General features: G+C 44.3%; 1 pseudogene; it reads right to left on the bottom strand.

Annotated features, from left to right (window-relative positions):
• Positions 1–520: 520 nt before the first annotated feature.
• LOC123641020 lies at positions 521–53,218 on the bottom strand (annotated as a pseudogene).
• Positions 53,219–60,948: the final 7,730 nt, after the last annotated feature.

Genomic DNA, 60,948 nt, shown 5'->3' with positions numbered 1-60,948 from the left:
CATGACCCACAGCGTGTCTCCCAGGACTGAGGTCTTCATTCACGTATTCTTCATCTGACAAATATTTATTGACCACGTAATACACAACATGCCCTGGGGTTATAATAGGAGGAAAAATAGACCCAGACTCTGCACTCATGGAACTTACAGTTCAGTAGACGAGTCTAGACTGTAAATCCAACTGAGGTAGAAATCCATTTTTTTTAAATGGACAGACTTCCTCCCCAGCACCATTTATTAAGTCATTTGTCATTCTCCTCTACTTTATAATGCTACTGTCATATACCAAGATCCCATATATTCATGGGGATGTTTCTGAGCTTCCTAAGATTAAAGATTCTATGATTTTGTTGATCTATTTGTACATTCCTTCACCTTATACATTTTATTTTTATTTTTTCACTGACGATAATTTATTAGAATCTGTCAGTGGCACAGAGACAAATATTAATTAAACCAGAACTATGTCTACATAGAAGTGGGCAATGATATATGCCATTCTATGGGGAACTGTGTGCACTTAATCATCATTTTTTAGCATTTTGATCTTCTGTTTATGTCGCTCAATTTCTTTCTGCAGACGCTCAATCTCCTTCTTATGATGACCAATCTCATCTTCACGGTGTTTTTTCAAGGCTGCCAGTTGTTCTCTGGTCTTTGCCCGGAAATATCGATCCTCTTCCGCCTTGCTCTCTTTTTCCGAAGGCCCCACCAGCTTCCCGGGTGGAGCCCGAGCCGGGGCTCCTGTCGACACGATCGGACTGATCCGAGCCGAAGCCTCGGGCTTGCACGGCCTTCACGCGCCACGTGCCAAGCCGCCACCGCACCGCCCGCACCGCCAACACCGCGACCGCCGTGGTTGCTAGAACTTCTCCTCTCGGTCACCGCAGCAACAGCCTCTCTCACATTTTAAAACTTACAACAAAGTCAAAAGACTTTTGGAGTGATCACCTGTGTACCTACCACCTAGATTCTACAAATAACATGTCACGGTCCTTTCTTTATCATATATCCAACCAGCTGTCCATCGCTTCATCTGTCCATCCACCTCCTTTTTGGTGCGTTTCCAATCGAACTGCAGACATCAGTACACTTCTACCTAAACACAACACTATATTTTAAAAACTATTGTAATTTCATAGCAAGTTTATAGTTTCCAGGTCATCACAACTGAATTCTTCAATTATCTATCTCAGAAAATTTTATATTTAAAGTTAAGAATGTGACAAATGAAGAAGAACTGGGAGACAAAGTCTTGCCAGGTGGGGATGTGCGCCGTGGTCCTTCCTCTCCAGCCCCGGGGCTCCGTGCCAGGCCGACTGGACGGGAGGATCTCAGGTAGCTTTCCTCTGAGGATCCGGGTCCTGGGGTCCTTGAAACCGTGAGAAACTTATAATTGCAAAGACTCAGCTTCATATTGCCAGAAGAGGAACTTAAATTTATCTCTGAGTGCAGACTGTTCCCTTGTTTCCCGGTTTTTGGAAAAACATGTCCATGGGGATTTTTGGTATATATATAAAAAAGATACTATTTCGTAATAAAAAGATCCAAGAAAATGAACAGCTACTGTTCTGCATAATATTTCAGACACATTTGTCTGCATCGTGGGAGTTACATCCCTGCAAATTATGATTTCTGTAGGATAATGTTTCTTTCTTAAATATGATTTTTACTCTTTGCTGTCCTTGAAAATTATTGATCATTCTTGTGTATATGTATTCTGTGTGTTCTTATGTAAATGAAGATCAAAGTGCCTGGCACATAATAAGAATTCAATAAAAGTTAATTGTTATTTTTTTTAAATTCAGGATATTATGGGGGTAAAAACATTTTGGTTACATGAAATGCATTTGCCTCACTCATGCCAGGGCCACAAGTGTGTCCGTCCCCCACACAGTGGGCCCCATTTCCACTAGCTGTGGGTTTATCCCTCCACAATCGTTATTAATAATTAAAAATGCTGGACTTTCATCAGTCATAAGGAAGAAGGTTCAGACTATTCATGTTTCAGCAAAAAGGGAAGTGAAATCTTACAAGGTAAAGACATCAGGCATCTCTGAGTTGCATATCATTCCAGAATGTTATTGCTGTGTCCTCTAATTATGGGGGTGATTTAATTTTCCAGATAAATGAATGCTAACTAGTGGGAAGTGGTTGGTTAGGAATTCCTGCCTGAGAGTTAGGCAGGTGGACGAAGGAGAGCATTGAGCCATGGGAGGACGCAGGAGCCAGAAAAGCTTGTGGGAAGCTGGGAGGGACTCGGGTTTCCTACTCGGGGCTCCCAGTATCTCCCCTTCTTGCTCAGCTTTTGTGTCTTTCCTCCTCAAAACCGCTCCCCTATCGAGGACTCTAAACTTACTCACAATAAGGTACAAACTATTAACAGTTTGAAGTATCCACCTTTCCCAGGGGTACTAGCATTGTAACTGGGATTCTGTTTTAGCAATTTCACCCCTACAGGGCTGCCTACAGGTGCAGGGCAGGGAACATAAATGAGCAAAACAGCCTAATCCAAGACCACAGCATCTGTTGGGGGCCCTGTGAAAATTCAAATTCAATTTTCAAAAAAATCACCGCGCCACACAAACATATTGGATGACCAGATTCAGCCTGCTAGTTTGTGACTCATGAGTTCAAGAAAATCTAAGTGTGAAATTGTAATCATTATCCAGTGGGTGGCTGAAAACTATATGTAGTGGGTCCTTTTTTTAAGAAGGGAGGGGGAAGTCAGGACAGCAGAGGGTGTGGCAGTTTTTCCAGGCATGCGTGTGGTTCTCGATGGTTCCCTGCTCTAACCTGAGGAAAGAGCCCAGGCTTCCAGGGCTGTGTAGCTCTTGGTTGCAGATTCCTGTTTAGTGAAGCCACTTACTTGCTGTAGGATCTTGAGCAAGCCTCTAAAGCTCCTTAGTTAGTATACTCATATGTCTAATGGTAATGATTCTTACCCATCCAACTGATGAGGAGGTTCAGTGAGATAATACTTAAAATGCCTGCCTCAGTCAGTACATGGTAGTAAGTGCATTTAATCAACAGCTATTTACAGATTCCTAAACATGTAACTGTGGTAAATAATATAGACCCTCTCCCCTCTAGTGAGGAACGCAGGCTTTAAAACAAGTATTTAGATAAATAACCAACCAGCCAATGGGGGAACCATTCTACATTCATCCAAGCAGGGCCCCTCAGTCATGTGTGTGTGCACAGATACATTTTATTTGTCAACAGACATGAATGGGAATGATAAGTTCCATTTCTCTTGGGATGTTTTATTCTTACAGTGGTATCTCTAAAAAATAACTTCTGTGGTTATTGTTTTTTTTTTTTTTTACCAGAAAGCCTAGATCCGAACAGTTATTGTTGAAATCTGCTCCAGTTTGAGAAATGCCTTCCCCCTACTTTTTTTCCACATCAAACAAATAAGACTCTAATCAAGGCCAATAAATCACAAAATAATTATTGTACTTCATATAAGAATAGTGCGCAGTGGTAGACACCATGAGAGATACAGAGAAGCATGAAATCTGTGACCTTAAGTTATCAGATGTTTTTAAAAATAACCCATTATTAATGTCTGACTTGGTCATGTTTTTGTTTTCTTTTCCCTGAATGTGGGCGTGAGGTATGGTACAGGTCTGGAAGATGATGAACAGTTTGCTATTAATCTCTGAGACTTATGGTCTATAAACTTTAAAATGAAAGACTACCTGATAACTAGTCCAGAAATATTTTATGCAACTAACGCAAACTACAATATAAACGAACATGACCAGGGGAGATCTCAAGACCTGAAAACCTCACTTATTGCAGGAAAAGAAGGGTCCTGAGACCCGCCAGCTGCCCTTCTGTGGCCGTTTGCAACGACTGCCTGCACTTCTCCAAGTCAATTCTCCCTCAGGATGAGGTGGCCATCCCCTCTGCTTCTCAGGGACAGGGAGAATTAAGCGGACAGTGGCTTTGAGCGCTCAGGGAGGGATAGCTGTCATAACAGTGTGGCCTTCCTCCAGCATGGTTTGAAATCACCCAGTTGCCTCCCTTCAACCCACCAGCTCTCTGTCAGGCTCTGGCCTGTTCTTTCCTAGACTTCTGCCGTCACCTCCTCGCTGATCTCAGCCCTAAAACATTCTTTACCCTGCTGCTACAATAATTTTCTACGACTGCTTACACAGTAGTTTGAGAGACTTTCAACATCTTCCCATTGCTTTTCCCCCCTTTTGTTAAGGTAGTATTTACATACACAATAAAATTCACACATTTTAAAATTTGATCAATTCTGATTATTGTGTACAATTGTGTGACCATCACCACAATCAAAAGGCAGAACCACAGCCCACCCCACCTCCACCCACTGCCCCTTTGCGGAGGACCCCTCTCCCTACTCCTCCTGTCAACGACTGATCAGCTGTCTGGCACTATAGTGTTCTAGAATTTTATATAAATGCTTCTCTTTACTATTTTAAAAAATAGACTTTTTGGTTTTTTTTTTTTTGAGACAGGGTCTCACTGTGTCACCCAGGCTAGAGTGCAGTGGCATCATCATAGCTCACTGCAACCTCAAACTCCTGGGCTCCAGTGATCCTCCTGCCTCAGCCTCCTGAGTAGCTGGGACTACAGGCAAGCACTATCATGCCTGCTAATTTTTCTATTTTTTGTAGAGATGGGATCTTGTTATATTGCCCAGGCTGACCTAGAACTCCTGGCCTCAAGCAATCCTCTTGCCTCAGCCTCCCAAAGTGCTGGGATTACAGGTGTGAGCCACCATACCCAGCCTAGACTTTTTAACTATAGATTTACAGAAGAATTGTGGAGCTAGTTGTGATATTGTGAGATATGTATTTGATTTTCATCTTTGTTTCCTGGCGCAGAGACTGGTGGCGAGAGTCCCCAGAAAGACCAAGGCAGGATTAGAGGGCCAGGACTTACAACCTCACTCTAAAACATCCCTGGAGGGAAGAGGGGCTGAAGGTTTAGTTCGTCACCAGTAGTCAAAGATTTCATCAATCACGCCTACTTAATGAAACCCCCCCACAAGACCCAAAAGGATAGGACTGGGAAAGCTCCGGATAGTTGACCGCGTGGAGATTCCAGCAGGGTGGGGTTCCAGGAGCGGGCATGGCAGCTCCGCTTCCCTTCTCACATGGCTTGCCCTAGGTATGCCTTCCTCCATATTCTTTGTAATATCCTTTATAATAAATGGGTAAATATAAGTAAAGTATTCCCCGTTTTGTGAGCTGTCCTAGCAAATTAATGGAACCCAAGGGGGGTGTTGTGTGAATCCCCAATTCATAGCAGGTCGGAAGTATAGTGACAACCCGCTCCTTGTGGCTGGCATCTGAAGTGGGAGCCAGTCTTGTGGGATCTGATGCTGTTTCTGGGGGGTGCCAGAATTGAATGGAATTAGAGGACACCCAGCTGGTGTCTGTCACAGAATTGCTCGGTGTGTGAAGGGACGCCCCCGTATCCAATGTCGGAAGTGTTGTGTTGGGTGGTGAGTGAGACAGGAAGATCGCTCTGTTTTTCCTCACCCTTAATGCCAGCACGGAGAGTCCCTGGATACCCCATACCCAGTTTCCCCTAGTACTAGCATCTTAAGTTAATATGATAAATTTGTCACAAGTCATAAATCTATATTGATAAATTATTATTAATTTATGCTTTATTCAGATTTCTTTAGTTTTCACCTAATGTCCTATCTGATCCCATCAGGGTCCATGACAACTGGTCATCGTATTTCCTTAAGCTCCCCTTGGCTATCTGTGGCTGTTTCTCAGATGCTCATTGTTTTCAACGACCTTGACCATTTTTCTCACTCCTTTATATTTTCAGAAACATTTTCCTCTTTAACTGCGATCTACAAAGCCCTCTGGTAGCCCATCCTGCCGCATTGGTTTGCTAGCGCTGCTACGACAAACTGCCACAGGCCAAGTGGCCTAACTAGCAGAAACTTACTTTCCCACGGTTCTGGAGGCTGAAGTCCAAGATCAAGGTGTTGGCAGGTCTGGTTTCTTCTGAGGTCTCTCCTTTCCTTGCAGGTGGTCTTTCCCCTGTGGGTACATCCCTGGCATCTTTGTCCAGATTTCTTCTTCTTATTAGGACACCAGTCAGATTGGATTAGGGCCTCTTTTTTAACCTAACTTCATCATTTTAATTGAGCTTAATCACCTCTGGTGCCCCTGTCTCCAGACACAGTCACATTCCGAGGCATCGATGGTCAGGCCTTCAACATGTGAATCTGAGGGATGGTCTTGCCCGTTGCATTACCTGATAGTCTTGTCTTCCACTGCACCTCTGGCCACAGCCACATGTCCCTCACCCACCCTTCCAGCGTTTACTGCTAAGCTGTCCCATGTTTTAGCAGCTTTTTGAACCTCTTAGAAACCAGTAAAGCTGATGCCAGGCATGGTTGCGCACACCTGTAGTCCCAGCACTCTGGGAGGCTGAGGCAGGAGGATCACTTGAGGCCAGGAGTTTGAGACCAGGCTGGGCAATACAGTGAGACCCCATCTCTACAAAAACAAATGAACAAACAAAAATGTTAGCCGGGCATGGTGGTGGGCGCCTGTAGTCCCAGCTACTCAGGAGGCTGAGGCAGGAGAATTGCTGGAGCCCAGAAGTTCAAGGCTGTAGTGAGCCATGATCACACCACTGCTTGGGCTCCAGAGTGAGACCTTGTCTCTGTAAATAAATAAATATATTCTAGAAAAAAAAGTTTAAATAAATGTAAAGAAAAAAAAAAGAAACCAATAAAGCTGATCTGTAGGAAGAACACATCCCTCTGCCACACCTCTGCACTAAAGTATGAAGTTTTGGAGACACTTCACAAGTGTGTGTGGAACCCCAGGTCACCAGGGCATGTGTGGCAAGGACAATGCATAACCACGACTCTGTCACTACTCTGGTCTCCTAACTCGGCTCCACCCACTCCTGGAACGTGCCCTGGACCTCCCCTCATCCCACTTACCACCCTACTGCTGCGCTCGCTCGTTGGGCAGGTAGAGTTGGAAGCGATGCTTTACTTCAAGGGAATAAGTGGTTGTTTTCACGGCTTGGCAAACAAGGAGAATGACAATTCCAAATACAGAATTTCCTCTTCTTACCAAGAGAGGAATAAAGCCATTTCTTGGAGGGTCCTAAGCGACTCCGCACAGCTGACTGCAGTGGGGGCAGCAGATGTGTTCTTCCTGCTGTCAGCTTTACTGCAGTGTCTCCTTTGAATTTCAAGGAGAACCATAACTGATCGGAAGCATGAATTAGCCTTCAACTTAACAAAACAACTTCATGCAATATTTCAAAAGGAAAGTATATATCATTCAATCGCTTTGGACGAATCAACTGATACCACTGACTCGGCACAGGTTTTATACTTCATTTGGGTCATAACAGAAGATTTTCTTTGCTACGAAGAGTTACTCACTTTGGGCACTCTTGCGAACAGAACAGAGGGAATAGATATCTTTGACAACTTTCAAGATAATCGTCATGAAGTTGGAATGAATTTGGTAAACTTAGTGAGTGTTTATGTACAGACAATGAACCTTCCATGACAGGAAAACATGAAGAGTTTATTGCACAGATAAAAAAAGTGTTAACAGATACAGATATTCTCATTTCTTTTCATTGTATCAAGCAAATTCTCTGTGCTAAAGCTACTATTTTAAATGACACTTTGCAACAAGTTATAAGTATTGTTAACTATATTGTTGCAAATGCAACATGGCATTGTCAGTTTCATAACATGCTAAAGTTGAAGGGATGAGGTATTCAGTGTGGATTTGCCATCCTAAAGTGCATTGGCTATCGCAGGGACAGGTGTTAGCCAAATTTTTATCTCTGTAAGAACAGATAGTTAAATTTTATGAAGAACAAATCAGCAATGCGAATTATTGAAAGACCGTTCCTATAGGAATGCAGTGTTTCTGTGTGATCAAAATCAAATCAAAACAACTTCAATATTTCTTTGCAAGGTAAAACTAAGTCTATATATGATATGTGGCAAAAAAAAAATCCAAGCATTTTGAAAAGAACTATCTTTTTTCAAAACACTTCTTCAAAAGGAAATTTTGATAAACATCTTCTGCAGTTAGCAAAGGTCATTGATGAGCAGCACAATATATGTGAATCATTTGAAGAATATGCAGCTATAGACCTAATAATTGGAGAATACAATGAAAGGTTCACTGACTTTGAGAATCATGACATTATGCTCAAATTAGCATTTCAGCCTCACCTAGTTGATATCACCAAGGTACCTAAAGAACTACAGATAGAATTTATTGAACTCTTAGTAGATGACATTTTAAAGTCTTTGTTTGATGCTAAGAAAGACCCAATTGAAATATGGAAAAATTCAGTAGAATACCCATTCCTTCGGCAATATGCCCGAAAAATGCTTTCTTGCTTTTCAGCCCCTTATTACTGCAAATCTACATTCTCCTACCTAGCCCCAAACCAGATGCCCTTAATGTCACAGATGACTGATACTCTCCTAGAGGATCAACTGAAACTGTGGACCTCCATGCTGCAACCAAAGATTCAAATGCTTTCCAACAAAAAGCAGAACAAAGTCATTAAAAGATTAGTTAACTTTAGAATTAACAAATAGGTTTCAATTTTTGAAATTATTAAGTACATAGTAGTTAGATTTTAAACAAAATAATGTACATTTTAAAGTATATCTAATTGAAATTTCTTGAATGCAGCCTTATTTGATTAGAGCTAAATTAATGTGGCCTTCCAACGTGAAAAGGTTCCTCACCCTGGTATAGGAGAATGAAAAAAAGATAGTAAAACAAATATTTAGTATGTTCTAATTTAAAACATCAGAAACACTAAACATTAGCATGTTTTATTTCTTTGCAGAACACTTATGAAGAATATTTTGTATGGTACTTGTTTGCTCATCATATAGCTTACACTATGGAGTGAACATCTTTTCTATTGTTATGTGCATTTCTTTTGTTTTTGTTTTTTGAGACAGGGTCTCATTATGTTGCCCAGGCTGAAATGCAGTGATGTCATCACAACTCACAGCAACCTCAAACTCCTGGACTCCAGCGATCCTCCTGTCTCAACCTCCCAAGTAACTGGGACTACAAGCCCATGCCACAATGCCCATCTAATTTTTAAATTATTTTGTAGAGACATGGCCTCACTAGCTTGCCCAGGCTGGTCTCGAACTCCTTGCCTCAAGCAGTCCTTCCATCTCAGCCTCTCAACCTGGTGGGATTATGGACATGAGCCGCCGCATCACCGTCTACTGTTGTGTGCCTTTCTCAGTTTGGTTCAGGTTCAGACATTTTATCCTTTGTGCTTTCAGTATGGCGCAGTGTCCCCACAAGTTCCTTTAGTGTGAAGTTTTTTGCCTCTGGGACATCTTCATCCTTTTCTTCACCTGTGTTTCCTCCTTTATGTTGCCTCACCTCAACTAAGTTACTCTGGCTGCACGTCGAGGGGCTCTAATAGGGTCACCATTGCCATGGTCAGCTATATTAGAACTCGTGTGTTCTATTCAAACTTCACTTCCCAGACTTATCACTTTTTGCTTCTTTGCTCCACTTTCATCTTTGTTGGCCAATTCCGCATTCCTATTACCCATTTTTGTGAAATGTCATGTGGGTTTATCACTGGTTGACAAGGAGGCAATACAACTGCATATTTTGCTATTTGTAGATGAACTGAATAACAGACATACAGTGACCGATAATGCACAGACTTGGACAGAAGCAATGTGATTGGTCACTGATCATAGTGCATATCTGTTATTTATGTAGTGATTTGTGGACTGAAGGCCTAGAAACAAAGTTTGCACCTTATGCAATAAGGTATGGAATATATCACTTATATTCCATACCATATTGTAAGATATGGAATATAAATTTGAACCATGTTGTTGGGGAACTGGTGTTATTTAAACTGTAGCAACCGAAATTCCTGCACGTAGTAACTGTGCAAAGTGAGCTCTGCCTGCCTGCACTTCTGTTGGAAAGACTTCCTGGGACACAGGTTATGTTTAGCCACATTATAAAGTGCTTTGGAAACTTTGGATTGAAATATTAAGCTCTAGGCCATTGGAGGGTAAATAGATGCCATGTGGAAAGGAAGCTCTAAGATGGCAGAGATTCGACAGAATGTAGGAAGTTGTTGGGTGCGCAGGAAACAACTGAAATAGCAATAAAGATCTATCCAATGGAATTGTCACCAGTAATTACAGTTTGACAGTCTTGTCTTTCCAGAATCTGTCTAAGAATCAATACTATGTATGACATATACTGGAAAATTATTAATAATAGCCAGAGTAGTGGAAAATACTATATTTAAGAAACAATTTCTAGAATATATTTTGCTTTGTTAATTGAATGAATGAATGAATGATAGAACATCTCCGTTGGAATTATGTTAATTCTCCCTTCTCCAGTGGTGAAGCTTTAATTATTAATTACAGAGAAAAACATTTTAAGATCTCAGTGATAACTGAGAGAATCTGTAGAAGATACAATTAACTCAAAAGTCACTAATTTCTCAGGGTCATTCTCTACAGAATTCTGATTATCACATAGGTAGAAAGAATCTATATATAAAATTTAAATTCTGTTAAAAAATAAGATCTATTATATTAGGTTATAGATGCTACAAAATAGATTAATGATTAATCTATAGATAAATGAAGAAGCCTCTTGTCTTACAAGCAATTTAAGCTTCCGAAGGTGTTTGCACAAATCCACTGAGGTCTCTCCAGAGTCGCTGGTCACTCTCTGCGTTAGCTGGAGGCAGCACCCTTTTGCTGCACTATGTAGCTTTGCATCTGTGAATGTTCGTGAGTTGGTATCCCGAGAATGATGAGTGATCACAAGTGTTCTGTGCATGCTAATTAGAGGTTATCGCCTCTGCTCCACACAAATTTTAATTTTGCCCACTCTCTTTTGGATGTTGGAGCTGTCCCTGGTCATTCTTTAGGACACTGAGAGTTACTGGCTGTCATGCGTAGAATTCTGTGGCCACTTTGTTGGGGAATTTCTGTGTGCGTTGTCCACCTGCTGCATGCTCACCTTGAGCCAGATGTGGAAAGGACTACAAAGAAGTGGGAAAGCCACAGGCCTTGGGGAGGGCCGGGGAGGGGGTGACAATGACTGGAAGGTGGCCTTCCACTCTGCACACCCTGGCCCACCCTCCCTCTCCCAGCACAAGCTCTTTGTCCACCCAGTATGGATGTGTCGGCTTGACACAGGGTGGTCCCAGATTGGCGGGACAGCGTAAGTCCAGACAGAGGAAGAGTGTGAACGGTGGGCTCAGTGGGCTGAGAGAGGCCTGGACTGACCATGTGGCTTGTCAGAAAATAAAAGTTGACAGGGAATGTGGAGTTAATCAAATAAACAAATAAATGTAAACTAGATACTATTCCAAATCCTACTGTGAAGGTTGAAGGATAGGGAGGAAGGGGAGGGGAAAGGGGTGAAAGATTAAGGAACCACTAGAGTAATCTTCTTCTTTTTCTTTTTTTGTAGAGAAAGGGTCTTGCCATTGCCCAGGCTACAGTGCAGTGGTACAATCTTAGCTCACTGCAGCCTCAGACTCCTGGGCTCAAAGTGATCCTCCTGCCTCAGCCTCCGGGGCAGCTGGGACTACAGGTGTGCACCACCATGCCAGACTAATTTTTAAAACTTTTTTGTAGGGACAGGGTCTTGCTATGTTGCTCAGGCTGGTCTCGAACTTCTGGCCTCAAGCGATCTGCCCACCTCAGCCTCCCAAAGTGCTGGGATTACAGGCATGAGGCACCATGCCTGAACCAGTAATTTTCTTTCATTAAAAAAAAATTCAATGCCAAATACATTAGGATGTGTCTTATTACTGATCAAAGCACCCAGCATATAATACTTTATCGCATACTCTCTATTTCTCTTTTCTCACTCTTTTGACCAAAACTGAGCCCTTCTGTGGCAGCCGTGAAGAGTGTGTCACACGCTCCCAACTGCAGGGAGTGTGACTGAACAAGGACACCAGCTGCTGTGTTCGGAAATCCATTGCTCTGAGCCCTCATTTCCTCAGGATGCTTCCAAGCCAGGACAGCACGACAGGGACGCTAAGGCAGACCTGCTCCTGGGGGCAGGAGACTCCTCTGCAGCCAGTTTGGGCTTGAGGGCTCCGTGCCAGCTTTGCCAAACCTTCCTTGACACACGGGGGCCAGGATGCCTCCACCCGAGGTTCCCTCTGTCCCTCTCGGGTCAGAGCTGCACGTGACTGAGTGCGTCCCCAGATCTCCCTGGCCTTTCCACTTCCCCTCCTGCCTCACTTTCCTTACAGCAATCTTCACATCCAAGCCCACCTTGGCATCTGCTTCTAAGTGCATCTGGACTACCACGTCTTCCAAAGGTACGTTTGTTTCTATTCTCTTAGTTTTCCATGGGCCTAAGTCAGCCCGTTAGAAGAGCCGGGAAGAATGTGAAGATAATGGGATTTCAGCAATCTGGAAGAATTTTGCTGTTGTGGGGAAGGATTCAAAGCAAGCATTTCCATTAGAAAATGCTGTACAGAAGACAACAATCCGTGATTTGGCGATTTGGGAGACACAGAGTTGAGTAACCCTGTTTTTCGTGGTTCCCAAATTTTGTTGGTACTGAAATTACATGTATGTCTTCGTGTGTGTTTGTGTGTGCGTGTGTGCATGTGCACACATGCACACATACATGTGTTTAAATGCTAATGCCTGGTTCCTTCCCCTGTGTACACCCCAAGACCCGCAGAAAAATCTCCAGAGATGGAACCCAGGCATATGTACTTTTTTCAAAATTTATTCATGATTCGACTTCACACCAAAGTGTGAGAGTCACTGGACACCACTGCCCTGCTGCCCAGAAGTGTCCTTAGCAGAGATAAGGACTTGAAAGCTTCTAACCAGTCTCTTCCTTGCCTTTTCCAAGTCACACCTTTCTGACACATGTGGCACCCAAGCCTTTGTAAAGTGAGATTTTTAAGATAGTCAAGGTACGTGAAAACTTGGCTTGTTATGACCCATTTATTCTGGAAGAGCCATGTCTACACCTAATTATCCTAAATGCAAAGGCAAATGAGGGAGAATCACATCCCGATTTATGCCTTCAGGTTTGCAGGTTTTATGTCAGATGTCCCCAAGGCGAGGCACACATGCATGTATTTCCAAATAGTTTATGTGCGCCCTGGTATTTTACTTTGGACACTTCACTTTCTGGAAAAACAGTTACTCTGGGTTCTAGCAATTGGCCCATCTTTCGTGTCTCTTCCATGTTACAGGTCTTGATAAAAGTGCAGCAGAGGAGCGGAGGTGTGCCAGTTTCTACACTGACTGTCAGATCTGGCTAGATAAATGGCCAGGCCTCCAGACCAAAGGTTGTCCTTGACTAGGAGGAATGAAAACGTCACCAACTCAGGAAACATGAAGTGACAATTTTCCACCAACCTTTCCTTCTCACTTGCGAAAACTCTCATTCTGCAAAATAAATATTCTCTGTTTTTTTTTTTTTTGAGACAGAGTCTTGCTCTGTCACATGGGCTAGAGTGCCATGGCATCAGCCTAGCTCACAGCAGCCTCAAACTCCTGGGCTTAAGCAATCCTCCTGCCTCAGCCTCCCAAGGAGCTGGGACTACAGGCATGCGCCACCATGCCCAGCTAATTTTTTCTACATCTATTTTTAGTTGTCCAGATAATTTCTTTCTATTTTCTCAGTAGAGACAGGGGTCTCACTCTTGCTCAGGCTGGTTTCAAACTCCTGACCTCGAGCGATCCTCCCGCCTCGACCTCCCAGAGTGCTAGGATTACAGGCGTGAGCCACGGTGCCTGGCCAAAACAAATATTCTTAAATTCAAAAGATTTTAGGTCACTGACATATAGATAATGGTTCCTTTTTTTCAAGTGTAGGCTTTCACAATAATTTGATCCTTCAATGGGGGTACAGTTCTCAGTGGATGTGCAAGGTATTTTTTTAAAAGTAATTCATAGTGGCTCGATTCTTTTTAGGTAGTAAATATCCATAGTGGCATTACTACCAGATTAACCTTCTTTAAACAAATCTTTGGTTATAACACTCCTCTGCTCAATGATCTTCCATGGTTCCTCATTGCCCCAGGTCAAGCACACAGTCCTCAGTGTGTTATTTTAGAGCTTCTATAATGAAGTCTCATCTACCTTCACAAGTTTTTCTCCCTCAGTTCCCTTGCATGTACCTGATCAGACCTACCTTCTGTTTCTAGATGTTCCATGGCTCACCGTCTGTGTGCCTGTGTCCTCCATGTGGGACATCCTCTCTCCCTACCTCACTCCACTGATTCTTCAAGTACAAGTAATGTAACCCCCACAGCTTTTTGTGTGGTAAGTTATTGCAATATGCCTTGTATTAGTGTAAAGTGAGTATTTGTCATATCCAGTTATATTAGATTGAAAAGTCTTTGAGATCAAGAACTGTTTTTTGTCCATCTTTAGGGTGCTGTGACCAGCACGGCGCATTATCCAGTTTGCTTTAACTTTCATCAAACTGAATAACTTCAAACAAAGCCTCCAACCAGCAGTGATAGACTCAACAAATACCTTGAGACCTTTATTTAAGAAAAGTATCGGCCGGGCGCGGTGGCTCACGCCTGTAATCCTAGCACTCTGGGAGGCCGAGGTGGGTGGATCGCTCGAGGTCAGGAGTTCGAGACCAGCCTGAGCAAGAGCGAGACCCCGTCTCTACTAAAAATAGAAAGAAATGATCTGGCCAACTAAAAATATATATAGAAAAAATTAGCCGGGCATGGTGGCGCATGCCTGTAGTCCCAGCTACTGGGGAGGCTGAGGCAGGAGGATCGCTTGAGCCCAGGAGTTTGAGGTTGCTGTGAGCTAGGCTGACGCCATGGCACTCACTCTAGCCGGGCAACAGGCGAGACTCTGTCTCAAAAAAAAAAAGAAAAAAAAAAAAAAAGAAAAGTATCAGTTCTTAAAAAGTATCTGGTTGTTGAGGGTGACAACCACAAATCTATCACTGGGGTAGCTGGGTGGAAAACCAAAAAGGAAAGAGACTGATTTTTCAAGTACTATGTACGGTGCGTTATTATGTCCTTTTATGTGATTCATTTATTCAGTCAGTCAACAATCATTCACTAAGTCCCGCCAGCACTGTGCTAGGAGATGAGAATACAAAGGTAAAAAGTCATGATTCCTGCTCCTAAGGAGCTAAAGGTTTCATTGCAGCGAGTCCATCAGTGAATTCAATACAGCAGGATGGAAGTGGCAACAGAGGGACACATGAAGTGCTTTGGAAACACAGAGACTAGACATACAAATTCAACAACCTGGGCAGCCAGGTCTTCCCAGAGAAGTATTCTCGAGGTGAGCCTTGAAACAGAAGTCAGTGGGGCAAGGAAAGGCAGAGGGGCATTCCAGGGAGAAGGAACAGTATGTGCAAAGGCATGAAATAGCCCATAATGCATGTGGGAGTGAGGGCCACATGAGGGCTAAGGCAGGAAACAGGGCTACAGAGCTAGGCAGGGGCTGGGAGACGAAAGACTTTGGGGTTGCATGAGTGGAGGCTGTTCTGAAAACCAGAGGACGTCTTTGGGAGGCCTTAAAGCAAGAGAGTCATACAGTCAGACTTGCCTTCCGGAAAGACCCCACTGGCGGTGATGTGATGTGGAACCTGCATTGCTGGGAAGGTGAGCAGACTAGTTAGGGTAGACTAGTTAGGATGCTCTTGTAGTCTTCTCAGAGGGAAGTGATAAAAGACAAAGCAAATGGGAGTAGAGAGCAGAGGGTGAGAGAGAGGGAGACTGGCTCTGCGGGATTCGGAGAGGGTTTGGGTGTGGGAGGGTTAAGAACACAGAGTCTAGGGTTGTCAACAGGATTCCACCTTGGGTGACGGTGCAACCCTGACTAGAGTGAGGCAAGGGAGGCTCTAGCCTTGGCATAAAATTAAGGGGAGCCCCCAAAAACTCAGTAATCAAGATAAACAATATTTAATGCAATGTTTTCAAAATAAAAATTAATGCAAAAAATCTATGATGAACAAAATATCAAAATTTTAGAGAAAGAATCTGGATCGGGACAGAGGAGATTACTGTCATAGCCGGGGACATATGGAATTCTGCTCTTTCTTGAGTATGCTGGAAAGAGACTTATGAATGGTCTTTTGTCCCTGAAAACTTCTGAATATCCTTAAGGATCAATTGTGCTTTCACTTAAGGAGTCTTTTGAGGTATATTTGCTTGACTGAATTTAACATACACACTAAAAGCTATACGGATTGTGAGGGTACAGCTTGATGAAATTTCACAAAATGAATAGGATCCAGCTCAAGAAACAAAATAGTGTTAGAATCTAGAAACCCCCTCTATGCCCTCTTCCAGTTATTTCTGCACGAGTAACTACTATGCTGACTTCTAATACCCATACATTGGTTTTGTCTATGTTTGACCCTTATCTAAACAGAATCCTACAATGTGTACTTTCACGTCTTGGCTTTTTTTTTTTTTTTTCTTTTACTCAACATTATGTTTGTCAGGTGTGGTGGCTCACACCTGTAATCCGAGCACTTTGGGAGATTGAGGCAGGAGGATCACTTGAGCCCAGGAGTTTGAGACCAGTCTGGGCAACATAGCAAGACTCTGTCTCCACAAAAATTTTAAAAAATTAGCTGGGCTTGGTGGCATGCACCTGTAGTCACAGCTACTTGGGAGGCTGAGGCAGGAGGATTGCTTGAGCCCAGGAGTTTGAGGTTGCAGTGAACTATGATGACCCTATGGCACTCTAGCCAGGGCAACAGATGGAGACCCTGTCTCACAAAAACAAAACAAAACAATCTGTGCTTGCATGACCTGGTTTCACTCATCCCATCCTGATCCTGCCCCTGAATACAACATTCCTGATAGAAAAGCTATTGCAAATCCATTTGCACTGAGAAAGCTGCAGCCCAGAGAAGTAAAATGACTAACTACAGATCACATAGCCAGCAAGTGCCAGGGGCCAGCCCCACAAGCGCGGGCTGTACAGCAGTTTCTCCTTTGCACCGCAGCACCCTTGCCCTGCCCACAGGACTGTGAGCCTCTGTGCTCTTTCTGTTTACCTGCTTTCCATGTTCAGCAAATAGTGACTATGTCAATAAAGGGAGGCATCTCCAAACCCCATTGTCCTGAATTGAGGTCAGCAGTAAAAGAAAGGCCTTTTCCAAGCTACGACAGAGAGGTGAGATTACAAAACACAAGAGATATTAAATCTGGCTGGATGTGATGGCTCACGCCTGTAATCCCAGCACTTTGAGAGGCCAAGGTGGGAGGATTGCCTGAGCCCAGGAGTTTGAGGCTATAGTGAGCTCTGATGGTGCCACTGCACTCCAGCCTGGGCAACAGAGTGAGACCCTGTGTCTAAAAAAGAAACTAAAAAACAAAAGAAAAGAAAAAAGAAAAGAAAAGAAAAGAAAAGAATGAAAAAATTTAAAAGCCAGTCTGTATTCATATAGCAAACATCAGCTTTCGGCTTTTCTGAATACATGGAATGAGCTAGTACAGAACTGATTCCCTGAGATGACCACTGTAATTGCAGCACACATGCATTCAGTTGCTTGGCATCAATACAATTGAAATACTTGGAGATGGGGGCACTTTAGCACTCAAGTCCTTCAGCTCAGAATTCCTTAAGGTTCCACTCTGCCACCAAGCCTTGGGTGGCATCTATGGAAAACAATAGTCTTTCTTTTAGCTTGGTCAATTCCAGAGATTTTGAGCTTTTGATTCAGACGTGAACCCTGCCAATGCCTGTGGAAGAACCTGTTTTAAATAGCTCTGAGTTACAAACTTCCCAGTGCTGACAACGTCCTAGCAGATGACCTAGACTGATCACAATTCTCAGCCCTTGTAGTAGCAGCTTTAACCACCAAAAAGTTCTGGATACGGCACAGAATATCACTAGATATACGTGTTTTCATATTTCTCTGCTCTTTTTGAAATGAATCCACTAAATTGCATTAAAGGATTTTTTATTATTAGGAGTTAATTGTATTTTTGTTTTCCATGATACTATTATTTCCTAAAGTTAATATAAAAATAGTCGACCACTGGTAACTTGCTTGATTAACCCAACAGATGGAACATTTCAATGCAGTAAATGTTCTTCCATGTATTTATGTGATTTTTGAAGACACAGCATAAGTCAAAAGTCCACAGAGCCAACGCGACTTAATTTCTTTTTCTTTTCCTTTTTTTTAAATTCTTTTTTTGCCTTTAGAGACAGAGTCTCACTATGTTGCCTAGGCTGGTCTCAAATTCCTGATCTCAAGCAATCCTCCTGCCTCAACCTCCCCTGTAGCTGGGATTATAGGCATGAGCCACCAACCCAGCTAATGTGACTTAATTTCTGGGAAAATTTATTAAAGAGTTTCATGAACATCTAAGAAACATAACAGATTAATGTATATTTAATGGTTGATGCCATTTGGATCAAACATTAAAGCTAAATGCAATGCTGTTATCTAACTCGATTAGTTGCTAAAACAGTTTTCAATTTGTAAAATTCTGCCTTTGGAGGTAAGATTACAAGGTGCAAAAGATTGTCAACGTGATTTGAAGCAATCTAGCCATTCATTTTGGACGAAGACCATATTTTTGATCAGGGAGAGTCTCTCTTCCTTCAAGTACAATTGTAAATTTGTTTTATTTTGAAATATTTTAGCATGGAAAAACGTATAGAGTATATTATGGACATGTATTCACCCACGAGCCCAGTTTAGGTAATAAGCTTGGTATAAGTGAAGCTCCCCCGACGGCCTTCCCACCTTCCCCATGGAGTGCTGTCATCAATCCAGGTCAGCTCTGCCGCTTGTCACCCCTCTGAGCTGTCGGTTAGGTTCTTCAATGTCCAGGGGTTTGGGACACGGAGAACAATACTCCCAGCTACTTGTACTTTGCTTAATGCTCAGATTACTAAACTCATGTCTAATAACATATCCTTGAAAACTAAATTTTCTTGAGCATTGAAAAATTAAATTTAATTATGTTCCCTTAACCAATTTTAAACTGTAATTATAAATACATGTATTAGTATTATTGATTTTTAAGACATTAAAAATCATGTTTAAACACTTCAGCTACTGAAATATACACAAATGATTATAAAATGTATTCTTATAGTTAAATTCCCTCCCCCCCTTCCTTCCTTCCTTCCTCTCTGTCTCTCTCCCTCTCTCCTTCTTTCTTTATTTTCTTTCTTTCCTTTCTTTTTGCTCTGTCACCCAGGTTGGAGTGCGGTGGCATCATCATAGCTCACTGCAGCCTTAAATTCCTGGGCTTAAGGGATATTCCTGCCTCAGGCTCCCGAGTAGCTGGGACTATAGGTGTGTGCCACCACGCCTGGCTAATATTTTTTTAAATTATTATTATTATTTTTTTTTTGGAGACAGAATCTTACCATGTTGCCCAGGCTGGTCTTGAACTCCTGGCCTCAAGCAATCCTCCTGCCTCACTGGGATTACAGGCATGAGCCACTGTATCCAGCCTTAAATTACTTCTGAGACATCAACATAATGGGCTTACTCTGTCTCTTCATTATTTTTGTACTTGGTTTTATACTTTTTGGGGGTTATAGTTATTCTTTTTTTTTTTTTTTTTTTTGAGACAGAGTGTCGCTCTGTTGCCCGGGCTAGAGTGAGTGCCATGGTGTTGACCTAGCTCACAGCAACCTCAAACTCTTGGGCTCAAGTGATCCTACTGCCTCAGCCTCCCGAGTAGCTGGGACTACAGGCATGCACCACCATGCCTGGCTAATTTTTTCTATATATATTTAGTTGTCCATATAATTTCTTTCTATTTTTAGTAGAGACGGAGTCTCGCTGTTGCTGAGGCTGGTCTCGAACTCCTGAGCTCAAACGGTCCACCCGCCTCGGCCTCCCAAGTGCTAGGATTACAAGCGTGAGCCACCGCGCCCGGCCAGTTATTCTTATTTTGATATATTCCTAGGGTTTTCATAACATTACTTGGGTACTTTTCCAAGATTGCAGTACTCTTACCTAATCCAAAATAAAAACACTCCCCAGACCAGCCACGGTTTTAAGATGAGGCTTACCAGCGAATCCTCCATCAGAGCACAGGACTTGGTTTCTGGGGTGAGTCCAACCTGAGCACTGGACACGGGGACTGAACTTCTTATTTATAGTGAAGCTCCAGTTATCAGCTCAGTCAAACTTTGCAAGATCATTTTAGTTTTTGCAACTTGGTATCTTCCTTCAAAATGGTTTACTTTTTTGTTTTTTTAATTTTTATTGTTTCAGAGATGAGGTCTGGCTACGTTGCCCAGGCTGGAGTGCAGTGGCTATTCACAGGTGTGATCACAGCTCACTGCAGCAAGGAACTCCTGGCCTCAAGCCATCCTTCTGCCTCACCCTTCCGAGTAGCTGTGACTACAGGCACACACCACCACACCTGGCTTGAAATGGTTTACTTTTTAAAGTCCTGCTTGGCTGGTGTTAGATAACATGTTCTGCTGTTCTGATATATTCACCTGGTCTGTTATCATTATTAAAACCCTATTTATTTCCTATTAGTATTTCACTATGACTAGTAAGACCACCAAGAATTTAATCGCCTAGCAGGTGTCTAGTTAGCTTTTCTCTTTAGGACATTTAGCTCATTTATTTCTATTGAACCCTTTTTTGAATCTTATGTGTGACCACCTGCTATGACTGTTAAACCCCCATCTTCCCTGTGACCACGGGGGACAGAAATAATTCCTGTCTTTGTATAGTCTCTACAATTTCTGGGACTTTTTCACAGTATTGTAGTCAACACTTTTACTAATGCAAATAGAAGGAAATATATATCCATACTTGATAAACAGGCATAAACTTAATGAAAGAAACACACACACACACACACACACACACACACACACACACACATGCTTCCTCTGTTATTTATTAAAATCAATCCAGGGCTGGCATGGTGCTCATGCCTAGAATGCCAGTGATTTGGGAGGCCGAGGAGGGAGGATCGCTTGACCCCAGGAGTTTTTGATTACAGTAAACCATGATTGCACCACTACACTCCTGGGTGACAGAGCAACAACCTGTCTCTAAATAAATAAACAAATAGATAAATAAAAAGTAAAAACAGTCAATCCAAATGAAAACACCTTCTTCTTTTGTACTACATATTACCTCTTGTGTAATTTATGTTAATATTTGTGCTTGCATTGGGTGCGAATATATTAACATAATATTCCTTTTGAGGGTATCATAAGCTCATGGCTTTTTGTAGATCCAATTTGTTCTAATTAACTGTATAAACATTAACATTTATTATTCATGAGGCTCTATTTCACAATGGGAGACCACTGAAACAAGTTGCTTTGCCCTTTAGCACTGCTCTGGCATCATGAAGACATTCTTGCTTTTTGGCAAGACATGAGGTTCCAAAGCCATCCTGATTTTTCTTGCCTTAAGACATGGAATCCAGTACTCTCTGGAAGGCCTTGTCCTTTCTTTCGGTGGAGACCAAATGCTGTGATATATTAATGTGCTGCTGTTGCAGTGGGATCAGGTTTACGAGTAATAGAGCTAGAAAATATTTAACATATATCTTTTGTTTGTTTGTTTGTTTGTTTGTTTGTTTTTTGAGAGAGTGTCGCTCTGTTGCCCAGGCTAGAGTGAGTGCCGTGGCGTCAGCCTAGCTCACAGCAACCTCAAACTCCTGGGCTTAAGCGATCCTACTGCCTCAGCCTCCCGAGTAGCTGGGACTACAGGCATGCGCCACCATGCCCAGCTAATTTTTTCTATATATATTTTAGTTGGCCAGATAATTTCTATTATTTTAGTAGAGACGGGGTCTCGCTCTTGCTGAGGCTGGTCTCAAACTCCTGACCTCGAGCGATCCACCCGCCTTGGCCTCCCAGAGTGCTAGGATTACAGGCGTGAGCCACCGCGCCCGGCCAACATATATATCTTTTTTAAAGCCAAATGCTTTATACTGATTTTTTCATCTTAACACATCGTGTTACTATACTTTTCTTATGGTAGGATTTTCATCATGGTCTAGCTAAGAAAAACCATTCTCTACAAGAAGAAGAAAAATCTCATTCTAACTCCTGAGCATATAATTCACCAAAACCACACCCAGGAAACATTAGCTCCCCCTGAAGGACACATTTTGACTTATTATTCTATTTAATTAAACCAGTACATAACTGAAGCGTTCTGAATGAAGAAGCAGGAGGACTCAGCAACCCTGGAGCTGAAGATCACCTCTGCCTCAGTCTCTTTGTGTTGCTATGACAGAATACTTGAGGATGGGTAACTTAGAAGGGAAAGAGGTTTATTTAGCTGGTTCTGCAGGCTGAGAGGTATGAGAAGCATAGTGCTGGCACCTGCTTGGCTTGTGGTGAGGGCCACATGGAAGGTCAAACCGTGGTGGAGAAGGTCAAAGGGAAGTGAACATGTGCAAAGAGAGACAAAACCCAAGAGACGTCCTAGCTTTACGACCCACTCTAGAGGGAGCTAATGTATTCCCACAAGAACTTAATCTAGTCTCTTGAGAGCGAGAACTCACTCACTGCCAGGGGAATAGCACCAAGCCATTCACAAGGGATCCATGCCCACGGCCCCACCTCCCCAAACCACCACACTGGGATCATAGTTTAACATGGGTTTTGGTGGGGGCAAATGCAAACCATGTGCAAACCGTAGCAATCTCCAAGATCATAAAAGTGTTCGGTTGCAATAACCACGCTGAACTATTTTCACTTTATTGTCTAAGGACCCTGAAAGCACAAACAATAAAAATTTTAACTTGCTCAAAGCTTTTGCAGAGGAGTCTCTATTGAAACTTAAGGGCTTAATGCCATAATAATTTTGGGCTTCTTAATTATCCCAAAGGCTGAATGCGTCAAGTCATTTACTTGTTTCTTTCATAATATTAAAAATGGAACAGTTCCATTTTTAGAGCAAGCAATTTACTTTTATTGGAATTTCTTGGGTAGTCTCCAAGGACACAGGCCAAGAGAAATATCTGGGGGATTACAGTCACATTCTGAACTCGTGAGCTCATCGTTTCTGTGAGTTGACCAGAACGGGAGCTCTATTCAGCTTGTTGACACACATTTAGTGAGCCTTTATTGCACACCTGGGCCAAATATATATAGGAAATAAAAGTTTGGGCGTGAAGACCATTTGTTTCTTTTCAGAACTAGGAGCGAGTTCATACTATGTTTCTAAGAGGGCCAGCCCAGCTCCTGAATGATCCACGGGAAGCGGGTCAGTCCCAGAGATGACTCAGGGTTTGACTCTGGTCTAGGTTGGATCAACAGTGGTCCCAAGTGTGCGTGTGCTGCGCAGTGGAGGGAGGAAGAAAGGGGAGATGCGAGGAGGAAAGGCAGGGGGTGAAAAGACCCCCTCATCTGGCCTTGGGGTGACCATGTAGAAACAGACTCAGAGCCCCAAGCCTGGAACACACGACCACCCAGGGCATGGTGATGTGTGCGGCCCCATCAACGGCTCACTTCGCTCCACCTTCTTCCATATCACCCCAGGCAGTGGCTCTCACTTGGACTGCGTCTTTCCTGGGGTCCACTGGGCTGCACCTCTGTGTGTTTGAAGTCTAGGAGAACTGCTGTTTCTAACACCAAAGAAATCACGTTTGGTGATCATAAACCAGTTTCAGCATTTAATCCTTTTGTATCTCCAGACCATGACCTTCTCTTTCTTTTGTTTATTCATTCACTAATTCATCTACATAGCAAATGTTTATCAATGTCTTTATGTGCACATAGCAGTAGTTAAGAAGCTGAGGGATCAACAGGAGCAAAGTGCATTCTGGAGACAGGTGATTGCAGGTATTACATAGTGTGACAGACTGACAACTTAGGGACAAGTTCTGAAAAATGACACTCTCTTAAATTGAAGTTAATTGGAACAAAACATAAAAGCTGCATAAGATCAGTCATCCACAGAAGTTACTCAACCTGGATAACACAAATGAGTGTCGCCTGAAATATCAACTGTAACTGTAACTAGATTTTGTGATTGGAGAAACATAGTATAAGTTCATGTTTCAATGCTATAATAACAGAAATATTAATGTCTGGAGGAAAAAAGTTGGAATAGAAAAGTATTTGGCAGTGTCTCTCCAGTACTGTCCAGAAGAAAGGAAATAATAGATCAGTGTTTGTTATCTAGATGGCAATGTCCCCAGAGAAGGCAAGTATTTGCATAGTGCTTTAGTTTATAAAGCGCTTTCATATACATTATCTCTCTCGACATTCACAACTGCCCCATAAACTTGGTATCATTATCATTCCTGTTCTATTGAGGCAGAAATGGAGTCTGGAGGCTGAGTAACTTTCCAAGGTCACTTTGCCCATGAGGGGCAGAACTAGGAGTGGTCTGACTTCAAGGCGAGTGCACTTTCCACTGCCTTGTAGCTGTCCAACAGAGGCCTGCAGAAAACCCACTATGCTACATTAATGGGCACAGATAGTCTCTTGGCAACACCCAATTTCCTTCCTCTGGCTCCAGGCTCACCGAGTTATCTTTTGGTCAATAATTTTGTCTCTTGGGAGGAAAAATTTCTAGAAGATAATAATTGCACTCAGGGCTGGCTTCAGGGTTTTGCAAACTGTGTAGTTGCACAGGGCCCTTTTCTAGGAAGGGCTTCATTCTTGGTTTAATCCTTTATTGTCACTGTCCTGGAATTCTTAATAATGTTTTAACAAGGGGTTAGGTAATTTCATTTTGCACCAACTCCTACAAATTATGCAGCCAGTCCTGACTGCACAAGTGATGGCTGCCCCTGGGCACGGGAGTCTTGGGAGTTTGAAGGGCATGTGGGATTTGGAAATAAGGATGGGAGAGGAAGAGGAAAACAGTGTTGCTCAGAGAGAAACACTGGGAAAGGCAGGGCATACCAGGCACGTTCTCAAGAGTGATACCATCTTGCAAGCTTGCTCCCTTCAGTTCATTCCAGAAATATTGGTGATGAAAGAGTGAACACAGCAGGTCTGTATGCTCACTACTCACTTGTCCTCAAGGAAACTATGACTGACCTTGGCCAGCAACTGGGCATATGGCCCCTACAATCTTCTTTATGTAGTGATTGACAGTTTTGCTATATGTAATTGGAGCAATTGGCCATGCTGTGCTGGCTTGCTAGGTCACTGTGCACAAATATCAAGAGTAATGACAGGCACCTGGGTTCCTCATTGGGATCTTGAGTTTTGGTTGTCATGGCTGGCTGTGTAGCAGGATGTGCCTATGTGACCCACCCCTTACAAAGGCCTCAGATTCTGAGACAGATAGACTTCCCTGGACAGAGACATTCCACATATAACCCAGATATATCAGCCAGAGAAAAAGTGCTCCTGTGTGTCTTTGAACGAGGAACGAAATCAGAAGCCTGTGCTGGACCTCTCAAGACTCCTCTGAGTGCATGTCTATTTCCTCATGCCTTTGCTCAGTGTCCTTTGCTATAATGCATCTTAACCATGAGTATCACCTGCCATTGAGTCTTGTGAGTCCTTCTGGCAAATCATCAAACAAGACACATTCTTACATTAACTTCAAAAATAGTCTGTATGCTATTTTCTTTTTTAAATTATTTTTTCAAATTCTTTAAAAACTTTTTTGTAGAAATGGGGTCTTGCTATGCTGCTCAGGCTGGTTTCAAACTTCTGGCCTCAAGCCATCCTCCTGCCTCAGCATCCCAAAGTGCTGGGATTACAGGCATGAGCCACTATGCCTGGTCTGTATGCTGTTTTCTGCTTTTTCAGTGATCAGAATCCATGTATTTTCATGAAACATTCATCAGTTTCATATAATAATACTAAGGACTGGTAATGGCAATATTTATAATGATAAACTCCAATCCCAATATAGTCCTTTCCTTAGACTTCTTTCTAAAATGTGAAAATTATTCTTTTCTTCTGAAGATTTTGGAGGGTCCAGTTGACTTTGAATGATTTGTGAAGACTTACCCAAAACCCTAGATGCCATTTGACCATTCGGAGAGTATCTTTCATTTTGGAGACATGTGCACTTGTTAAAATAGACTTGGAGCAGCTCAGAGGGACATGCCTTTGGGTCCTCTTAGATTGATATACTGCCGTTCTTTTTTCTCCAACATTCCAGAGGTACTGACTCATAGATTACAAGTGTTTCAAAATTCTACCACATATGTTCCTGCCAACTCTAGCTCAATTTTTATTTCTTTGCAAAAACTTGACCTGTAATGAGGTCTTAGGTACATTTCATAATCCACTTAGTTAAAAATAACTAGAATTAGATTTCCTTTATATAGTCTTTGTCTGTATACTTAGCTCTTATACTATCGGTTAAGACTTAAACAATTAAAAAATTTAAATGAATACTTAGAAAATGTCACAAAAGCTCTTATTTTCTAAATCTTCAAAGTTAATTTTTTTAACTTTTTTTCTCCTGACCATCAAGAATGCTCTTGATTTATACTAAGCATTTGGTTGTTTTATGTTTGTTTTGATTAAAACCTTTAATCAAAAGCTCTTATTGAGCACCGAAACATAGGTTTATGTGTCTGTATACATGTATCCCTTGCTTTGTGGTACCAGTATTATAATCAGTTGACTACAAAGGCAAGTTTCTGTAAACTAAATACAATGTTTATACTCTCATCACCACAACTGAGGTTTGTCTAGGACGCTCATTTCCACCATTCACTTGATCCTTCAGCATTCAAGGAGTCAGGCACCGTGTGAGGTGAAGGGCATTACCACTGTTACATGGTCATTCACTGCAGAGGCTGAAGTTCATCTTGTCACCCCAAAACTCAGAAATCTTCAAAGGTTCTCCATTCTCTACTGAATCAAGCTTAAACTTTTCTGCTGTGTTTTTTAATATCCTCCATGGTCTGTCCCCACCCTGCCAACTCGACCCCATTTCTCACTACTCTCCAGCATAGACACTTAGCTTCTTTGTGTGTGTATAACAATGCTGAGTACACAGTAATGGCTCAATGTATGCACACTTATTGATGGATTTTTAAAGATTAAAAACAAAATATTCCTACACAATATTAGTAGATAAAACCAAGGCACGTTGAGAGGCCGAGGTGGGAGGATTGCTTGAGGTCAGGAGTTCGAGACCAGCCTGAGCGAGAGCGAGACCCTGTCTCTACAAAAAATTAGCTGGGTGTGGTGGCTTGCGCCTGTAGTTCCAGCTACTCTAAAGGCTGAGTCAGGAGGATTGCTTGGGCCCAGGAATTTGAGGTTGCAGTGAGCTAGGCTGACACCACTGCACTTTAACTGGGGCGACAGAGCAAGATCTTGTCTCAAAAAAAAAACCAAAAAACAAAAAAGATAAAACCCTGAGGCTACTATAAAAAAATTATAAGGCAATTAGGAAAAGTTGAACTTTGACTAAATATTTGATAATAAGAGATTATTGATAATTTTTTAGGTGATAGTAGTATTACGTTTATGTTTCTTTTTAAGGTATAGGAGTGTGTGTGTGTGTGTGTGTGTGTGTGTGTGTGTGTGTGGGAGAGAGAGAGAGAGAGAGAGATTTCTGGGATTTGCTTCAGGATAATTGCTGGAGTGGGTGGTGGTATAGGTGGATCCTCAGTGATAATTGTTGAAGCTGAGTAGTGGGTACAGGGGAGCCAATTATACCATCCTTTCTATCAATACTTCTGTTTATATTTGAAGGTTGTCATTTAAAAATTTTTTAAATTTTAGCAAAAATGAAAAATGAAAACAAATGAAAACTTGTGACTGAGACGAGGTTGTGACCATCAGCCAATGGCATAGGGCGGATGGTGGGGAGTTAGTTGTTCTGGGAAGACTTTGAGGCTTTGTGGCTTTCGGGAACTTTCAGAACTTAACAGACTCTAGAAGTTCCTTTTTCTCAGTAATTCTCCTTGCTCCACCCGTATCCTTTTGTAGGTGTTTCTCCTGATTCTACCCAACAAATTAGGAGATGGGCTGGAGCTGACACGGCTAGACCTGTTCTATCAGTGAAATAGTTAGATACTTAAGAGATACTTCAGAAAGGCCATTGCACCTAGAAACATCTCGCCTTTGCTCTCCCATCCATGCTTGAAGTTCCCTGAACTAAAGCAACGAGCACCAGTTAATACTCTGCCCTCGGTCAGAATTACACACATCTGCGCACACAACCACATGTGGCATGACTTGCTTTTCTACTTTGGGGCACAAATAAAATCTTGTCTTTTTAGATAGCTCATTGTTGAGCACCTGCACTCTCCTCTTCCAGGCAGACTAAGAATGTCTTAAGGACTCTTCCCGCTCCCAAATGTTCAAGTGTCCTCCAGCTTACCAAGCACCAGGCATCTTTCTACACACACACACACACACACACACACCCCGTGCACCCATGCCAGGCACAAGGGGAACTGGAGGCTCGGCAATTCCTCCCCATCTCCTGCCTCCTGGCTCTTTGAGTCCTCACGATGTCATTGCTGAAGGCCGGCTTACTACAATTTGGTGGAGAATGGTTGTCCTGATCAGGCACAGGAGCTCACACCTGTAATCCCAGCACTTTGGGAGGCCAGGAGTTTGAGACCAGCCTGGGCTGTCTCTAGAAAATATAAAAAGAAAAAGAAGACCTGCCATTGTTGGGATGACCTTGTGGGTCCCGCTTTGTGGCCCCGCCTCTGGTGCACCCTGTGTTGAATGCTGACAATTCTTCCTAATGACGCTCTTCCCTCAGCCACTGCTCCCCGAGGCACACGCACTGTGCTGGGGTGAGTAGGTGTGGAGTTGCTTCCACCAAATTCTGCTTACCCTTATCAAGGGAAAGAAGTTTGGGAGGGACAGTCAGCTTTGTGACATCAAAGAAGAGAGTGACTTCTGAATTCAGGACCAAGAATTCCACCTAAACTGATCAGTGCAAAGCTAAGAGGGCAACAGAAGTGGCAGTCACAGGACAAAGAAGATCTGCACTGGGGTGAATTTTTGTCTCTCCCTATACAGAGGTTATCTGATACCTTCCTTCTAGAAAACAAGCAAACAAAAGTCATTCTGTTTATAAATACAAAGAATATAAAGAATGTGCCATGTTATCCTACCTAAGGAGTAGGTTTGCAGGTGACTTTTATTTTGCTTATTTGCATTTCTAACCTTTTGTTGAATGAGCATATATTCATTGTGTAATAAAAAATCAAAATAAAAGAGATCTGAAACAAATAAATGAGCACAAGGGTGGGGGCTCTCACGGCCCTGAGCAAACCAGTGAGGCGCCAAGGTGGGTCCCGTTGCAGAAGCCTGCACCTGGGGAAGGTGTTTATAAACAATGGCAGGAAGAAAACAAAGGCAAACATCACGCACCTCACTATGTCTCTCCTAAACCTTCCTCCTTTTTGCAATAATTCCAGAGTGAAATGGTAACTGCTAAAGGCTGCTGTGCGGATAATGGAATTGTGTGGAGACATTCAAGCCAGTTCCATTCAGCAGGTGTTTAACTTCTGTTTTGATGTGCCAGCCACAGTGGTAGGTATGGCAGAAGATACAAAACAAAGGAGTAAGACATAGTCTCTGCCCTCAAAGAGCAAATAGTCTATGATGTGACAAAGGATTATAATATGAGACAGATTGGGACAAACAGTTCACAGAAGGGGTTGTGCTGGGGGCTGGGGTCACAGCCGTGTGTGTGTGGTGGGGGCCGCTAGGGGACAGAGGTGCGCTGGAAGGACGTAGTAGAGCAGCACTTTATTTGGATCTTCAGGAATTTCAAAGATGGGTATTGCTGGGTCAGGAACAAAGGACTCCACTGCCAGTTACAGACCAGGCTGGTAAGTGTTCACAAAGAAACCCTGTGTCTGCCTGATGTCTGATGGTGATTCTCTTTGAAATACTTAAGATAATGTTGATATAAAACTCTACGAAATAACCGCTCTCATAGAGAGTCCTTTTTCTTACCTCAGCTGTGTCCATGATGATCTTTTTTTCTAGAAGCTTGAAATCTTTTGCACATCCATCATTGCAGCTTTCTTACGTCATTCTTAAGAGCAAGATAGAAGGATTCCAGAAATACAGTGTACTCCTGAGCCATGCTTAGTAAGCAAAGGCCTCCAAAAAAGTCTTCTATATATAAATAAGTTATAGCTATATAGAAAACAAAATTGCTTATTGATGGCAAAAGAGAATTCAAAGTCCAACTAATAATGGTGTCAACATTCACATTATGCAGAGAAACCTGAATCGTTCTTACCCCAATCAGAAATAAAAATGTAATAAACTTCCTCAGGCAGCTTTACACATGGAATCTCCTTCAAGCTAAGTGTTCAGGTTTCATTTCTTAAAAAATGAGATCTCACTTTGCCTTTTTCCAATGTATTCTTTTCTATTTAAACCTAGTCTTTTGGCTCCTTAAATTCAATCCTGTGGCCTAGGAGGAAGAGAGGAAGCCCAGAATCTGTTACCAAGTCAATCAGGAAACTGCTTTCTTTTTGTTCTTTTCTAAATAGTCAAAGAAAAACAACAATACTCCACCAAATTGAAACCTAAACGCCAACTTTCCCTTTTCTGCAGTTATGTTTATATTGTGTTTACTTAATATCTGAAAAGCACCATAATGTTGGAAGTCCTGTCTCAGAGACAAAAAGCAATTCAACGTGAGTTGTTAGACACAAAGACAAAGCTGAGTGCTCTGGGCAAAGGTTGCCAGGAGCAAAGAGGTGACTTTTCTGCCCACCACAGGGTGCCACCTCCCTAGGTGAGGCCTTTGGCGACAGGGATCCCTGGGAACTGGCAGTACCTAAGCCACTGGCCTGCAGTGTTAGCAGAAAGGGCCTTTCTGCACGCTGGCTTTGGGTACGGGAAAGTACAGTTCCCTGCCTTCAGCCCAGAGATTAGGGCTCCAGGTGCAGGGTCACTCCCCGCTGTGTGTGGGGGGGGGGTGGGGGATGTGCCGCCACTTCACCTCCTGACAAGAGAAGAGAGTCATTGGCTGTCTTTGTTCACTAATCTTTAAAGCTTACAGGGGCAATGTCTGACAACATTTGTGGCCATTCACAGAAAGGAGAGGACAGATACACAGCTCTAGCTGTTGAGAGTGACACAGCTCTAGCTGTTGAGGTGATCAGAGGGGATTTTGAAGGCTCGAACTGGATTGTTGTATTTTATTTTATTGTTTTTCACTAGAAACTCTCAGACATCACCGAAAAACAAATTTCAAAGGAAGAACTTAAAAAAAAAGATGCATTTTCCTACATGCTACCCTTTGAAGTTTGACAAAGAGGGGAGGTTGCTCCTGGTGGAGCTGGGATCAAACGGAGCCTTGAAGTCCGCAAGCCAGGGCCAGCGCAGGACTTGGGAGGGTGCAACTTGGTGCAGAGACATTTGTCATGAATAAGGACATTTGAGAAGAAGGCCAAATGCTACCGTGTCTTTTCAGTGTTGCTTTGGGTCATTAGTTTACCTCTTTTTCTACCTAGGAAGATGGAATTACATGCTGTGATAGCTGCCTCCTTGATTGATTTAAAATAATGGGCAGGCCGGGCGCGGTGGCTCACGCCTGTAATCCTAGCACTCTGGGAGGCCGAGGCGGGCGGATCGTTTGAGCTCAGGAGTTCGAGACCAGCCTGAGCAAGAGTGAGACCCCGTCTCTACTAAAAATAGAAAGAAATTATCTGGCCAACTAAAATATATATAGAAAAAATTAGCCGGGCATGGTGGCGCATGCCTGTAGTCCCAGCTACTTGGGAGGCTGAGGCAGTAGGATCGCTTGAGCCCAGGAGTTTGAGGTTGCTGTGAGCTAGGCTGATGCCACGGCACTCACTCTAGCCAGGGCAACAAAGTGACACTCTGTCTCAAATAAATAAATAAATAAATAAATAAATAAATAAATAAATAAATAAATAAAATAAAATAATGGGCACAACGAGCTCTTTGCTGCAATCCCTAGACCTGTCAATAGTGACATAATTTGTGTGAGGTGTCCTGGGGTCTGGAAGTCCATTTGTTTGGTTCCATTTGGTACAAACTTATTAAGTCCCTACTAGATGCTAGGACTGGCTGTTCTCAGCCCTGTGGAGAAGAGTTTAAAAGATTAATATGGCTGGGTGTGGTGGCTCATGCCTGTCATCCTAGCAATTTGGGAGGCCAAGGTGGGAGGATCACTTGAAGCCAGGAGTTCGAGACCAGCCTGAGCAAGAAGGAGACCCTGTCTCTACCAAAAATAGAAAAATTTGCCGGGCATCATGGCAAGCACCTGCAGTCCCAGCTACTCGGGAGGCCGAGGCAGGAGGAGCGCTTGGGCCCAGGAGTTTGAAGTTGCTGTGAGCTATGATGCCACTACTGCACTCTAGCTCCGGTGACAGAGCAACACCCTGTCTCTAAAAAAAACAAAGAAAAGAAAAGTTTCACCTCTGTTGGGAACCTCTGTGCTTGGAGGAGTGGCATGGTGCAGACCGGGCAGGATTCAGGGCTTGGTGCGCTGAGGAGGGAAAAGGTGTCCGGCTAGCAGAGCCGCAGAGGACTCGAGAGCCTGGGTCCGTTCCTCCCTGAGATTTCTCTCCCTGGGCTCCGCAAGACACGCCACGTCCTGGGCGACTTTCCCCCTTTCTGCTTCAGCGAGTGAGTTGGGAGCGAGCCCTCCGGCCAGGAGAATCCTGACTAACCCAGTACCATTATTTTCTCTCGTTAGTCATATATTAAATCTAGTATGTGATGCCTTTTATTTCTTTTTCTTTTCCCCTCTTTGATCACGTTTCAAACATACTACGCCGGCTAGAGAATTAGAGTTGTCATCCAGCGCCTTGGGCAGCAGGAACGCCCGGCGACAGCCCGCGCAGCAGGGACGGGTAGTGCGCAGGCGCGCTCTCACCCTTGGGCTCCGCGTGGCGGCAGGAGCTTTCTGAAAAATGTGCTTGGGGAGGGCTCCGTCATTTGAGACTTGTCCTGGGACTTGAACAGAAAAGCATTTAGTTGAGTTGAGAACTGTCCTGACTTCTAAACTACTTTGCATTTCCTCCCCTCCCCCGCCCCTCACCCCACGACTCAGGGATCTCAACAAAGGCCGTGTGTGGACACTCGAGACAAAGCTCTATTCACCAATTTAGTGGAAAAGGCAGCAATCTAGGCGTGTGCATGAGTAAAGTAAATAATTGTTCGGGTGAATTTTTAACATTTCAAATCTGTTGCCATGAAGACAATCTCACTGGCATCCCGTTAGTTCTCAAACTTGAAGAATTTAAGAGCTAACGTGTTTCTATAGCTCCATCTCTCTGCTATTGTATATATCTCAACATTTGTCATCTTCAATTTGATCCCACTAATTTACGTATTTATTCATTTATTTATTCATTCATTTATTTAGAAACAGGGTCTTGCTGTCGCCCAGGCTGGAGTGTGGTGGCACCATCACAGCTCACAGCAACCTCAAACTCCTGGGCTCAACCCATCCTCCCGCCTCAGCCTCCTAAGTAGCTGGGACTACAGGCGTGTGCCACAACGCTCGTCTAATTTCTGCAATATTTTTCTGTAGTGACAGGGTTTGGCTATGTTTCCCAGGCTGGTCTCAAACTCCTGGCCTCAACTGATCCTCCTGCCTCAGCTTCCAAAAGTGTTGGGTTGCAGGTATGAGCCATTGTGCCTGGCTGATCCCACTAGTTTATAGCAATGAATTGTTAAAAATTCTTAAACGATCATAATGTATTTCTTTCGTTTATTCTCTAAGGTTTCACTATCCATCAGGGCCACACTCTTGTTTCTTTCCCCTTAGTCCCTGTGTTTCCCAAGACCTTGGCTATGGGTCTGCTGTTATTTCCTGACATCTTCTTAACTATTAGAAATGTTTACCTTACCTCCTCAACAGGCTTTTGTGAGTGCAACTCACAACGCAAAGACACGATTCCAAAGGTGCTGTAGAAGCCGCCATCGGAACAGCCCGTCCATTTTCCCGAGGCTGAGAGTCAAGGCAGAGTCCTCACTTAGACGTGACCAAACGTGGCCCAGCACTTTCTCTGAAAGGCAGTGAATAAAATGAAAGAACTTGCAACTTCAAATGACCCAGAAACGTCTGGCTGGGTCCTCGTGGCCAGCTCTTCCTGATTCAGCTCCAGTCACAGATCCCGAGATAGAGCAGAGACCCCTCTTTAGGGCCTGCTGGGTCCCCCAAACTGGAAATAAAAGACTATACGAGTCCCTTCTGGGGAACTGCCTGAAAAGTGAGTGAGAGTAACGGTGCCCCCCAAGCCAGCCAGAATCGTACGGTGTTTTTGTTCCCTGTGGAAACTAAAAGATGGCCTTTTAACACATGTTCTTGTTTTCCAGAAAGCCCTACTGGATGGAAAATGCAAATAATGGGGAACTGAGGAATTGAACTCTGACCACTGTTCTTTGTTCTAAATTTCTTCCAGAGGGACCTGGAGAGAGGCACACCCATTTTAACATTCCTTTCCACAAAACCAAGAATCCTTTTAGCGTCAGGCCAATGTATAACCTTCATGTATTGATTTGCAACTTTGCCTGCCTGACATACGCCCCTGCCTTTGATAAGCCCTGGCTTGTAAGCCCTCATTCTGGTCTTAGGCATCAGCTACGGGGCTCCTGGCATGGGCCATGTAGTGAAGATGCCTCCTTCGCCTATGGCAACTCTCGGCTTCAGAGCCTGGCTTCGCTGGGCCGGCTGAGCAGTCCCCGTTTGGTTCAGTAACAATCCCTGCATTACTTCTGAGTTTGTGACTCATATATGTAGTTCTTTGTTTCTTCTCAGCAGCAGATACCCAACTGAGAGTGTTGTCGTTTGTGGGCACAGGTACCACTAAAGAGCCAGAGCCAGGCTGTCCACCCCCAGGAGGTTACAATCCCACCTTTGTGAAGAGCTTGTTTTCAGGAACTCACCCTCACTGACTTGTCTGCTCAGACTGCCTTTGTGTAAAGGAGCTGTCATTGCAAAATTGACTCTTAGCCTTAGAGGTTTAGTTCAGCCTCTCCCGGACACTCGCTATGTCGGCCAGGTTTTCTGCGGTTACTTCCCAGCCATTGGCCTTACATCATGAACCCTCAGTGAGATTTTTCTCCTTCTCCTTCCTGTGGTCAACTACTGCAGCTTTTCTGTGTGATTGGTGAGTAGTTTCCAATCACTTATGGTCCTTATGTGCTCATCACTTCCTATATGCAAGGTTGTCTCCCCAGCTACACGCTAAGTTGCTTGTAGGAGGGAATCGTGTATATGTTCTTTGTATCTTTCCATTGTATCTTGCACAGGGCTGCATACATTTGGTGCCCAGTGAAGGAGACACACCTTTCCAGTGGAAGAAGATATAGGATAGACAAAAGAATAAAGAAAAATTTTTTAATAGTTAAAAAGCAGAGAGAGCTAAAAAGGGGGTAAATAAGGGGAGGGAAGGCAATAATAATAAAAGCAAAAGAGAAAATCACTCCCTTATTCCTGGGGCCACTAGCACTGTTTCTTATCTGAGAGTTAATCTTGAATCTATTAAGTGCTGTGTCTTAATAAACGAAATGTCCATTGTCAAAGGCATTTAATGGATTTTTAATTGATAGCTAATAACTATACATATTTATCAGTTACATGTGATATTTTGATACATGCATGCAATGTATCATGATTAAATCAGGGTATTAGGACATCCATCACTTCAAATGTTTATCATTTATTTGAGTTGGGGACATTTCATGTTGTCTTTTCTAGCTATTTTGAAATATACAATAAGTTATTGTTAACTATAGTTACCCTCCTCTGCTATCAAACACTAGAACTTACTCCTTCTGTCTAACTATATGTTTGTACCCATTGACCAACCTCTCTTCATCCTCCCACTCCACCCTTCCCAGGAAGGCATTTAACGTTTAACCTCATTTTATTATTAATTTCTATGTGAATGTTGATAGCAAGGGTCCTCATTTCACTCTTCACAATGGCAGAAAACTCAATTCTGTCCTTGAATAATAATTGATTCATTCTTATTCAGCACATTTCTTTCCAACACACACCTAGATAGTATGCCATGGAGATACATATATTATATATATGTGATAGTCTCCCAGTATATCTCATTCCAATTATACTTTTAATAAAAGCAATAAGGACATAGAAAATATTGTCTACTATCATGAAATAAAAAGTAAAGATTAAAGCCCCGAGTGTCATTAAATTCCATCTGACAGCCTTGGTCACAGTAGGGCTTTCACGTAACTAGTGTAGCAGCTCTTTTCTTTGTCCCCACACACAAAGTGGTGTCTATTATGGTTACAGTGTCCAAAACAAACAAACAAACAAACAAACAAACAAACAAACCACGGAGTCATTTATAAAATCCGTACAGTAACTTGGGGACAATTGAAATTGATCTCTTCCATGTAACATCAAAAGCATTTAAGAAGCAAGGACACGTTTCTCAGCAAGGTGTAGTGAAGACGGAGCTGGATTCCACCGTGAAGCTCCAGCCCCCGAGTCTGTGCTCTGGATCAGAGTAAATTATTTGTCACTGATATGGGTTAAGGCTTGTCACCATTTATCCAGGATGTTTGACACATCCACCACATCCAAGAAAACACTGGCAGAAACTAAAGATTGTTTGCAACAACCTGGAAGAAAGCTAAAGACTTAGATGCAATTTTTAACCTTTGACAACTTTTTTCTTTATCAATGCACAGACTATAAACAGTGGTTCTAGCTCCAGGTCCATATACAATGCGAGGAACTCAGTCACACAGCTCTACCAGGAAGTTTATCTGCAACTTTCTGTGTGTGGGGACAAAGAAAAGAGCTGCTACACTAGTTACGTGAAAGCCCTACTGTGACCAAGGCTGTCAGATGGAATTTAATGACACTCGGGGCTTTAATCCTTACTTTTTATTTCATGATAGTAGACAATATTTTCTATGTCCTTATTGCTTTTATTAAAAGTATAATTGGAATGAGATATACTGGGAGACTATCACATATATATAATATATGTATCTCCATGGCATACTATCTAGGTGTGTGTTGGAAAGAAATGTGCTGAATAAGAATGAATCAATTATTATTCAAGGACAGAATTGAGTTTTCTGCCATAGTGAAGAGTGAAATGAGGACCCTTGCTATCAACATTCACATAGAAACATTCCAAGGTCTTATATTATTATTTCTCAATATAGTTAGATAAGGATTTTTTTTTTTTTTTTTTGAGACAGAGTCTTACTCTGTTGCCCAGGCTAGAGTGCCGTGGCGTCAGCCTCACTCACAGCAACCTCAAACTCCTGGGCTCAAGCAATCCTACTGCCTCAGCCTCCTGAGTAGCTGGGACTACAGGCATGCGCCACCATGCCCGGCTAATTTTTCTATATATATTTTTAGCTGTCCGTATAATTTCTTTCTATGTTTAGTAGAGACGGGGTCTCGCTTTTGCTCAGGCTGGTCTCGAACTCCTGAGCTCAAACGATCCGCCCGCCTCGGCCTCCCAGAGTGCTAGGATTACAGGCGTGAGTCACTGCGCCCCGCCTAGATAAGGATCTTTTAACTTGTTTAAGTTCATTGAACTTTCCATTTTTTAAGTTCACAGAATGCCTACTTCTAGATGTGTGTGGATTTCAAGGTCACCCACCTAAGCCATGCAAGGTAAACAATTGAGAAGTGAAAATTATGGAACTGAGGATATCACAGAAATGATGTTAATTAAACACCTTCCTCTTATTTTTTCTTTATCAATGCACAGACTATAAACAGTGGTTCTAGCTCCAGGTCCATATACAATGCGAGGAACTCAGTCACACAGCTCTACCAGGAAGTTTATCTGCAAATAAAAAGTTTCCTTTAGTGACATTTACAGACACCAGAGCACGGGACCCTGTTTTGACTGTGTTTTCTGAGTATGCAGATCGTCTGGGTAGAGCTGTACACAATTTTTTCCTGAGTCCTCATTGTTCTCTATGTATGATACGTGGTCCTTGTAAGGTTTTTTGGATGGCCGGCGCCAGAGAAAGAAAGACGAACAGAGGTGAAAAGAGGCAAGCAACGAGGCTTCATTAGGGTGCTCCCGGGCGAAGTTCATGGGCCTGTGAGAGAGACCCGGGAAATCGCATGGCACAGAAGTCAGAGTGGGTTTATATATGTTTCTAGGGCTGAGGGATGGGAGTTTCTTTGGCCAGGAGATTTTGGTGGGAGAAGTAAGGAATTTCTTTGTTTGAGTTTGGGAGTGGGTATTGAGGAATAGGAGGGGCTTCTTCTTTTTTCATTAGGGAAGGGAGGGGTGCCTGCCACCAGCCTTACAGTCCTGAGCATAGTCTTGACTTTGACTGTAACAAGGCCCCTAATCATGACCTTGACCTCCTGGGCATGAGAGTCTAGAGCTATGTTGGTCCATAAGGTAGCCACTTACCACACTGTGTTCTTTATCCTTCATTTAAATAAAGTTAAACTTCAGTTTCCAACAGTCACATTTCAAGTGTTCCATAGTTTCACAGGATTCGTGGCTCGTCTGCTAGTGGCTACTGTGCTGGACAGCGCAGGCAGGATTTCCGTCATCACTGTGCCGGTTCCATCCCTGGGCCTGGTGTTTGTGGACCCCACTGGCATCACCTGGGAGCTTGCAAGAAATGCAGAATCTCAGCTCCCCTTGCCGGACTACTGAATCTGCTTTCTATGGAGACCCCCAGGGGACTTATGTGCCGTTCACGTTCAAGAAAGCACTGGTGTAGACCTTCGAGGAAACGTACTCCAAGGCTTAGAAGAAGGAAAAAACTACCCAGATTGCACTCATCAGGTGCAGAGTCACTTCCTGCAGGCTTGTGTCTTTATTGCTGCTTCCTAAAGCTTAGAAAAATATTAGGTTACCTCCAGCTATGATTTAACAATCAATGTCTGCACAGTGGCTGGTGCTGACCCAGGCCTTCCTCTTAACGTGCTCATAAAAATAGCTCATCGCTGATTAAGCTCTTACTCTGAGCCTTGCATTGTTCCAGGTACTTCATATGTTTTTATTTATTAATTTCACAAACAACCTTGTAGATGGGTTCTATTATTAACCTTATTTTACAAATGAGGATTCTGAGACACAAAGAGTGGAAGTAAATAAGTTAAGTTCACCATGGTGGAGGCAAGACTCCACCTCAGTGGTGCCGGGCCCTCTGGGGGATGGGCAGGGGGACCTGTCCAGGCCACAGGCAGCTCCTGGAGGGCTGGAGCTTGAGGGGCTTCTCACGAGCTGCTCTGAGCCCCAAAGCACATGGCTTTTCTTGCTTCCACTCGACTCCCTACGAGGTCTGCTCTGAGGGGTGCCTGGCAGAGCGCCTCATTTTCTTCCTATTCTGTTTCCTTTAGTTCATCCTATTGCTCAACTCTCTTTCCCCAAATGCCCAGGAAGAATCTGAGGAAGAGACAGAAAGAGCTGCCAGTTAGACTCATACCAAACCCTAATGCAACTTGTGCCCTGGGGAATGCGGGCCCCACCTGGAACAGCAACACGAGAGTCAGCTGTTTCCTGCCCAACCTAAGTGGCTCAGGATGAGTCATCACTTTCCCTGCCCCACCCAAGGCAGGGCGTGGCTTCTCCAACCGCCACCCCCCAAACGCTCAGGTCGGCCTCTTAAGGCTGGAAAGGCAGCTTGTACAGTGTGTCCTTTGAATCTCATGAATTAAAGATGACTGTACTTAAAGCCCCAAAGTGTCCACTGCAAGACTTGAAATTAACTGCAAACTACTCACGTGCATTAAGTTCAGCGTGGGGCGTGGGGGCCTGCCAGGGCCTTGCTGCTCGATGACTAAGGGCACGTGAGGGAATCCAGCTGTGGTCAGCATCAGTCTTGCTCATTTATTCAAAATGTGGGTGTGGGGTGTTTGTGACACACTACTCAGAACCAACACGACACAACACCAAGGACTCCTTTTAACTCCTTCTCTACAATATTCTGCTTAAGTTGTAGATACTAAATTCTGGAAGGGCAGAGATTGCGTCCCTGTACTCCCATGGGTGTCCAGTAGAGGGCTCTGCATGCAGTAGGCGCTCAACAGATGTTTCTTAAGAGAAGAGATACATATGAATGGGATTCCAACTGTTACTATTACTACTGTATAGCTAAAAAGAGCTTCATGATACTTTGTAGCTCTCCAGGCCCCTTCAAGAAACTTAATTTCAGATAGTAAACACTTTCGCTAGTCCTGTTTGATAATTGGGAAGGCTGAAGTTGAGCAAGGTTATGACTTGGCTGCCACCCAACCTGGCAGAGTAAAATTCAATCTTCCTTGTTTGCACCTTGAAGCTTTATCGCTTAGGAAGAACAGAGATCTAAGAGGAAAAGGGGTATTCTAAGCAGTCACTTCGGCCAGCTGGTTTAAGTTCACCTGAGGGTGACCTGAAACAAGAAAATCCTATTTGCTCTGGGCGGGCAGAATTTTTCATGAGCAGATGCAAAGCCAAGGGGCAGGGCCTCTGGGGTCTATGTGGACGGCTGTGTTTTTCACGAGGAGCCTGGAGAGGAAGGAGGACAGGGAAGTGGGGGTAGAATCAACAAACAAAAATTAGAAGCCACCTTGGGATGGGCACACACTGCGGCATTCATCTCTGTTGGGATAAGGGCATTTATCTTAAATACTTGCTAGCATGTTCACACTCATGGAAATGGAGAGGAAGGTTTCGGGAGGAGACGATCACACCCTGCTTGCTTTTGCTCTGCCCCTAGATCTGGGCTGCGATGCGCCCAGAGCCCTCTGCAACACCCTTGCTTGGCTTTGCCCTTTGAGCCAGTGCGATGGTGTCAGTGGATTCCTTCACGTCCATATAGGACTCTCGATCTTAAATCAATGGACTCATTGAAGAACCAGCATTTTTCAGTAATTGTGTTTAGCAGGTCATTATGCACACACAGACTTTTCAAAAACCCTCCTGCAGGAGGTCATTTGCACTGGAGTCTTGAGTGGCTGGTGTCATTAACACACAGCCCAGAGGGACTCACTTCCCTCTGTGGCAGGGAAACAAGCGACTTCCATCTCAGAGAGAAGTGAAGCCTTTGCATGATGGCTTACAGATGACTCGGAATTTTTATCTTTATTACAGGTAGTGAGCATTTAAATTACGATAATACTAATAATAATCATTATATATAGTACTTTATTTTTCTGAAGTCTGGAGGTATTACAGTGTCCTCTCCTTTAACCCCAGGAAGAATCAGTCCCTTCCTGTTTCCTTAACTAGAGCACTGAATTTAAACCAGAAGCCCTGAGTTTGAGTCCTGATCTATCACTCACTATTTGGGGGAGGACTGAAATATTTGCTCAAAATATTTTATTCTCTGAGCCTTGGTTTATGAATCTGTAAAATAAAGATAACCATAAAACTTATCTCAAAGAATCACTGTGAGGATTGTATGAGATCTTGAGCAGGAAGTTAGGCTTTCCATCAATACTTTTTTTAATACCAAAAACATCAAAAATCAATAAATACTTGATGGGAGAAGGAATTACACCATAATGAATCGGTTACACATGTCAACTGGCATGCACGCTTCCTGCCAGCCATGGAACCAGTCTTACTCATCCTTGTGTCCCTGGCACCCAGCAAGTGCCCAGCCCATAATAGGTGCTGAATAAATGTTATTGAATACATGCGTAAGCCTTGTAACTGGTGACAGTCTTAGGACAGCCTGGCTGCACAGTGCTGTCAAGAGCTCTGTGGAGCTGGACAAGCTGAACTGCCAGGGGCGCCGATGAAGACAGCAAACCACTCTGCAAGCGGAGTCAGCCTCTGTCACCTACTGCCATAATGAAAGCAAGAAGGACCCAGCTCAGAGAAAGGCTGGTGGTACCACTTCCCTTTCCCCCCATGGAATGGCACTGAGGGTCAACGGTACCAGCACAGAGACAGGTCACAGGGGGAATTGTCCCACTGCTGAGGGAGCCCTGAGCAAAAGGCTCCTGCAGCTTTATGGACCAGGGGTGGGGGCCTGGGGTGGTGACAGGCAGTGGAAAAGTACTGAATACTAGGTCGGGGTAGACAAAAAGTGCCTTCAAGGTTTCCCCTCTTTCCTCCCGTGCGTGAGGAGGTCTTGGCAGAGATGTCTGGGGAAGTCCCTGCTGCAAACTCCAGATAAAGAGGCCCCCAAATGGGCACACCTGGGCCAGGCTGCAGCCACGTGCGAGAGCGAGTCTGGCCAGCAGGGCCGGGGCCCCAACTGCAGCTCCCTGCAGAGACCGCGGTGCCCTGGCTGTGCACCGAGCCTGGCGCAGGGAGGGCTGCCTTCCCCAGGGAGGCCTCCAGGTAACGCCTTCATAGTTGCCAGTGGTAGGGCCAGAAAAAATGACACACACACACACAGATGGTTGCCCAGGAGCCAGACTCCCCACCTGGGATGTGACATCTGACAAATACAGTAGCCAGGGACTTTAAAGGACGGGTCTGAGTGCACTTGGCTCGGTGGGTGCAGAGCTAGGGTCAGAATCAAGTTCTTTGGGATACACCCTGATTTATTTCCCACAGACCCAGAAGTGGCTACATGAACAGCTGCAGCCTCTGATATTCCGGGAAGTTGCTCTTCTACTTTGGGACATAGTAAAATATTATTTGTTTTTAAACCTGAAATTCAGATTTAATTTGAATCTGGCCAGGGTTGGCCAGCCAGAACAAATTGTCAACTTCCAAAGCCTGCTGTGTGGGACAGGATTTTGACCCCATGACCTGGACCTGCCCCTGGACACAGGACTTACAGAAACTACGAGATAATAAACAGGGTTTTTCGAAGCCACTGAATTTGTGGCCATTCATTATGGCAGCAACAGAATAATACTACACAGGTTCAAGAAGCACAGTGTGAAGCTTCATCTTCCCCGTCATCCCATCACAATGACTGTCAGCCCCCGTGACCACGCCTTCAGTCAACTGGTCATTTCTGGTACTCTGTGAAAAATGCTCTTGCTAAGAACAGTCCAGACATTCCTGAGTGCAGCTCGAAGTTCGTTTTAAGCTGCTGGGCAAGGAAGGCATTGGGCCTATTTCTTTGATAGCGGGATCCTCAGCAATGGCATTTTGTCCCCTCTGTCTACGAGATACCCAGTGGAAAACTTCCAGGTCGAGGAATTAGGGTTGGCAGGTAAAACATAGGATGCTCAGTTAAATTTGAATTTTAGTTTTAAAAAACAAACAATATTATAGTATGTCCCAAATGTTGCATGGGATACACTCACACTAAAAAATATTATTTTTTTAAAGTCTGGCAACCCTAAAGGATGCAGATATTAAAAATGAGAGTTTTCTAGAGCAAGTAGGACTTACCAGGAAAGGAGTAAGTGGTGACGTAAATCTGACCTGGCCCTCCCTTTCTGGGACCAGTGCCCTTTTGTTCCTGCAACAACCAAATCTGACATCAGAAAAAGATCTTATGTCAGATACTTACACTTCAGTGGGAATTTTTGTCACCAGAGGGTGCCTGCATCTTTAAACCTTTATTCTAATGTGGAATGAAAGAGCTTGCCTCCTGTCAAAGGTCTTTCACTGAGCAGGTGGGTGATATATCCTCAGTCTGGTTCCTTCCCAAGTCAGGGGTCGGGGCGGGGGGAAGAAGGGGACTTTTAGAGGCTGACAGATATGCCTTCAGATCCTGGCTCTGCTACTCTCTGTTTTGTGATTTGGAGTAAATTAACATTTTTCAGCACATTGTTCTCACTTAAGGTACATATGAGGATTGAATGAGTCTATACGTGTAACTGGCACATAGTAGACGCTCAGTAAATATTATTTATCTTTCTCTCCCTTTGTGAATACAGACCTAGTAGCCATATGCATATTCTGTCTACCTGAAAAGTTGACTATATCTCTAAGGCTGTCTATAGGTACCCATCTAAGACACTAGCCTGTAGGGTTAAGGAAGGAAAGATGGCATGCAGAATTACACAAAAGGGACAGTTGTGCCCTAATGATACATCCATGCAAACCATTTATAGGACATTTACTATAATAATGGTAGAAAACACTTATGAAGAACATTAGATGCCAAGGATGATTCTAGATGCTTTACATATATTGACTCATTGAACACCCACAATAGCCCCACAAGGAGACACTATTCTTATCATTTCCTTCTCCATTTTGGGTGAGGAAATGAAGGCACTGAAAGGTTAAATAACCTACTCTAGTTCACCCAGCTAGTAACAGCAGAACAGATTTTTGACCTGGGTAATGGTGACTCACACTTGTGGTCTCAGCTACTTGGGAGGCTGAGGTGGGAGGATCACTTGAGCCCAGGAGTTTGAGGCCAGCCTGGCCAACACAGCAAGATCCCATCTCTCGAAAAAAAAAAAAAGCAGTCCCCACCATTAACCACCTCACTATACTGCTTTCTGTGTGCCAGGGTCTCTGATGTTTGCCCCGTATCTTATTTAATTCTCACAAAAAAGCCTATGAAGTAGGAATTCCTGCAGCCCTTCCCATCCCACAGTTTGCCAGCAGCAAGTTGGTGGTGGGGGCTCTCTCTGAGGACAAAGAGTAAGATGGTATTTAGGTATTGGAAAGTTTTTGAATCTTAGTATTGTTATATTTAATGTCATTGAATTGTTTCAATTTCATCCTAGAGAGGGTGAACCTCACAGGACTGACGTGACTTGGCACTCTCGTTGCTTCTGGATCCTGTCTATTCAAGAATGTTCTCTTGGGTTCTCAGAGAGGCTCCATCCCACCCCTGCGAGGGAGCTGCCTTTCTGGCCTTTCTCCGAGGCTCTCTTTTCAGCACGGGGGTGATTGCCCCTGAAAGAGGTTCCCAGCAGACAGATTTTGTCCAATTCCTCTGATGCAGCACGCCCTTTTGTGTCTTTTTTCTTGGCGACAAGGTATCCATTAAAAACACTAATGCCAAAAGGGAGAGAGAAAAACAAAAGGCCTGGCTTGAATCTGCAGGACTATTCTTTGTCTCGGTTCTGGAGCCCACAGTGGAAGCTGGCGGCGCAGCCTAAAGATGAGCACGCCTCGGGCAGCTGCCCCGCCAGGAGGGAAGGGCGTAGAGGCCACCGCCACTTTTGCATCCACGTCTCAGCCTCCCAGGGTGGGATCACATTGCCTAATCGTGATGTCACCTAAGCCATTCCCACGCCTGTGGCCCACTTTTGAAATCACTTAGCAATGGGTGCAGGAGCCAGACTCGAAGTAAATTACCCTCTGACTCAGACTGTTAATCTCTGTTTTGACAACCAGCAGCAAGTCATTGGAACTTTAGCTTATACTTGGTATGAAAATATCATAACGTCATGCTAAGTCTCCTTAATTTACCCTCCTGCCCCAAGAAAGAGCCAATGTGGACAGGCAAGAAAGCAGATTCACTGGCCACGGAGCAGCAGCTAGGAGTGCAGCCGACAGCTCTGCGTGTTGGCTCTACACCGCCCCCGTCCTCTTCCCTAAGTGGCAATAATCATACTAACCACTTCATAAGGTTATTGTGATCCAGTGAGATGGAAAGTTCTAGTAAGGTGTCCTGTAGGTCCACAACAAATGCAGGCAATTTTTATTTATGCTTTTATTTCTAAACACATAGTCTCAGAGCAAAACCAAAACCAAAAAACATTCTGCTCCAGTCAGCAAGCTAAAAAAAAATTTTAAAAATAAGACAAAAGAAATAAAGGTAAAACAAAAATGGAGAGGAAGTCCTTATCTTGCTGGTTATTATTTTTATTTCTTTTTTTTTTTTTTTTTGAGACAGAGTCTCGCTCTGTTGCCCCAGCTTGAGTGCCGTGGTGTCAGCCTAGCTCACAGCAACCTCAAACTCCTGGGCTCAAGCAATCCTCCTGCCTCAGCCTCCAAAGTAGCTGAGACTACAGGTGTGTGCCACCACGCCCAGCTAATTTTTTCTGTTTTTAGTTGCCCAGCTAATTTCTTTCTATTTTTTTCTTTTTAGTAGAGACAGGGTTGCACTCGTGCTGAGGCTGGTCTCGAACTCCTGACCTCAAGTGATCCTCCCACCTGGGTCTCCCAGAGTGCTGGAATTACAGGCGTGAGCCACCACGCCCGGCCTGTTACTTGTATTTCTTATGGGTAAGGTGATTCATAGCTGCTTGTCAACTGCACAGCTCTGCACACCTGGGAGGTGTGAGGAAGAATGCAGAACTCTCCCACCAAGCCACTTACTAGGCGTGTGACTGGCTAGACGCAGCACGCCTGGCCTCCTCGCAAGGACTGCGGGTCCACGGCGCAGGACGTTTTCTTTCTCTGACACAAGTTACTGTAAGAGGCAAAAATGAAATTTGGGCAAACACCAGCTGGCCTCTGATTTGCTTCAATGACAGAAGGCTTGGATGACAGCACACCCTTCCCTTCAGCTTGTTCCTTTTGTCGCAGTTCCGGCCATTTGTCGGATTTCTGAGTTGGCTCTCTTGTTCAGCTCTGTGTTATCTGAAAAGTGGTCCATGACATGAAAACAATTTCCCATAGTTTTCACCTCATTTTCCCCCAGCTAGAAATTAAATCATTCATGTTCACCATCTGCCTGCAACTTGCCAGCCTTTCTGAATTCAGAAAGGAAATTTGAATTTTCGCCAAAAGTTTTTCAAAGTTCCAAGATGCTTTTTTGACTGTTGTCTCAAATACTTGCCAGGAAGCGGTGTCAGTTCCCCTGCGGGAGCTGGGGCGCCTTTGGCCGGGAGCCGTAATTCGCCAGCCCACTGCCTGCGCTCTCACGCTCGACATCTGCCATAATGCACCGTCTCTGTCTGCACACAGAGTGTGAGGGGCTTTTGTGGCTTTCTCTCCTTTTAAGACCCAGCGTGATCGCACACCCACGTTTACAGCAGCGTTATTCACGGTAGCTGGAACGCAGGAGCAGCCCGAACAGCCCTCAGCGGGCGAGGGCACGGGCCAGAGGGGTGTGTCCGTGTAACGGAATAGGATCCAGGCTTTAAAAGGGAGGAAATTCTGCAATATGCGATTACATGATAGAGCCTGAGGACATTATGCTAAATGACATTAGCCAGTCACGAAAAGACAAATGCTGTATGATTCCACTCCTGTGAGGTACCTGCTTCATTCTCTTCCTCCTGTCATCCGTGTGGGACAGTTGGGTGCTCCGCCGTGGACATCTGATGTGTCTGCTGGCCAGCGTCCTTTCCTTCCTCTGTCCACAGCAGTTCCTTCCCAATGCCACCTGGTGGGTGGGGAAACAGGGAGGACTGCCTCTCCTAACACTCCACCCCCAGGCCACAGTGATGGCCCAGGGAGGGCTCGCGACAGAGCCAGGTGAATTGGAGCCCTCCCCTGGGGCCTTCCGCCTAGATGCTAGGAGAGAGGGAGACTCCCGGTTCGCTGCATCTCGAGCTTGAAGATTGTTACTCCTTAGTCATGCTCCTTGGAGGAGGTTTGGCTACCACAAGGTAAAATGAGACCAATCCACAGACAGAAGCAAAACCAAGTGATGAAGTTATGTGACCTATTAATAATAAATGTCTGGTTAAATTGGTTGGATTCAGATTTCTGTCACTTACAACTAAAAATGGCCTGATTAAGATATAATCGTCTCATTTTTAAGAACATCTACTGCTTTCCATTCATATTTTATCATGTGGTACTATGTTCACTTTATTAAAAAATCTTTATTTTGAAATAATTATAAAAGTTCACAGGAAGTTGCAAAGATAGTACAGGAAAGTCTGTGTATCCTTCCCCCCATTTCCCTCAATAGCTAAGTCTTTGGTAACTATAGTACAATATCAAAAACAGGAAATTAACATTGGGACAATGTGTGCATGCTTGTGTGTGTGTGTGTGTGTGTGTTCTATTTTACCATGTGTTAGATCCATGTAACCATCATTGCAATCAAAATACAGAACTGGCCAGGCACAGTGGCTCACGCCTGTAATCCCAGCACTCTGGGAGGCCAAGGCAGAAGGATTGCTTGAGCTCAGGAGTTCGAGACCAGCCTGAGCAAAAACAAGACCCTGTCTCTACAAACAATAGAAAAATTAACTGGGCATCATGGCGTGTGCCTGTAGTCCCAGCTACTCGGGAGGCTGAGGCAGGAGGATCCCTTGAGCCCAGGAGTTTGAGTTTGCTGTGAGCTATGATCAGGCCACTGCACTCCAGCCTGAGCAACACAGCAAGACTCTGTCAAAAAAAATTTATATATATATATAAAACAATTCCATTACTACAAAAATATCTCATGCACTACCTTTTTATAGTCTCTAACTTATCATAGTCTATCAGTGTCAACATTTTACCTGTTTGAGTGAAGTGCACAAACTTCACCTCTCTTCATGTACCTTTAACCTTCCAGTTACACGTACTTGTCTTAACTATTTCCTCTACATACACTGGAAATACCTCAGACATTGTTACAATTTTTGCTCCACCTATCAAATACAATTTAGATAATTCCAGAAGAGAAGGAAAATCTATTGTATTTACTCATACTTTTACTTTTATTGCTGTTTTTTCTTTCCTGATGTTCCAAGACTTTTTTCTTCTATCAATTCCTTTCTACTAAAGAACTTTCTCTAGCCATTCTTTTAAAACAGATCTGCTAGTGACAGATTCTCTTAATTTTCTTTCGTATAGGATGCCTTGATTTCTCTTGCATTCCTGGAGAACATTGTCACTGGATATAGAATTCTGAGTTGACAGTTCTTTTCTTTCAGAACTTGAAAAATGCTGGGCCGCTTCCTTCTGTCCTCCGTGGTTTCTGAGGAGAAATCTGCTGCTGTTGACTTGTTTTTCTCTTAAAGGTAAGGAGTATTTCTCTCTTATTGCTTTAAATTGTTTTCCTTTATTTTTAATTTTCAGATGAGATATTTGTCTGAATGTTTTTTAAGTTTTTGTTTGTTTTGTTTTTAAGATATGGGGTCTCGTTATATTGCTCAGGCTGATCTTGAACTCCTGGGCTCAAGTGATCCTCCCACTTCAGTCTCCTGAGTCACTGGGATTAAAGGCATGAGCTGCCTCCCCTGGCTTGATGTGGATTCTTTGGGTTTACCATATTTGAGGTTCTCTGTGATTCCTGAATCTTTAAGTTTATACATTTTGCCAAATTTGGGGAAATTTCAGCCATTATTTCTTCATATACTTTCCCAGCACCCACTGCCTTCCCCTGGGACTTCAATGACACAAAACTTTTGGGGTTTTTCCATAGGTCCCTGAGGCTCTGTTGTTTCCGCTGCCCCCCCCCCCCCACTGTTTTCTCTCTGCTGTTCAGATTGAATAATCTCCATTGTTCTACCTTCCAGTTTACTGATTATTTCCTCTGTTCCTCCATTCTGCTATTGATCCCATCCACTGAGTTTTTATCTGGTTATTGTATTTGCAGTTCTAAAATTTCCATTGGGTTCTTTGTAGCTTTTCTTTCTTTGCTCAGATTTCTATTTTTTCCATTTGGTTCAAGCATGTTCATAATTGCTCACTGAAGCATTTTTATGATGGTTGTCTCCAAATCCTTGGCAATTAATTCTAACATCTGTGTCACACTGGTGTTGGTGCATCTTGATTCTCTCTTCTCATTCAAGGTGAGATTTCCCTGGTTCTTGGCATGATGAGTGATTTTCCACTGAAATCTGGACATTTTAGGTATTATGTTATGGCACTTCGGATCTTATTTAATTCTCCTGTTGAGCAGACCTCCTCTGACATTGCCCTGTCATTACTGCGAGGGGTATGTTGAAGTCCAGGCTCCCAACTCAGCCTTCTTTGACGCCTGGGTCACCCCCCACTAGGCCTCCACTGGTATGATCCTGGATGGGAGGCACAGGGACACCTTGTTACTGCTCCTCACGTCCCTAATGAGTCATTGGGGGGGTCACCTCCTTACCTCTGGTAGTGGTGAAATCTTGACTCCCCGCTAGGTGACCCCAGCAGGTGTCTCCCGAGGCAAGCTCAGCCGCCGGCGCAGGCTCCCTGTGCAGCCTTTCCTGGCAGAAGGGAGCGGGAACACCGTTTTCCCAGTGACACTGGCTGGAGCACAGTGGTTACTTGACCAGGCATTTCCTTTCTTGCCAGGCTACCCCTTTTCTGGTACTTTGGACTGGAAGAGCAGGTTTTCCTTGAGTGTTGTGTTGTTTTTGTTTTTCATTCCTGTTGGTGTTTCTGTATTACCAACTTCTCTGGTGTCCAGCCTGGCATATATGGGGCAAAAAGAAAACCTGAGGAACTCACTCCTTGTAGTTCCTCAGGTCCTGAGGTCCCTACTCAAGCTGCCTTCTTCTCTCCACCTTTCAGAGCTTTGTAGGTTTTATGTGTAATGTCCAGGTTTCTAGTCGTATTTGGTGAAAGAAATAGGGAAAAGTACATCTACTCCATCTGAGTCTTGCATTTGTTTTTGAAACTGTATTAACTCCTTTTGGACACAAAAGGATGCACAGAAATAAATGGTGGCAAATGCCTTTCAAGTCCCAACTTAAATGCTTCTTCTCCATGGAGTCTTCTCTTATGATCCTCTTCCTCTGTGTGGTCACTGAGCTCTGGTCCTACTCCCCTCGGAGCAGTGATGTCACCGCGGTGTTCACGCCCGTCTGTCTGCCGTCACAGAAAACAGACTGCACTCAGATACGCTGGTGCACTCTTACATGAGTGAACTCAAAGAAAGGATGCGGTTGTAAACTTTCATACAAATTAATAAGCTAGAATTTAAGTCAAAAGCTGTGCACTCCTAAGGATTAATATTTTTTATACAAACTTTTCCAGATATCTGTATTAAATTTTATTGCTTTAACTTTTAGACTTTTTCAATTACGCAATTCAAACTTATCCTTAGAGCTGGCCAAATAGGTTATACACTAAGTCATATCTAAATATTAACATAATGTATACTGGTTGGGAGAAAATAAAAACTCTTTCTCAATGTCCAAACGAATCCCCAAACTCACTAGACTGAAGCCCCAGAGGCCATGTTTTTTCATCTTTATATCCCCAGCTTCTAGCACAGTAGAGGACACATGGAAGGGAAGAGGACTCTCACCTGTTAGTTTTAATTTTCTCTGTGAAGTAAGAGGCAAGGTCATTTACTGAGAGAGAAGGCAAATGGAACAGACATCTTGAAAGACAGGTGATGGTTTGGAAAACCAAAATTTTAATTTATTTCATTTATTTTTTAAAAATTAGAGACAAGATCTCCTTATGTCACCCAGGCTGGAGTGCAGTGGCATGATCACAGCTCACTGCAACCTTACATTCCTGGGCTCAAGTGATCCTCCTGCCTCAGCCTCCCAAGTAACTGGAACTACAGGTGTGCGCCACCATGCCTGGCTAATGAAAAAAATTTTTTTTCATAGAGACCGGGTCTTGCTATGTTGCCCAGGCTGGTCTTAAACTCCCGGTGTTAAGCCTTCCTCCCACCTCAGCCCTCAGAGTGCTGAGATTACAGGTGCAAGCCACTGCACCCAAATTTTAAAAAATAGATGAATGTATGTAGAATTGGAGAAATGAAGGAGAAAGGGAAGTTCTGGGACCCTTTACAGATTTTTGAATTGAGTGACTGGCTGGTAGGTCACTCAACTCAAGTTGAGAGGAAGAACGAGCGAGTGCGGAAAGACAGATCAGTGGGGGCGTGTTGATCTGACAGGTGTGTGGGATGGTCTGGTAGAGAGTTGTGTGCACCAGGCTGTTGCCATCACCTGGAAGCACGTGGTTGGGACTGTCACCTGTGTGTGCCTTTGACATTACATTGAGAAGTGTGAGAATAGAAGACCAAGGACAGAATTCTGGGAAACCCTAACATTTATGATTCAGGTATATGAAAAGACACCTTAAAAAGACTGAAAAGTAGTAGCCAGACAAAGAGGACCAGGACCAAGTCACAGACTTGAGGGAGGACAAAGGAAAAAAATGATGTAGAAAAATAGTCATTGGCCGGGCGTGGTGGCTCATGCCTTTAATCCTAGCACTCTGGGAGGCCGAGGCGGGAGGATCGCTCGAGGTCAGGAGTTCAAGAGCAGCCTGAGCAAGAGCGAGACCCTGTCTCTACTAAAAATACAAAGAAATGATTTGGACAGCTAAAAATATATATATTAAAAAAAATTAGCCAGGCATGGTGGTGCACGTCTGTAGTCCCAGCTACTTGGGAGGCTGAGGCAGGAGGATGGCTTGAGCCCAGGAGTGTGAGGTTGCTGTGAGCCAAGCTGACTCCATAGTACTCTAGCCCGGGCAACAGAGCGAGACTCTGCCTCAAAAAAAAAAAAAAAAAAAAAAAGTCATGGCAAACATTCATGATAATAGAAACATAAAACGTAGCCTACAAATGATATGAAAACAATGATATCATTTTATTTGGTTTCTTTGTTTTTTTTTTTTCTCACTCTGTTGCCCAGGCTAGAGTGCAGTGGCACAATCATAGCTCACTGCAGCCTCAAACTACTGGGTTCAAGGGATCTTCTTGCATCAGCCTCTTGAGTAGCGGGGACTACAAGCGAGCACCACCACACCCGACTACTTTTTAAAAATTTTTTGTAGAGATGGGTGTCTCTCTATGTTGCCTTGGCTGGTCTTGCACTCCTGGCTTCAAGCAATCCTCCTGCCTTGGCCTTTCCCAAAGTGCTGGGATTACAGGTATGAGCTACACCATCATTTTTAATGGCAGTAGGTAGTGATTCTATTATGTATCTACATATTTTACTTAAATAATCTCCCTTATTACTGGACATAATGGTTTTACAGTTTTTCAATATTATAAACAGCACTAGGGTGACTCTCTTTGTAGCTCGGTCTTTGAGCACATCCATGAGAAATTCTGTAAGTGGAATTACTGAATCAAAATTCATACGAAAGTCGAAGACCTCTAAGGTGTATTGCAAAATGCTTGTTGAACTTCTTAATATCACTGACATTTCTATATTAACCAACTTAAACACGTTTAAGAGAGTGAAGAAAGTATTTCTGTTAAGAAGAGACTTGAGTATTTCTTTTATGCTGAGCAAAAGGTGAGAGCACAGAGGGAAACGTTGAAACTGCAGAAGGCTGATGACAGCCTTGAGGAGATGGGAGAGAGGGACCTCGAATATAGACATGGAGGAGGAGGGGCACCTCTGAGACGGGAAGGGAGGAGCCAAACACGGGTTCAGAGGAGTACAGCCTGCGTGGACGGGCAGGTGAGACATTGAGGAATTCTTCCCCGGACACACTCAAGTTTCCCCGTGAAATAAAAGGCAAACTAAGTTGTTGAACAAGAAAAAGGCAGGAACGGGGAATGACCTTGAAAAAGGCGGGAAAGTTTTGGAATATCCGATGAGTAGTGCAGGTGACTGAACCTGACCAGAGCATAGGACTGCGGGAATGTTCTCAGGACACATCCAAAGCCGGACACCACGCGCAGTGTTCCTGATCTATGGAATTGTTCTTCGACCCAGAACTGCCCCATGGCTGGTCCTTCCCTCACTCAGACCTTTCACAAGTGTCACACTCTCAGAGAGCCTCTCCAATCGCGTTATGTAAAGCAGCACACTTTCTGTGCCTCTGGTCACACTGTCCCATTGTCAAAGTGTTATCACTGTCAAAAGTATGTTCTTTCTTTGTTTACTTGCTTGTTTGCTCATTTACTTCATTTGTCCCCACTCTAGGGTGTGAGCACCTGAGCAAACAGACCTGTTTGTCTTACTCATCACCAAGTTCTCCACGCACAGAACGATGCCTGGTACAGATTCTTTAAAAAATACTGTTGACTGGCTGAATAAATGGGTTAATAGTCAAGAGCGGGATGGGATTCATTTATGATGGACTAGGATTTCCAGAAGAAACAGGGAAAAGCAAAGTTCGTTGGGGAAGAGATGCAGAGCAGAATGGGATAAGAGGAGGTGGGGCGAGAGAAGAGGTGGGAACGTGCATCCAAGGTGCTGCCCCAGGACTGAGCAGAAAGGCCAGGTAAGCGTGGCCGGGGTGGGCTGGACACAGTGGGAAACAGTTGCCTGCTGCTTAGATGGGGAGTAACTGAGTAGGGGAAGATTCAGATACTGGGACAGGTGGTGACAGGGCGCAGGTCCCTGTGATGTGCCTAAACATGCCACACGGGGGCGTTCTCCTCTTGCACATACCGTGGAAGAAAGGCGTACCCTGAGTGAGAGGTGACGAAGGACAAGCTCCCCTAAGAATTCCGCTCAGTAACATGGAGAAGACCCATCTGAGAGCCAGGGCTAAAAGGAGCGGAACATTCGGAGCCGGCTGAGCGAGGGCACAGCGTCTGTGTGAGTCCGTGTATGTGCACAAGAGCTTTGGTTCTGTGCCCAGGGCAGGCAGGAGGAGTGTTGTGTCAGCCCAGAGCGGGCACAAGCACAGGAGGAGGGGAGGCAGGCACTGAAGTCATTTTCTTCTTGGGCCCTTGGACTGTGCGCGGAGGGTTAGAAACGGATGCAACTGTTTTTTGTGTGATTCCGGGCGATGGCCAGAGAGGCTGTACCCGGACTTGGGGACTTTGTGAGATCCCAGGTGGAAGCAGGGCTGTTTGGGAACTTAAGAAAGGGTGGCCGAAGATGGCCAAGTTCCCCATTCTCGGTGTGGCCAACTTTCCCACCCAACTGGCTCAGTTGTCCCCGTTCTCCTCTCTCAGAAAGACCTGCTATGTGGCCCTTCCACCTGCTGTGCGCGGCGGGAGGAGCCCACACACGGGGCACGCCCTCCTCCCGGTTGTCCTCCACTCCGGGGGCCCTCTTTGCTGCTTCTCTGTTGCCATCTGGTAACAGTCATGTCACCGTGCTCTCAAGCACTGGCAGGCATGGCTCCAAAGTGCAGCTAACTCCAGGCTGTCGAGATGCCACAACTTGACTGAAGTCTTGAGACTAAAAGGAATCACAATGCAGAAAACAAAACCAGGAAATTCAGTATCAGACATCACTGCTCCTAGAGCCTCTTAGCTGTGTTTTCTCACAGAAAGCCCCGGATACCGCCCCACCGTCTCTGGAGTCAAGGCACCGCTCTTCCCGGAGCGTGAGGCCCCTGGGAGCCCCTGGACCCCACCCCCCATACTGCAGGGCTACTTCCTTTTCCATGTAGGACAAGCAGAAGTGGAAAATTACAGGTTGCTGCGAGGCCCTGTCTGGCCCAGCTGAGGCAATCATAGCTCTGGTGATACATTTCTCACAGTCTGAGTTATTGATCTTGAGTAACCCCATGTCTGGGATTCTGGCAGCTCAGTGTGGGCAGCTCTCTCCTAAGCCTAGTCCAGGGTCTCTGCATGTTCTTTCTCTTTCCTCCAGTGAAGATGCACAGGCTGGCGGGGTTGGTCTTACAACATCCTGGAAGCCAGTACTGGAGCAGAAACCGCACACACGCCCGCTGCCCCGCCCCCGCCACCAACACACACCCCTTCCCAAAAGATTCCGAGAATTTTCAGGAACAGTCTGATCAAAAAACTTTTTTAAATATCTGCAAAATTACGGTACTGCTCATGATAAACAGCCAACTGACGTGATTGAAAAATAGCTTTAGCATCTCAGCCTGAAGCATCTTCGTTTGACTGCCTTCCTGATCGAAGGCCTCCCGGGCGCCAGAAAGAGCAGACACTGGAGACCACCTCTCTCATGCGGCGGCGCTCCGGCCAGGTGCAGACCCCATCCCCAGCAATGGGAATAAGCTCCCTGAGGTCCTAAAATAGTGGTTTGTGCCTGTCTGGGTGTGAGCAAGTCTATGGAAACCTACCCTCAAAACTGAGAGGCTGAAGAAAGGCTGACAAATCCACTTTCTCAGAAAGAAATATTATTAATATTTCCCCTACTAAGGGACTTACAAACAGAAGCCATGGCATAGTTGGACGCGATGGCCCACACCTGTAGTCCCAGCACTTTGGGAGGCTGAGGCAGGAGGATCCCTTGAATCCAGGAGTTTGAGATCAGCCTGGGCAACGTAGTAAGACCCTGTCTCTAAAAATAAAAAATGAAAAAAATTAGCTGGCCATGGTGGCATGTGCCTGTAGTCCCAGCTACTCAGGAGGCTGAGGCAGGAGGATCCCTTGAGCCGAGGAGTCTGAGGCTGCAGTGAGCTGTGATGATGCCACTGCACTCCAGCCTGGGTGACAGAGTGAGACACTGTCTCAAAAAAAAAAAAAAAAAAAAAATTATTTCCTATGATCAAGCCAGTGGAGCATTGTGACATCTGAAGTGGAGCATCAGAATAAAATGTGACTTCCTTCTGTGGTCACAGATGGTGGGACAGAAATGTGTGGGTTACACAAAGGTGGTCAAAGATTCAGTCTTCAAAGGAATTTTCAGTGTCATGTAGAGTTGATGTACTATCAAGAATCCACTTCTTCCATTTTCCTCTGGTAAACATTTAAACCACCATTCTTAATATGTAGGTGTTAAAACAAATAGAGAAATTACTTCCCAGAACCTTCGCGAGTGTAATTCCGCCATGCTTCTGTGGGACCCTGACTGCAAGAAAGGAAAAAGAACAGTCACACAGTGACCAGCTTAAAACTTCTCCCTGACATTTCCCGTGACTACTGGAGTGCAAAACAGGGAATTCCAACTCAGCCCGTCTCCTACCAGGCAGAAGGTAAAACCAGGGCCTCCCTCTTCTGAGTTGGAGCTCAGAGACTGCAAATGAAAGCAGACTTGATGGAGTGATCATCGCTTATTTATTTAAGCAAACACATTTTAACCGATGGCTTTAAGGTGCAGAATACAAAAGTCAAAAAGCCAAGCCAAGTACTGAGCAGTGAACATAAGGGAAAAGTAAGTACAGAATGGAGACTACAAAGGAAAAATATTGTAAAATTTTGTATTGAGTATTTTGTACATAAATGTACATTTAACTACAATTTCCCATTTTTCCTCTGTATGGTGACTTTGGGGACACCCTGTAGTTAGGTCAGAAGTAATAGCATAGGCTCTTGAGACGGAAAGAACTTCAGAGATTATCTTGTTGAGCACATCTCAAATTTAGTGTGTATATCTGAGCAGCATGTTAGAAATTCAGGTTTCTGGGCCTCAGCTCCAAAGAGCCTGCTTTAGTAGGTCTGGTATGGGGCCCAGGAATCTGCATTTTCAAACAAGCATCTTCTATGGGATAATTTCCATTTGCTCCTTCCTCCCTCCCTCCCTCCCTCTTTTTCTTCCTTCTCTCCTTCCTTCCTTCCTTCCTTCCTTCCTTCCTTCCTTCCTTCCTTCCTTCCTTCCTTCCTTCCTTTCTTTCTTCCTTCCCTCCCTCCCTCCCTCCCTTCCTTCCTTCCTTCCTTCTCTTTCCTTCCTTCCTTCCTTCCTTCCATCCTTCCTTCCTTTCTTTCCTTTCCTCCTTCCTTCCTTCCTTCTTTTCTTTCTTTTTCCTTCCCTTCCTCCCTCTCTCCTTTCTTTCTGTCTCTTTCTCTCTTTTTTTCTTTCTCTTTCCTTCCTTCCTTTCCCTCCCTCTTTCTTTCTTCCTTCCTTCCTTCCTTCCTCCCCCTCCCTCCCTCCCTCCCTCCCTCCCTTCCTTCCTTCCTTCCTTCCTTCCTTCCTTCCTTCCTTCCTTCCTTCCTTTTTCTTTCATAGGCTCTCACTGTTGCCTGGGCTGGAGTGCAGTGGCATCATCAGAGCTCACTGCAGCTTCAAACTCCTGGGTTCAAGAGAACCTCCCGCCTCAGCCTCCCAAGTAGTTGGGCCCACAATCACATACCACCACACCCAACTAATTTTTTAAAACATTTTCTGTAGAGACGTGGTCTTTCTCTGTTGTTCAGGCTGGTCTCAAACTCCTGGTCTCAAGCCAATCTCCCACCTTGGTCTCCCAAAGTGGCAGGACTGCTGGCGTGAGCCACTGTGCCCAGCCCACCATTTGCCTCTTCAAATGCTTTCTCCATTCTTCTCCAACCAGCCTTGTGCCCCAGGAGGCTGACATGCATGTGCTGCATCATCCGGGCTCTCTGTGCTCTGGAACCCAGCTGGGCTTAGCCAGTGGGGGGTTCTGGTGGGAAATGAGAGGGTGAGAGGAGAGGGAGGTTGGGATAGTACCTCCCCTGTGGCCAGGCTGAAGGTCGGCAGTGGCTGAGCTCCTCTGCTGAAGGCCAAGCCTTCTCCTACGGCTACTGTCTCCAGGATCCTCTGGCCCTCTCTCTCCTCCCCTCAAGCCTGGGGTGCCCAGTGCCCAGGGTGCACCCAAGACTAATTGGACCAGAATCTCTAGGCAGGGGTGCCCAGCACTCACACTTTAATGTCCTGGGGTTCCCCACAAGCCTCCCATGTGCAGCCCAGGTTGAGAACAACTGCTCCAAACCAGAAACTTTGGTCAATAGGCAGATGACCATTCGGCACGTCCGAGGTGAGGTCTGCAACTCCGCATGTCTAACGAGATCTCCGGGTGACTCACGTGCACGTGAAACTTTGAGAAGCACTGTTTTTTATTAACTCCTTAATTTAAGAGATTAAAAAGATGAAATCCAGGGAGATAAAGCACCAGCCTGAGAATACACAGGACCAGAACCAGAGTCCTGCAAGGCTGATGCCCCTGCCATGGCCCGCACGAGAAGTCACAGGCTAGAGACTTGAGATGACCCATAAAGGCAGCAAAGCAGTCAGGAAAGTCAGGCCAGCAGAAGTCTGGATGCTCTGCTAAGGATTTCTTTACCCAGGGTATTCCACAGGAGATACGTACACACACACAATGTCTGAGTACATGAGACTCAAGGAAAGAGGAAATTTCCTGAGGTCTCACGGTTGCAGGTGTGAAGAGCAGCTGGGAGAGCGCTCCCATGGGAGAGTTTGTGCAGGGAGAGAGGACAGACCAGATGGTGTCAGCTCTTCCAGAAACTGGGTCCCAGGAGTCCCGGAGAAAGTTCTGCAACCCTTGGAGCATTAGATAATGCGCTAATTTTGTCACATCTCTGGAACCAATCTTTGGGTAGGAAATGATAAGCTCCTGTCCTCTGATTCAAAAATTTCCCAACACTTTTGTATCCTGTAGAACCTCTCAGTGGATATCTCTATGCTAGGCTGTTTGCAAGAATGGCCAACATAATTCCCCTCCCTGTACCCATGCTCTTGAGAAGTCATCTCTCGCATCACACTGACTCTGGGTTTGGCCACATGTCTTGTCCTGGTCAGTGGGACAGAAGCAAATGTGCCATAGGCAGAGATGAGAAATGGGCTTGTGCACTGGGGCTCCCTGACTTCTGCAAGCACCATGATGGAAATGCCGTGGTCGCCACCTGGGGGCTGAGAGCCTGTATGGAGCAGAGACACCTGGCTGAGACTCTTCTGTCCCTAGCCCAACAAACCTGCCAACCCCCAGACAAAAACATACAGGCACCCAGCAGAGATCAGTGGGGCCAGACCAGAGCAGGACAGCCACCCAGCTGACCCTGAGCTAAATCCAGTGCTTAGTGGTTTGAGCCACTAAGTTTTGGTATGGTTTATTACACAACCAGAGCTAATGGATCCCCCTCCAAACACAACAGGTTAGCCTGAAATATCAACTCCTTGAGGCTCTAGCAGCACGGTTTCTAGGGGCAGAATGTTGAAACAGAGAGAATGCGTGTGTTGCACCCTGCTGTGGAGTATCATGCAGTCATTGGAAGGAACCATGAGATCTGTACCCATTGATTTAACAGGGTTTCATGAATGAAAAAACACAAAATCACAGACTAGTGAATATACAATAAGAACCCATTTTCGTCAAACAGTGACAAAGTCCTGTGCAGAGATGTTTGCATCATTATGTGACTCAGGAGAAAAACATGGAAGGAAACATACCAGTGGGGGGTGGCAAAGCTGATGGGAGTGAGGGAGAAGGAAAGCACCGCTGGGGAGGGAGAAAAGAAAGAAAAGAGTGCATCAAAATACCCCCCAGTGTATTCAGTCCTGCTTGAGCAAAAGTATACATATATATATTCATGCTTAAACATTTCTTGAAATGATAGTTTCTAAAATGTTAACAAGATAACCAAACAGCTCAGGTGATAGGATTTCAGTGACTCTTTTTCTTTATAACTTTAAAAATTGTTCAAATTTTGGATCAAGTATGTGGTATTCAATAAATTTAATAATTCATAAAGCTATTTTCCTGTTAAAAATGCTTCAAACCCAGAGAACAGTGCTACATATGGGTCGATGTGCAATAGAATCACCTGTTGTACTCCTTAAAAATTAACATTCCTGGGTCCTCCCCTCCCCCAGACCTACTGAACAAGAACCTCTGGGCATGGGAGCCTGGGGTGTGCATTGCAAATAAGCGCCCTGGCAATTCTAGCTTGCACTAAAGCATGAGAACCGCTGCCAGAGCTTCTTCAGAGTGAACGATCAGCAGCGCTTCTCAGAAAAAGTCACCCACATTTGAGGTGAGACTGATCTGGAAAGTCATGACCAGCTAAGGCAGTTGACGGACATTTAATCTGTAAGCAAGTTCAAGGTCTCCTGTCCTTGACAGCATTTTGCACCTCTCCTTTCTGACTTCCGGTTGCAGCTCTCCCTCCTGCGTCCAGGCATCTGAGCCTCCTATTTTCCTTTGTGGCTCCCCATGACCCTCCCAGGACTAGATCTCCTGGACCCCTTTCTCAGGGCACCGTCCAGTGCCCTTCCCTGGGCCACCTTCCCATAAGCCATTTGCAACTGGATGTCCAGGGCCCGACCTCTGCCTTCTAAGCGGCCCCTAGTTACCAGCATCTTCATGTGTAGTCCTCCCAGGGACACCCTTCGATGCCCTGGTCCCCCAACAAGAGGATAACCCTGGAGATCAGGTGTCAGGGAAGCAGAGGGAGGTCAAGCATGCAGCTGTCTATGTTATTGGGTGCAAGACGAAGCCCAGATGTGACCTGCATTCTATGCGTGTATAGCTGTTTTTTTAAATTGATGGTTAGACATAAGTTGTGCCATTTTTTGACTTGCATAGCACAAAAAGGGATTTTAAGCTATTGTATGGTCTGATTTACTTTTAAGTACTGCAAAGCAGGTGTGTGTCTGTGTATGGGTGTTAGTTTTGATCTTCATTATTAATTGGGGACACACAGTTTGGGGGTGTTTAATTAGCATTTGAAAGACTAATGAGAAGCCCTTATTCCAGAGAGGAAAATCCTGGGCCCTTCAGTTAGCTTTGCTAATTAGCATAATGGATTTTATAACTGACTTCACCCTGGTGAGATGACTGGGGGTAAAGAGAAGCAGCTTCAAACGCGGTTCTGCTGCGCTGCAAGCC

Source organism: Lemur catta, chromosome 1, assembly GCF_020740605.2.
Source record: "Lemur catta isolate mLemCat1 chromosome 1, mLemCat1.pri, whole genome shotgun sequence".
Lineage (NCBI taxonomy): Eukaryota > Metazoa > Chordata > Mammalia > Primates > Lemuridae > Lemur > Lemur catta.
This window is presented reverse-complemented; position numbering and strand designations above follow the sequence as displayed.